This window comes from Mesocricetus auratus, unplaced genomic scaffold, assembly GCF_017639785.1.
Source record: "Mesocricetus auratus isolate SY011 unplaced genomic scaffold, BCM_Maur_2.0 Super-Scaffold_100007, whole genome shotgun sequence".
NCBI classification, from domain to species: domain Eukaryota; kingdom Metazoa; phylum Chordata; class Mammalia; order Rodentia; family Cricetidae; genus Mesocricetus; species Mesocricetus auratus.
Window position 1 is genome coordinate 28,750,890 of NW_024429191.1, and position 71,279 is coordinate 28,822,168.

Below are 71,279 nucleotides of genomic sequence, written 5' to 3' on the forward strand. Positions count from 1 at the left end.
AGATTCTGGATAATGTTAGGATTCTGAAAGCTGTTAGGCAGGTTTTTAGATCGATTATGTAGTGGATATAGAGGCCAAGCCTGGATACTGTAGTGAAATTTGATGTCTGAGTATTGTAGCCACTGGAGTTCTGGAGGAGACATCCAAAGGGTGAGTCAGTCAGAATGGAGGGGGGCAGAAACCATCACTCTTGATGGCAGTGGGTCAAAGTTGAGAGACCAGGTGTCTGTGTGTGTATTGAGAGGCCAATCTGAGGGTGAAAGGTGGAGAGACCAGGTGTCCATGTGATATATCAAGATAATCTCTCATAGGGTTCTCAGCCCATCTCACATTCTGTCTTACTATCAGAAAATCCACAATAGACATGAATGGTCAACAGGGAAGTGGTACAAAGCAGTTATCAACATCTTCCCCTCCTGGCCAATTTCAAATGTGTGCAGTACCAACTATGCCCCTGGGAGAGGCAGAAAATCATTGAAGCAGGTTTTTTTGGTTTTGGTTTTGGTTTTTTCAAAGAGTGAAATTACAAGGAGAGACTGTTTATAATCAGATTTTCAGTTATCAATCAAATAGTGTGAATTTCCAATTCACTCACATTGGCTAGGGAAGGATATGAAATAGATGTCTTTATTTATGTGGACCAAGAGGATCTACAGATGTGATGAGTCTTCTTAACCAAGCTCCTCCTGGACGGAGCTTGGCTAATGATCACAGTCCTCACCTGTTGTGTGGCTCCTTCCTCTTAGAGAGGTGTGCTTGTCTACACAGTGTTGGGCACCTGATGTCCCTGTATCAAGACCCCTCAAATTAATGTGTCAAAGCAGACCTGACTGTGAGAATGCAGAAGTGTGTGAAGACTTTCACAGGGGTAAAAGACCCAGGATTCATTTGACTACAAAATCACAAATCAAGTCCTTATTATCATGGGTGTTTTTCACATATGAGTTTATTGGAAGTGAGGTTTCCTCATGCATTTGCACAATGTTGGTGACTCTACTTATCCTACTGCTATAGCACACTTGAGCTCTTGCCACAATAATCTTCAGGCTCAGGACGAGGAAAAGGATGAACTCTCTGGCTCTCCACAGACAAGGTTTTTTACTCGGGAGTAGGTTAGGAGTCAGTGTCCAAAGCAAGGCCAGACATAAACACCGATTGGAGTTTGTGTCTCATTTCCCATCATTCCCAGTAGTCAGGGGTCTTTTCCAAAAGATCTTCCCTATTAAGAAGTGTTATGGCATCATTTGCTGCAGTTTCAAGAAAGAGATTCTGCAGATAGTAAGTCTTTCTGTAGTAAATACAACTGGTCCACCAGTAACTGAGGAAATGTGCTGGATATATTTCCATAGTTTGTCTTCCAAGGGCACATTGCTGTCTTCCTCAAACAAATGGGGAAACCGAAGGTAGTCCTTGAGTTCATCCATGGACATGTTAAAATCTTGAGCAATGTTTTCCAATGAGGCATCATCCAGCCCAAAGTAAGACCTATAGTGATTGAATGTTTCATTCAGATCCTCTAAATCATCCCTTATCATGCCAACCAATGGAATGGTGGTCAATGCTCCAGCCTTCAGGGCCTCTAGGAAGACTTTCTGCTTCAGGGAATCTCTCTTAAGGTTAATGGTGGTCTCAGTGACACTGTTTAAGGACAGTGTGAAGACATGTCGCTGTGGGCTGGCAGATCTATTAGCAGTTTTGTTTGCAGGTTTGAAAAATAGAAAAACTTATGAACAGATCACATATGATCTGTGGAACACCATGAAATATATTGGGTTAGAAGGAGAAGAACTCCATTCCAACAGCATAGAAAACATTCTCAAACAGTCACAGCAAAAATGCCCACAAATTTAGAGGCAGAAAAGCACATCCATGTAGATACAAGAGGCTTGGAGAACACCAAATACATGGGGCTGAAAAGGGAACTCGTAGAGTCATATTATAACTAAAACCCTGCAAATATGCAGTGCCAAGTGTTCAGCAAACTGCAAGAGAGAAGCATCAAGAACTATAAAAGTGGCCATCAGAGTAGCAACTGACTGAGAGTGGCAGAATCTCTGAAAGCCTCAGTGCTCAACCTGATCTGCCTAAGTAAGACTGTGGTTGTTTCTGATCTAGGCTTTTATCTCCATGGGCAAATGAGGAGCTTACAGGATAGACTCCAAGAACATCTGGATCACCATCCTTCTGTCTGTCTCCAAGCCTGACTGCTTCAGAAGACTCGCACAGCCCTCAGCTGTGGAAGGAAGGGCTGTTGTTTCTCTGCTTTGGGATGCTCTGTGTCACAGAAGATGGCCATAGAAGGAGGCTACCGTGAATGCTCCCTGAGTAAAACTCCCCAATCTCTCCTGTCCCAGTCAGTGCTCCACTCTCAGTGGTATCACCCATGTAGGGTTATTGGTCAAGCTGAACTTAGAAACTCTTCACTTACCTCAGCAGTGGCGAGCTTGATCTGAGAATGTTCTCGTCTTAGGAAAGCTCTTTGCACTATAGTGAAGAGAGTGACTGTGGAATGATCTAAACCTGGAGCTCACACTCAGGATGTTCAGGAAGAAAACAGGTGAGGTGTGCAGTGCTGAGGTTCTCAGAAGAACTGCATAAAGAAAGGAGGAGCACTAGGGATGGACAGCCTGATCCCAGTTACTTTATCCTTCCTGTTCTACACTTTTCTGGCTGGATCTGAGCTCTAATTATGCTAACTCTCCATGGAAGGGCTGCTGTCAGAATTGGTTTCAGTTTCTATTCCTAGAAATGTCTGCTTTGCATGAAACAGCAGGGAGATCCTTTAGACAAGGTCACAGATGGGTCAAGCTATTTGAGGCTGCTCTTACTAAGTCTCTGGAGTGACCATCATAGCACAATTCATTGTAGAAACTCCGGGTCTGACCTGATGTTCTCCCTTACCCAATGGAGACTGCTAACTCAGGTGATAGCAACTAGCCCTATGCAAGATATCCTTCTGTTGTGGTTTCTGGGTCATTTAGAGATTTAACAGTCTGTCTTAATTTTTAGTTTTAATAAACTAGATAGTTCTAATTAAAAAGACACCAGCCAGAAACAAACCAGAGAGAGTGCTCTACGTAAGGCCCTGGCTATTGTTAGACAAAGGACTATAAAGGGAAAAAAACCCACAAAATTCTAATTTTGGGAAGCCAGATTAGCAAAGGAATCAAGACCCTGTTGGTGAAACCCACAGAGGCAGCTGACCTAAACAAGGGGGAACTCATGGACCCCAGACTGATGACTGAGACACCAGCATGGGACTGATCCAGACACCATGACCAAAAGCATCCTGGGGAAGAAAGGGTTTATTTCAGTTTATATTGAGTGCCACATTATTGAGAGAAGCCAGTTCCTCAAGGCAGAAACCCGGTGGCAGGAACTGAAGCAGAAGCCATCAAGGAGTGCTACCTACTGGCTAGTTCTCTCCTGGGTTTCTTGGCCTATCTTTTTATAGCACCTTGGACTACCAGTCTAGGAGTGGTCCACCATGAGCTGGACCATCTGTATAAATCATTAAATAAGAAAATGCATGCCAGGTGTTATGGTGCACGCCTTTAATCCCAGCACTTGGGAGGCAGAGGCAGGTGGATCTCTCTGAGTTTGAAGCCAGTCTGGTCTACACAGTGAGTTCTAGGACAGTCAGAGCTGTGTAGAAAAACACTCTCTCAGTAACAAATCAACAAACAAAAAGAAAAAGGAAGAAAAGAGTTCACTGTACTACTAGCCAGTCTTATGGAGGCATTGGTTCAAGTGTGGGTCCCTCCTTTCAAATAGTTCTAACTTGTGTCAAGTTGTCACAAAACTAGTCAGGGTACACCCACTCACACTAGAGCTGGCCTCAGAATTTTCCTGTCTTTTGGGTCTTGTTTTTTGAAAACTGGCTGTTGGGAATAATTAGTGATCATTTAATGTTTGGAATGAGAATTCCCATGCTTAAACCTTGACACACGTATGTAGGTGCCACACACACCTGCTTTGGGTCACACACAGCTGGAACCATCCAGGACCCTGCTTTAAAAGCAGTCCTTTTCTGGTAAATCGCCAATTGATAGTGGAAATAAAGGGAACATAGGTAAGTGCAGAATGCACAGCACAAGTCTGTTTTCCTGTGATGTCACTGCAATGTCCCCACGTGGATGGTCTCTCTGTTGCCCTTTCCCCTATGTGTTTGCCAATGTTTTCCTCATATACCTTTGATTATTAACAACTTTCCACAGCACGTCTCTATCCTATGAAAGTGCTGGATTTGTGCTCTCACACCCACATATGTTAAATACAGACTTTTAAGAGCAACTATGTGTACTTTGTCATCTGATGCAAATGAACACATACCAATACACAGGTAGACACATATACCAGCTCTCACACACACACACAAACACACACACACACACACACGCACGCACGCACGCACACACACACAGGCAGAGAATGTGCACACAAATTCACCTTCACAGCTTTGCATTGGATCCAAGATGAAAAGGTCACCTATTACTTGCTTTGTAACTGAAGAGAGTACCATAGTGTCCCTCTTAGACACTTGTAGCTGTCTTAGCTCTGAATTAAGCAAGTTTAACACCTACAGTTCACTCATGTGTTACTTCTCCCACTGTTCCATGAACTCTCCACCCAGGTGCTCTGAAAAACACTCTTCACTTATATTGTAGAGACAAAGATAGATGGTGTCCTTTCTCTCCTTTTCATACCATAGAGTATCTTCATGGTGAATTTGTGACAGATTGCCATATAATTGAGTCGTGGCTCCAGTTATCTGGAACCTTGGCACTATACCCACATTTTCAATTTCTAGAACTATCTTTTGACTCCAACAAGGAAACCAAGGAAGAGCTGTGGTTAGTTCTCAGACAGGAATACACTAATTACATTACAGTCTGTGTGTGGGAGGAGAGCCTTCAGATAATCAGAAATAGAACCCACAGGCCATGGTACCAACCTCCTGCTGTCTGCACTCACCCAGCCATTCCAATCTAGAATAATCTGGAACTACAGGGGGCTGAAAAATGTAACAGTTTGAGTTAGTGGTCTGTCCTTCATATCTGGTAACATGTGCTTGAGCAATGTAGGAACACTTAATGTAAACAGAACCCAAACCATCTCATGTGGAGAGACAGACTTCACCAGGAGCAGAGCATGTCAGCTGCTCACAGCTTCCTCTCCCAACATGTCAGAAATGTCTTTTCTCCCTGATGATAGATGTTGAAAACACAGAAATGGATTAAATACTGAGCTAAGAACAGACACTGGGGTGTTTTACACACCAAAGCAGGAGTATATAGTACAGAGAGATGGATTGGGGACAGTGGTCTTTGTGCTCATTTTATTACTGAGGCCACAGTGCAGGATGTGTGAAGTCTCTGCAATAGGACACAGAAGCAAGAAAATGGCCACCAGGAGCAGACTGTTCAGTAAAAGCCACCACAATTTACTAATAATGGAATAGAAAGAAAATAATCTAGTGCCACATGTGAAAAAGAATTAGAAAGAGAAGAAGGTATTAACACATGTTTTCTCACAAGAGGAGGGAAAATAGGGAGGGATAACTAACACTAAGGATTTTGGAAGAAGCCACAGGAAACCTATTACTACAGAAGGTTCATAAAATATAAAAATGAGTTTAAATAGATTGACCCTACAATTGAGGGGGAAATGCTTCTATCAGACACCATAGGCTACCACATAATAAGTTCAGTGTGAAGTATAGGTTACCTCTCTTTGAATTGTTGGCCACTGGGATTCCATAGACATCTATTACCATTCCTTTTGCTTTCTCTCCAGAACTTGACATTACGATCCAATTGCTGAAGGCACCACACAACAGAGAAATCGAGCTGAAATCTTCATCCCTACTGGGTAGCTTTCATATAATACTATACGTTTCTATGCATGGTGCTAGAGAAGAAAAGTAATCAGCAATATAACACAGTTGTGAATTCTGCAAGCCACAATACTGAATGCTCTGCCAAGATATACCCACCGGTGCAACAGTGGCACAGATGTTATGGGACTAAACCAATAATTTTCTGACTAGTTTTAAAGCCTGTGCCACAAGATCAGACTCATGTCTGGTACTGTTAGTTGGGCTAAAAACCCATAATTGGCTATAACATAGGCCCTAGTGGAAGACTATAATTCTATTAGTCTACTAACTGGACACAGTAGTAAATTTGTCTTAAGTTTTCATCATTATACTCATAGATTAATGCATCTCTCCTTTCACAGTAGTTGGTGATTCATACAGACTAACAGCTTGTAAACATTCAGAGAATAAGAGACTGTGGAATGCTCAGGTCTAAATGGTAATTATATAGCACACCCCTCTCCCACAGCTCAGAGATATTGCAGAAGAGGGAAGGGGGAGATTGTAAGAGCTGAAGGTACTGAACATCTTCAGAGAAACACTATTTCTTGGACGTTATGGCAGTGTTGCACACATGAACTCACAGCAGCTGTGACAGTATCAACAGGAACTGCACAAAAATCAAGATTCTTCCAACCCTAGTATGTTTGGGAGAAGAGCTCATGAAGATCCACTCCTTTGTGAGGACCAATTAATAACAGGTGGCTTCTGGGGAAGGAAGAATCAGGTTTCTCAGGGATGTGTTCCCAGAGAGGCAATCCATGGTCCAGTAGATAGTCCTACACCCATGTGCATACAGGCAACACTAAGTGGACCCAGTGGACTTTTAAAACAGAGTACATTGTTAGTTATACTCTTTGAATCATGTAGAGGCACACCTTTAAATCTAGCATTCAGGAAACAGAGGCAGGTGATCTCTGAGTTTGACGCCAGCCTGTTCTACATAATGAATTCTAAGCCAAAAAGAATTATAAAGTGACATAACTCAAAAAGAAAAAAAAAAGAGTACATGTAGTTGGGATTGGGGAGGAACTGGAGAGGGCAACAATGGAGTGGACTTCATAAAAACAAATTGTATACATATATGAAATTTTCAAACAATAAGAAATTTAAAAATTAACCTCTGATGCTTTGATAGCTAAGCAAATTGAAGTGCCAAAGAAGCCAGCCCAAAACTAAGAAATGATGTAACAAAATTATGTTGATTTGGTTAGAACACATTGTATCTTTGTGCTGATATGTTATATTGTCCATATAACATAGACAAAATTACCTGTGAATCAAAATAATTTAAAACTGCTTAAGGATATGGAAGTTCTAACTACATAGATTTGATAATTACATGTTGTATATCTGTGGTAGTCAGTGTTAACTGTCAACTTGACAATATCTAGAAACATCCTGGAGATGGGCTTTCCAGGCATACATGTGGGGGATTATCTTGGCTGTTTCAACTGATGTAGGAAAACCTATCCTCACTTTGGGCCAGACTATTCTCTCAGCAGATTACCCAGGGATGGATAAAATGGAGAAAATGAGCTGGGCACCAGGAGGAATCCACTGCTCTCTTCCCTGATTGCGGTTGTGATATGGCCAGCTGCTTCAGCCAAGATGGACTATAAGTTGTTCCATCATTGAGGGTCAGGCTGTTCCATTTGTGTACCTAGGGACTTTCTCATGCTAGGTAGGTAGATGGAAGGAAATGCATCTTCCAGATGTGCTGCACAGTGTCTGTGCTTACAGGAAAACACAGAGCCACCCCAGCTGCCTGGTTGCAAGTCCTGACTTCAGCTACTTCCTCCCTCTTCTGTCTGATCTGGCTGTTCAGGACTTAAAGTTTGGCTCAAACTCCACCTGATGGCACCTCCATGCCAATCAGTCTTCACTGTTTCCCTTAGGCTGTTGACAAGGGCTTAGTTCCTCCAGGGCACTCAGAGTCCTACCTTCTCTTTCCTGTGTGGGAACACCAGACCTTGAGCAGAGACCCACTTCCCCTTCTGCCTGGGAGTAGGCAGCTGTAAGACAATGTTTAGTAAAAACATGTTTACTAAAAAAACGATACAATGCCCGGGGCAATAAGCAATCTCTGTAAAGTAGAGGAAATGGGAGGAAGTTAGGAGATAGGGCCTAGTGCAATCTGAAGGTGAGGTTAGTCTTTGGACAAGGTCGAGGTCAGGGCGGTTTCTGTGGGAAGGCCTTTTCCAGGAACTTATTGTATCATTTTTAGTAAACATGTTTTTACTAAACATTGTCTTACAGCTGCCTACTCCCAGGCAGAAGGGGAAGTGGGTCTCTGCTCAAGGTCTGGTGTTCCCACATTCCTGTGCCATTCTTCCTCAGAGGGCATTGACTCTTAGCTCCTTCAGAGCAGTCCCATATGGCGTTTGTGGCACTCATGCCAACAACTTTCTCAGAGCATTCTTTCTTATTCCAAACACACTGATTTTGAACCTTTTCTGGCTCTGGAAGCACTCATCCGGAGTTTTGAAATTCTTAAGGATAAAGCCTCTAAGGGTTGCTCCGAGTGCTGTTTGTTGTAGGTGGACTGCAGACACTCTGCAGTTTTTAACCAAAGACGAGCATCCGGGATATGCAGAATCAACCAGTCTTGTTTTGCACAGAAATGAACAGCATGGCAAAGACAGAGGTTTTGTCTTTAAGTATGTACATATGATTTATTACACTTGTTGAGTTAAGTATGTTAGAACATCTCTGCATCTCTGGGATAAAACTAAGTTTATCCTGGTAGATTATCTTTTTGAGATATACCTGTATTCATTTTTTATTATTTTTCTTTTTTTTAGACATAATTTCTTTATTGATTTTTTTTGGGGAATTTCACATCATGCACCCTAGTTCTGCCCACCTCCCAGTTCCCTGTCCCTCCCCTCCTCCTGCACCCCCCACACCTCCCAGTTCCCTCTCCCTCCCCTCCTCCCGCATCCCCCCACACCTCCCAGTTCCCTCTCCCTCCCCTCCTCCCACACCCCCCACCTCCCAGTTCCATGTCCCTCCCCTCCTCTGCATCCCCCCCACCTCCCAGTTCCCTCATATCCTCTGCTCACCCCTGCAGTGTCCCCCAACCAAGAAAGTTAAAAACAAAACAAATCAAGCGAGCAAACCAACAAGAACAAGAACAAAACAAAAGAAAAACTCCTTCTTTTCCACCTCGCCAACACCTCTTCATCATTTGTGCTGGTGGGTGGCACTGGAAGCTGTGTGTCACATAGCATCCTTTTGTCCATCAGCTGTACTAGCACATGTTCATTGCAATGAGTCACTGGTCTGGTTGAAGGCCTCTGGTTTCTGGTACGCCATCATTACTGGATCCTCACTGAATCTCCTGTGGCTGCCCCGAGTCATAGGTTACCATTCCACAGGACCATCCCTTCAGGAGCTCCAGCATGTCCTAGATGAGGTAGCTGCTAGCTGCAGGTAGAGCGGGGAGGGGGGCGGCGCGGCGCGGTGTCCAGCTGGTCTCTTCCCAGGGCTGAGCTGAATGGTGAGTGTCCTTGAAGAGTCAGATCTTCCCCCCATTAGTTACATGTGGGGGGGATGACACACACACTGAGTCCGGAGTCTATCGAGGCAGGATCTCGATTTATTCCAACAGGCAGGAATTTATATACAACTGAGGTAGGGGATGGGAATCTTAGGATGGGGTAAGATGATGTGAGGAGTTAAGGGCCAATAGGCAAGTAGTTAGGCAGGGGGCAATCTTACATCAGGTCTGGCTGAGTCAACCCCACACCCCCACCCTGCCGTGGTTACAGGTTAGAGACAGGTTGTCAAACTCTAGCCAGGCTCAGGAGGTTACACTGGGCCTCACATCCCAGCCCTAAACTGAAGTCAGGCTCAGGAGCTTGCACTGGGCCTCACATCCGAGCCTTTCTTAGGCCCAAGAGGGGCAACCCTAGGCCTGGCTGTGGGCTTGGGTGGTAGCCAAGCTGGCCAGTCTGGGCCACTGGGATGCCCTCCTCAGGTGAGGGGACAGAGCCAGCTTCTCTCCTATGCCCATGCCATCAGGGTCAGCTCTCCCTCACCTGTGGTGAAGTGGGGCCAACCCTTCTGAGTGCAGGGGCCAACTCTCTTGCTGTAGTGTCCATTGAGAGGCAAGGCCAGCTTTAGTAGGGCCACCGAAGGGCACGGCTGGCTCAGCATGGCCCTCTGATCTTTTCATGCATGCTTCCTAAGGTCCCCTGAGGTGACGCAGGCCACAGATATCAACACAGACCCCAATTGCAGCTGGGCCCTCAGCAGCATCCCAGGCCTGGATGACACCGGGGTCCTGGATAGCAGCACAGGCCACCCAGACCAGCATGGCTCCAGTGGCTGCATAGCCCTTGGACACCTATGTGGTCACCTGGGGCTACATGACCACAGGTGGCAGCCCAGGCACTGGGCATCCTGTGGCCTCTGGTGGTAACATGCACCGTGGATGCCCACACAGATCTTGGCTCTGGTAGGACCACGGACCCAGACACGGCCCTTGGCAGCCCAGATGTCACCATGGCCCCTTTCTCCCGTTTTCCTACCACATATTTGCTCATAAACCTGGGACCAGCTTGCCCAGCCGTGCAAGGCACCAGAAAGCCTGTGGATGTCTTCCAGCCTGGGCCTTGAGGGCCCTGGCTGGCCGGTGGGTGGACAGAAGTCGCATGAGCAGAAACACATGAGGGGGCCGTATCACCAGCTGGGGCCTTCTGTATTTATTTTTTATTTGAAGATTTTTGCAGCTATGTTCATCAGTGATATTAGCCAATATTTTGACATTTTTGACTGACTTGATCTTGTGTGGGTCTTATTAGAGCAACCATCACTACTGTGAGCTCATGTGTAACAGCCATGCCATGTCCAGGTGTCCAGAGGACAGTTTTACACTACTCTGTATGCTCCAGATTCTACAGCTTTTCCTTTACTTCTTCTGCGATGTTGCCCAAGCCTTGAAAATCAACAGAGGATCGACAAAGATATTTCATCTACAGCAGACCTCCCTGGTCACTTTTTGTCAGCACTTTGAAGAATACGAATCTCTGCAGTAACTATCACACACTAGAATAAGATGGTTCTCTGCCTCAGGCTGAGAGCAGCACACGTTTGAAAACACAAACCTTTAGAAGGCAGTTTGGCAAGATGACCGTTCCAGTAGGTCTTCCCTTTGGGCCAATGAGCCCTCTAACCGTGGGTTTTTGCTTTTGTTTGATGTTTGTTTCACTGCGTCTTCAGTACCAGGTGTAAACTTCTGTGGAACAGGCTTCAAATCCAATCAGAGCTGTCGGTTACTCCCATCAGCGCCCTTGCCACTATTACAGCAGTGGGAACATCTGGTTGGTTGCTATTACCATCTGCAAGCTCTAGGTAATTTTGAAGAACACACTAGCCTAGAGAGTGAACACACCTGAGACCCAGAGAATGAACTCAGGTGACAAGAGGCATTTGGCTCTAGGTGTGAAAAGAGCACAGCATCGGGGGAGGGTTGGTGAGGGCTAAGGAACTTCTTGTATTTTCTACTCCATCAGCGATCTCTAGGTCTACATGCCTCCAAATATCCTGGGAGCCCATGCAGGTTTTGCCACAGCCCAGCAGCTGGTCCCTTTCATTTCTTCAGGTTCTACCATCACCTGTACTCCTCATTCCTCCCTACTCACCAAGGAAGGGCAGAGGCAGTACCAAGACTCCCACAAACTTCCCCCTCATTAGTAATCGCTATGAGCCCCTCAGAAATACCCTGTTCTTCCATTGCGTGTGATCTGATCCCATATCTTGAGTTGTTTTTTTGGCTTGGGACTCTGAGACACCAGACTCATGAGCGCTCTGGAGCTGACATGAGAGTAGTTAGCCACAGCGCTCCTGAGAAGAAAGATAATGAGGCAGACAGAGGACACATCCCTTCTTCCTGCTGGGCAATGTGTTTCCCCCATTCACTGGTGTTTTCATCTTTGTCCACAGGAATCCATTGGCTTCAGAGAGCTCATTCCTCAGGTGTCTTGGCCAAATACCCCTTACAGGTCTCCAGGAAACTGCCTTCCTAGCCCTGAATCTTCCAGCCTTCTTTTCATCCTCTGGTCATCTTGAAAGCTTAGTGTTTATTTTCTTTTTCCTGGAAATGGTTATTCTGCACAGAGAGAGCTTAAGTTTCACTTTTGCTTCCTGCAAATGCCTCAGTTAACCACCAACCAGCTCCTGTCTATTTACAGAGACAGCTGAGGAGCTTTCCTTCTTTGTACACTGGGACTTGTCGCTACAGACTCCACCGAGGCTCTCCTCAGCTTCTGTTCTTGGTGTTTGCCTGAGAGAGGGCACATCTGTGCATCTGTTAGTGGCTGTGCTGAGGGCTGCAGCGAGCGACAGACTCAGCCTTTTCTGCTCTTTTGGGGGAAACTTTGACTCTGATTACAGCAGAAGCTCTTTGGAGCTGGTGAGTGAGAAAAGCCCTTGTCTCCGCAGCGACCCGGGTGTCAGCTTTGTGGGCACAGGGCAGAGCTGGCTTGGCTAAGCAGCAAGTCATGTCATCATCATTTCACAGAAGGGAGTCGCATGTCTGGAGCTGCCATTTGGTGCTGGTGGTACTGAGTTGTGAGAAGTTTGGATGTGGCAAAATGTTTATGGGTAGCTCTTCTGCGAAACTATGCAGTACTCACTGTAAAATGGCTGTATGTTCTGAGTCTACCTTTCACTGCCAGGGAGTTATTGTCACAACTCCGTGAGGTTTTCATAATTAGCAAAACTCTGAGTAATGTTTCAACATTGGCACAGGAAAAAAAACCTGTTTGGGGAGATCTGACGATGTCCATCCTTGTCTATAAGAGGACAACCTTTTCCATGTTCGCACTCATAGGATATACCTGAGAGTAAAGTGTCTGGTTTCTATAATGCTCAAACTCTCTACTCATTCTAACACTCACCTTCTATCATTAGTAATCAGACATAAGATCATTCTTCTGCCTGTTCCTCCTTGCTTTCCTCCTCCCCTCCCCTCCCTCTTTCTTCTTTGTTCTGGGATTGAACCTTGGACTTCTCACATGCTAGGGTAGGGCTCCACCACTAAGCTACATTCCCAGTCCTTTTATTTTTTTATATCTTTAATTAAAAAAAACGTACTTGTGCGTTCACCCAAGTACATGCACATGTGTGTGTCTCCTCCTCCCATCTGTCTGTAGTCTTCTACATGTCTTCATCCAGTTATGCCAATGCCTTTTGTTGAAGATGCCTTCTTTTTTTCCATTGTATAACTTTAGCTTCTTTGTCAAAAATCAGGTGGTCATAGGTGTGTGGATTAATATCAGGGTCTTCGATTAGATTCCATTGGTCCACCTGTCTGTTTTTGTGCCAATACCAAGCTGTTTTTATTATTATAGCTCTATAGCAGAGCTTGAAGTCAGTGATGGTGATGCCTCTGGAAATTTCTTTATTGTACAGGATTGTTGTGGCTATTCTGTTTTTTTTGTTGTTGTTGTTGTTGTTTTTCCATATGAAGTTGAGTATTGTTCTTACAAGGTCTGTGAAGAATTATGCTGGCATTTTGATGGGTATTGCATTGAATCTGTAGATTGCTTTTGGTAAGATTGCCATTTTTACTATGTTGATCCTACCTGTCTAAGGGCATGGGAGAGCTTTCCATTTTCTGGTATTTTCTTCAAATTTTTTCTTTAAAGACTCAAAGTTCTTGTCATACAGGTATTACAATGAAGAATTTTTATATTAAAATTTTCTATAAACAAGATCCTTTCTCAATATATTTTCCTAAATTGTTTCAGCTCTAAATACTCTATAAACCCACGAATAAAATATCAACTCTAATGACCTAGAAGTCCATATACATTTTGTAGTTAGTGAGAGGCATCCTCTTGGGTTTTATAAATAATGTACAGTGTCCACACTGTTTGCCATCAATCACATGCTGTTCACAAATTGTCTGCTGAAAGTAACCCTTAGTTTCCTTGGTAGAGACACCATGCAGTTTTGAAAACATGAAACTGACAAAAGCCATTTTTTTTTGTTTGTTTTGTTTTGTTTTGTTTTTTGAGACAGGGTTTCTCCATATTGTTTTGGTGCCTGTTCTAGAACTTGCCAGGTAGACCAAGCTGGCCTTGAACTCACAGAGATCCACCTGCCTCTGCCTCCCAAGTGCTGGGATTAAAGCCCGTGTGCCACCAACGCCCGGCTACAAAAGCCAATTTCTAAAATTATTTTTTTTTTACTTTCCAATCCCAGTTCCCTCTCCCTGCTCTCCTCCAGCTCTCCAGGCTCCCTGCTCTCCTCCAGCTCTCCACGCTCCCTGCTCTCCTCCCATCTGCTCCCCTAGGAAGTCTACTAAGTTTGTCCCATCATCTCATTGAGGCACAAAACCAATATTTTTTTAAGGCAAGACTTTACTATGTTGCCCATGGAGTCAAGGCTGCCCTTGAACTCCCAGCTCTCCTTTCAACCTCCCAAGTACCTAGTGCACGTATCATGGTCCTTAGCCATGCCAATGTCTTTTTAAAAACAGCAGAGAAGGTGACTATTTCAATAACTCACTAGTGCCAGATCTCCCCTCAAACCTAAAATGGCTCCCTCTATTACGGTATCTCTCATCCTGCTCTCCTCTATTCTTCCCCCAACTCAACCTTCCTGCTCCCCCATGTCCTCCTCTCCATTCCTCTTCTCCCTCTCTCTTCCCTCTCCCTCTCACCTTCCCCCCATGCTCCCAATCACTCAGGACATACTGTCCCATTCCCCTTCCCTGAATATCTCTCTTAGGGTCCTTCCTGTTTTCCAGACTCTCTGGCAGTGGGATTGTAGGCTGGCACTCCTCTGATCTATGTCTAAAATCCACATATGAGTGAGCACATACCATGTTTCTGTTTTTGTGACTGGGTTACCTCATTCAGAATGGTTTCTTCTAGTGCTTTCCATTTGCCTACAAATTTCAAGATTCCATTGTTTTTTTCCCCCTGAGCAGTACTCCACTGTATAAATGTACCACATTTTCTCTATCCACTCTTCAGTTGAGTGGCATCTAGGTTGCTTCCAGGTTCTGGCTATTACAAATAATGCCAGCATTTGTTTTTGAAAAATCACTTTGGTGAGATATGGCTTAAGGGTAAAAATAAGCACAGTGGTATTTCAGAAAGGTATAGCTAAAATTCCTGATGCACACTTCATTAGTTATTGTTTACTGAGATGGAAATTTTGACTTCTTTAAAAAATATGGTATATCTTTTAAAATACACTTATTTAGTGATTAAATAGCCATTAATAAGTTATCAGGTTAAAAAGGAAGGAAGAAAGAAACGAAGGACGTAAGGAAGGAAGGAAGGAAGGAAGGAAGAAGGAAGGAAGAAAGGAAGGAGGAAAATAGTGCCTTCAATATACAACAGGACTGGTTTACACATGAACTCTCAGAGACTCGGGCAGCATGTCCATGGCCTGCACAGGTCCATGCCCTTTGGGCTCCCAGCACTGAGATGGGGAGGTAGACATGAGCTCCCACCCACAACCAAGAAATTCTCTGCTATTAGCAACCACTTGCAAAGGAAAAATTAATTTCTCCAAGGGACTCTCACTGGTATACATACTACTTTTAAGGGCAGGCTCCATGTCCAGCAGTAGATGGCTAAAAAAATAAACTCAAAGGTTTATTTTGGGAGAATTTTGTTGTCATATATTGCTTTATTTGGACATTTAAAAAATCTTTCTGGTCTCTTGATTGGATATGATGGTTTGCAATTTTAAGTTTTTATGGTATATGTGTGTATTTATCATTCTCTTTATTAGTTTCTTTTTCTTTTATTCTTTCTTTTTTTGGTTGGTTAGTTTGCACATTTAAAAAATCCTTGCTTGAGTTTTTTTATTTTCCTGTCTGTTTTCTTAAAGTAGAATCAAAGAAGGAATAGAGTTGGAAGAGTGGGGAGGCAAGGAAAGTCTGGGAGGAGATGAGGGACAGGAAACTGTGATCAGGACATATTATATGAAAATAGCTTTGTTTTCAATAAAAACTATTAGGTAAACATTCTGTGTACTTTTCCATAATAAACACAAAAAGGAATTTTGTATATTGGATATTTCACCTTGTACATTATTCTGTAGGTCTTTTATGGATATAAGTTTAGAAAGAAAAACTTTCTTAAAATTCTCATCAGATTTAGATGGTTCGGACTACAAGTAACAGCTCAACTCTGACATTACCTTTAAAATAGAAGTTTCTAGAAGTTTTATTTCTTGATTTAATGAGCTGGTTTACACCAGTTAACTACTCAAGATTTTTTTTAAAGTACTTTCTGTTAAAGCATGGAGTGGAAGAAATGTTTTCCATGCTCTTAGCTTGAAGACTAAGATTGTGGAGCCCTAAGGGAAATGGACAAACTTCTCAAGTGGCTCCTGGCCTCCTGCCAGCTCTCAGTCTAATGCAGCAAGGTCCACAGCTGTCATGCATCAACATTTCAAAACTGAATTTCACGGTGGAAATGTCAGCAAGTCATAGGGGCTGCCATAACTAGCAGGTTCCACTAATTTCAGGCACAGCAGAGGCGCTTATCTGGCAGACAGGCTCTGAATATGAATGAGGAACACATAGCACACCTTAGCAAAGCCCAGGGGCCAGGAAGAGCACAGCGCTAAAACCCGCTGGAGACACATCTCTTAGTTCTCTGCCATCCATACTTTCCGCCGACTCACACAGCTACAGCCTTATCATTCCTCCTAGAAGGAAACATCTTTCTCACTGTAGCAAGAAGTGATTTCACTGCACACTTTAGACTGCAATGAGACCTTCAGCTTCTCTTGCAGAGGCTGGCCTGTCTCGGTGGGATGTCTTTGGGAGGCCGCCTTCTCCTCCCCCGGTTTCCGGGTCCATTCCTTGTTCATAAAATTGTATGCAGAGTTCCTGTGTGTAAGCCAATGTTCAAACTTTGGGCTCCCTTACCTTATTTAGATTTGTGTCAGTGGTGGCCACGGAGAGGCCACTTCTCACCTGGAAGCAGTCTCAGAGAGGCAGGAGGAGGACCTGGCCTGGGATCCAGGCCTTCCTTTGTGCTGGGCAAAGGGGTGACTTGTTTGCATAGGGTAGGCCCTGATGGTGCCTTGATTTGCATGTTTTGAATCTGGCAGTAGTCTTCCTCATTTGTTCAAGAGGCTTATGAACTCACTTTGGAGCCCAGGCGGACCTTGAACTTGCTACCCTTCTGTCTCAGCCTCCTGACTACTCAGGGTTATAGGCCACAAAAAATTTAACACGCTCATTTTATTTTGTTTGAGAGTTGAAAGTATTTCTTTCTTCTCTTTAACATTGTTTCTGGAGGATGTGCATGACAATTGTTCTTCATAGCTGAATCCTTTGTTCCTGTCTTAAGGACACTAAATGTGTTAGTGTTTTTTGAGGTGTCATGTATGGTAATTACTGCGATTTGATCACTGGCCATTGCATACTTGTGAGGCAATATCACTTGTGCTTACTCCACGAATACGGGCCATTTTTATGGGATGATTGAAACAACAGAAATATATTCTCTTCTAGTTTTGGAAGCCAGAAATCCAAAATTAGTTCAAAATTAAATGTGCAACTGAGCCCATCTAGATAATGCAAACTATTGACCCCATCTGAAAACTGTCAATCACAACAGTCAACTCACTTTTGCTGTGTAAATTATATATGCACAGAATCTGGGGGTTATAGTGTCATATCTTTGAGGTCATTATTCTGAAACCACAAGGATGGCCACTCTCTCCTGAATCTGAGACACAGAAGTCAACAAGACAGAAAATAGGTGTGCCTTTTTTAGGGGTGGCAACTAAACGCACCAGAAATATTGAAGAGTTACAGAGACATGAATGGGTCTGTGAGGACAGGAGTGGCACCCAGGGGCCGGTGTGTCTTGACGGGGTGGGTTTCTGTACTGCCACTCCACTCCCCTTACTTCTCTGGTCTTTCACAGATCTGCCACAGTGACAGCCATGGACCAGTTCATCTCAGCCTTCCTGAAGGATCCATCAGGAAAGAATCTTCAAAAATTGGCTGTGGAATTCCTGCCTCACTACTCTACATTAATCAGTAAGGCAGGAGGCATACTCTCTCCAGAAACTCTCAGCTGTATTCAAAAAGCCCTCCAGGAAGGAAAACTGAGTGATATGGTGAACCAGATTAAGGAAACCCTGGCTGTGGCAGAAAAAGCTTCCCTGGAGATTGCTATCATTGGGGAGTCTGGGGCTGGCAAGTCCAGCTTCATAAATGCCCTGCGAGGGCTGAGCCATGAAGCAGAGGGCTCAGCTAGTGTCGGGGTTGTGGAGACCACTGTGCATAGAACCCCCTATCAACATCCCAAATACCCCCAGGTGATCTTCTGGGACCTGCCTGGGACCGGAACTCCCAATTTCCGCCCAGACATTTATCTAGAAAAAGTGGGATTTGCTAGCTATGACTTCTTTATCATCATTTCTTCCTCTCGGTTCAGCCTCAATGATGCTGTCCTGGCCCAGAAAATCAAAGATGTGGGAAAGAAATTCTATTTTGTTAGAACCAAGGTGGACAGTGACTTATATAACGAAGAGAAAACTAAACCCATGACCTTCCAAAAGAAAAGGGTCCTTCAGGAGATCCGAGACTACTGTCTGGCTAATCTCAGCCACATTGGAGTGTCTGAACTACGCGTCTTCTTGATCTCCAACTTCGATCTGGCTGACTTTGATTTCCCAAAGCTGGAGGAAACTTTGCTGATGGAGCTCCCTGAGCACAAGCGCCATAGGTTTGCGATGCTCTTGCCCAATATTTCTGATGCTTCCATCGAGATAAAGAAGTGCTTTCTTAAGGAGAAGATCTGGCTGGAGGCCTTGAAGTCAGCAGCTATGTCTTTCATCCCCTTCATGCCCTTCCTGATCGGCTTCGATTTGCCTCAACAAGAACAGTGCTTGAAGGAATACCGAAACTATTTTGGCTTGGATGACAAATCGATTGAGGAGATTGCTGAAAAGTTGGGCAAATCCATGGAAGACATTAGGGGCTGCCTCAAGTGCTTGGATTTCTGGTCCCTTGTAAAGGATGACAGCATACCAGCAAAAGTCATAAAGGGTACTGAATCTTTTTGTGCGGTGAAGGGAGGTCCTGTGTCTTCTATCATCCAGGGTCTGAAAGTCTACATTTTACGCTTAAAATTCCTTGACACGGTGGCTGATGATGCGAAGCATCTCATGAGGATGATATAAGTAGTAAACACTGCCTAGCTAAACAGTAAATGAGGATGATATAAGTAGTAAACACTGCCTAGCTAAACAGTAAATGAGGATGATATAAGTAGTAAACACTGCCTAGCTAAACAGTAAATGAGGATGATATAAGTAGTAAACACTGCCTAGCTAAACAGTAAATGAATTTCAGGGCTTGTGTGTCCAAGTTGGCTTCCTCCAAACTCCCAGGCCAGCTCTTCCCTAAGGTCCACAAATGTCTGTCCCATGGAGGAGATCCATTGCTTTCCTTTAGAGACCTCTCCCATGAGTGAATTGGTTTTGGGCCATAACCGGTTTTCTGTGTTCATTGATTAATTATGCTTGATTTCCAGCAGTAACACACCACCTGCTTTCAACTAGTCTCTGTGCTAAGAGATAGCCTGTTTCTGAGCCATTTATACCAAAACCCAAACCAAACAAAATCACAAAACAAAAAGCCAATAAGAAGATGAGAACTATGCATTACCATTACCCAATTCTTTCTCAGTTATCATCTCAACACCCTCCTCACCACAATGAAGGATGGTTTATAAATATGAGAACACTGGTAAAGGCATAATAAAATGCTTGCAGTGGGAAAATGCAACGCGACCAGGAGGTAGTGACAAGACAAAGCAGTGAAGTAGGGGATGAAGGGACATGTGGCTCTGGCAGGCCTTGCCCTTCTCTCCCATTCCCTCTGCCTTGCTAAAAACTGCTAGATTACTTTCCTGATGTCAGCCACCAAAGGTCTAGTCCCTCATTTGGCCACTTCCTTTGGCTCACCTAATTAACATACCCAATTAAAATTAAACACCTCATTCTAACACAGGGGTTTCCATTTTACCTTTATAAACTGCCATTTACCTGTGTTTCCCCATCCCTGTCCTCCCTGTCCAGAGACGGCTTTTTGTCCCTCCGGGACAGTTGCCCTTCTCCTTTCCCTTGTCCCCTCCCCTTCTCCCTCATCCCGTATCTCCTTTACCACCACATCCTAGCCCATTCTAACACAGATCTCTCCTTCTCTCCTTTTTCTACCCTTCAAAATTGCACTGACAAGGTTGTTCACGGCTGTTTTTCTGCCTGAGTCAGAAAGTATCCACTTTAACTTTTCTTAATAAAGGACCTCTGTGAAAACAGGTATTTGTGTCTAAAGTGGGCTCTGGGAGGAATCTCCTGCTGTGTGTAGGGTGGGTTGGGGTGTCTCCTTCAGGAGAAGATCCAGGAAAGAACAAGACATGTGAGAGACACTGGGGAACCCAACACACTAATGTGAGAACAGGTGTGGCTGTTTGCAGTAACAGTAAAAAGCTGATGGGGAATGAGGGGTGGAATCGGGTGGAGGGTGGAGAGGGCACTGAAGTCACTTCAGAGAAGGTGTAAGCGTTTCAGGATGGGTCAGGACAGGATGGAACAGGAGTGGGTCAGGTATTCTGGCACTCGGGAGTCACAGAATACTCAGTGTTACACAGCTCAGGTGGAAAGGTATCCTGGAGCTCGGGAGCCAAGGATACTGAGTGTTACACAGCTCAGGTAGAAAGGTATCCTGGAGCTCGGGAGCCAAGGACCACCACAGGTTGCAGTAAGCTTAGCAGCTTACAGCCTTGCCTCAGAGAAAGGCTTCTCCGGTCGGTCTATCGGCTCCGCTCTGGCAGGACAGGGTCTTCCAGCTGGGGATGTTCGCCTAGTGTAGCAGTTTTGCTCGGCAGGAGGGTTCAGGGTTTGACTGGGCTGTTGAAGCCTGCTCCGAGTCAACTAGGATACCTGAGTAGGGAGGGGTGTGAGGATTGGGAAACGGCGGATAAAACAAGCAGAGTCAAGAGCACAGAATAGATTTGGGAGGACTGCCCAGTCCATGCCTTCCAGTACACTGGACAGCCTGAATTTAATTTAATTTGCAGACTGGAGGCAAAGCAGAACAAAGGGCAGCACAGTCAGTAAAACAATCCCCTGCTCTGTCCTCGAATCAGAGCAGGCAGGCTTGCTCTCTATCAGTGAGTCCTGCTAGCAGCAAGTGTTGGGGCCCGGATATGATATTTCTGTTATAGGTCTCAGCTCAATTCTAGGAGCTCAAATCTCCTATTGTCTTTTAGATGTCAGCTGGTTACCTTCGGATGGCCCGGCCACAGTGGAGAATGGTTTCCAGTTTGTGTAACAATAGACCTAGACCCCACACCCATCATGAGGGCTAGTGGGATGTGTCTGAAGACTGGTGAGACGTGCCATTACAGAGTGTCTGAGGGCTTGTGTATGTGCATTCTAGAACCATCTCTAGGGTTAAAGGAAGTGTTTCCTAGTCAGTCCTATATACATAATAATAGATGTCTTCCGCCAGTACCCCCACTTCACCCCCTTTTGGAAAGCTATTTAAGAGGATGTTTGAATAAACCGTGGTCTCCAGTATGGACTGAGAGCCCTCTGGAAATGACAAAATGTCTCTTTCTTGTTCTTAATGCCACTGGGTAGCTAAGACTTCCCTGATCTACACTCCCCCACTCAGGGTCGGACCCTGGGCTGTTTGGCTGGTTCAAAACACAGCCCCAAAGACATCAGTCACGAATAGTTGGCCCCTGCATCGTAGGACTGATACAGGCCGAACCCCGGCAAGCAAGTAGCTTCATTCCCTAGCTCTATGTGTCCTTTTGGCTGGCCTTCCCCAGCCTGCATCTTAAGATAATACATTCTTCTCCATGGGCTTAATCAGAACTTTCTCACAGCTCTCAAGGAGACTGAAAAAAAATCAAGCTTGGACTCAAATGGCTTATAAATCAGAATAGACTCCAGATGGAAACCAAGTCACTTGTGGGCTCCCACACTGGGTGTCAGAAGGGGTTTTGAAACTTAAGTTAGATGGGGCTGGTAAGATGCCTCAATGGGTAAAGAGCTTTTGCCATATAGGCCTGGAGACCTGAAATGAAATTCCTGACTTCCTTGCTACAGCAAGCTCTGAGTAAATAATCTGTGTTTGCTTTCACTTTTGATTTTCTTTATTTCTACAGGCCAAAAAGGAAGCTAGGAGCCAAATGAAGATGAATTACATAATATCAAAATGCACAGGCCACAGCTGAAGTCGGCCTGATGAAATTATACAACTTTAAATATCTGTATTAACAATACCAGATAGGGTGGACTTGGTAAAGAGCCATGATGTTTTTTTGTTGTTGCTGTTTCATTTTGTTTTTTTAAGATTTATTATTATCTTTTTTTTTTTTTTTTTTTTTTTTGGTTTTTCAAGACAGGGTTTCTCTGTTTTGCTTTGGAGCCTGTCCTGGAACCTGCTCTGTAGACCAGGCTGGCCTTGAACTCACAGAGATCCTGCCTGTATTTGCAATTATGCCTACATGACAGAAGAGGGCACCTGATTTCCTTATAGATGGTTGTGAGCCACTGTGTGGTTGCTAGGACTTGAACTCAGGACCTCTGGAATAACAGTCTGTACTCTTAACCTCTGAGTCATCTATCTCTCCGGCCCAGCCATGATGTTTTAGAAGGCCTCAAACAAACAATCTACCCCACCCCCATTAAGAAACCAAAACAGGAAAGTAAAGTCGGTTTAAGAGGAAGTGAGCAAATAAAGATCTGAACAGACAGAACTGTATACCAGGCTATGTGTAAGACAATTTCACCCCAACTACAAGCAATATTTGCTAGCAAGTTAAGTAGGTTTGGGTTAGCTGTGCTATTCCATAAATTAGACAGATGAAATTCATTTTTATATTATGTCCGACTTACTAAAGACGTACTCCGAGAAGTTGAGAAGCACTCATATTAATTAGCAATGATAGTGACACAGATACCTAAGGAAAAGGGCTTAGAGAAGGAGAGATTAATTGAGCTCATGATTTGAGAGAGGCCAGGGAAGCCTGGGCAGAGGACTTAGTCCCTGGTTGCAGAAGTGTGTGACACACTGTTAACACAGTACAAAGAGTGGGGACTGAACCAGGGTCTGCCCTACAGCCTTCAAAGGGCCACCCCTGGTGACTTTCCTACCAGGTAGGACCCACCTCTCAAAGTTCCCACAGCCTTCAGAAATAACAACAGCTGGGGAACAAGCTCAAAGCATGAGGCAGTGGGCGTGGGGGGGCATTTCCCTTTTAAGCCTTAGCAGCAATAAACAGGTCTGGGAGTTGAGCGAAGAGTGTGATCAGCACAAGGAAGGCCCTGCATCCAGACAGAAACCCCAGACTCCACTGACATTAACAAAATCAGCTAACCTGAAGCAAACACTTTTTTTTTTTTCAGCATTAGACATTGAACCTAGGGTCTCTCACACACACTGAGCAAATGCTCTACCTGGGTTCTGCCATCATCTCAATTTAATAGATGAAGGCACGGATGCATAGAGAGAGGGTCTGTGAAACCACTCAAGACCAATTGGATGACCTGGGCTTCACTCTCTTTTTACCTAAGGCTGGATCTACGTTTCAAGACTCAGCTCAAATCTCTAAGAATGTTTCTGGCCGTCTTAGTGAAAACAAAAGCTCATGTTTCAGCAATAACAGAGAAGAAAACCTAAGTATAGCATGTCTAATATCACTTCTTAAAATGACCTGGGCACGGTGGTGTATGCCTGTAAATCTAAGATTTGAATGGTTCGAAGATCAGGCAGTCAAGGTCATCCTGGTGACACAGTGACAATTGGGCATGACATGAGACAATACACACACACACAAAGGAAAGACAACCAAAACCAACCAACCAATCCAAAATTCCAAAATACAAAAATACACAACTTAAAATTAAGAAAATCAAAAGGAAAACAAATTCAAAAGATCCCTTACTGTCTGTCCTGATTGCACTCTTGGCTCTCTGCTGCCCCCATGTGGCTATTTTCTTTCATAGCAGGTAAGGCTACCGTGAGCTGCTGAATTCTTACACAATTCTTCACTGTCTCCCTTGAAATACCAGTGGCCTTGCCCTAGGTAAAGTGCCATGCACAAGTCTTCCTCATGCATGGTGCAACACCACTCTGCTTCCCACCTCAGTTAAGGACAGGCCTGTCTGGTTGCAGGTTACTCCACTGGGGTTACTCTCAAGGGCTAGCCTTCTGTCATTCATTCATTCATTCTATCATCAGAAGAATCTGCTGAATTTTCTAAAACACACTCACCTGCCACTTCCTCCTGGACATTAGCACTTGTATTGCCATGTTCCCTAACTGGTCTTAGCTTCTAAATAAAAGGGATTTAGTTATGTTGTTACCTTAATTCCAGAGCACCTCTGGAATTCCTTGCTTCTAGAGTTTTCCATCTTTGCATAGCTTATCGCCTATCCCAGGCTACTGACAGTGAATCTATCTTTGCAAAAATAAAAAAACCCAATGAAAGGTGTTCATCAGAAGCCCCGCCCCAAACACCAGCACCCAGACCTCCTTCCTTCTGTTCCCCCCATAATTCCCTCATGTTCAGTCTTACTGTCCACCTCATGTTCTCCCAGCAGGGCAAGGGGACACCAGCTTCAAGGCCTTGACTGCCCAGTTACATGCCCACTGAGGGCTTTTCCCGGACACGTCCTGCCTTGCTAACTCATCTCCCCTTCACCCGCTGAACCCTCCCCTCACCGCCTACTTAGAGCTGAATTCATCTTCCACTCTGGGTCTCTCTTCAGCCTTCTGTGACTCACAGCAAGCAGTGCATAGTATGTCTTATCTGTATGGCCTTTGCTGGTTTCTGGTCTCCTCACTTATGCTTCCTGATGCCTCTTTTGCATGCTGTAGTGATCCCAGGCTCTGAAAACAGTGACCGTATTAATGTTCTCAGCAAATAGTCTTTGGATGAGTCATAGTTGCTTTATACCAAACAATCTTGTGAAAATTTTGCCTCCTCACAAATGTCTCACCTCAGTCTGCTGGGTGTGTAGATGATGGTTTTGTTTTTCTTCCTTTGAGTGAGACCCTGTAAGGAGTCACATCACCCCCCCATGGCTCTTTGGAGAAGAATCATCCTCTGCTCCATATCAGCACTTTCATCTCTCTTAGCTTGTGTCGAGCCTTCTACCACACACAATTCTTCAACTCAAGGGCCCACAAACAGAGAGAAGGGAGGAAAGTGTTAATAGGACCGTAAAGAAACACAGGGGGAGAACCGGGTCAAAGTGGAGGGCTACAAGAAAGAATGGAAAATTACTCACTTCCCAATACTTCCCCCAAACAGTCACTGGCACATTGGCGAGAGACAGACAATAGGAGGAGAGGAATGTGCTGATGCCTAAATGGAAACCGAAACACGGCCCCACAGCTGGTGTAGGATCTGCAGAGCTGGCATGGCAGGGCAGGGAAACAACTGTGGGTGGTCTTTGGTTGGGTGTCCTGCAGAAAAGCAAACTCAGCACAGATGCCCTGTAGAGGGAGTGCTAGCATTAAAATAATTTCTGTCCTTTTCCTGTGCTTGCTCTTACTAGTGGGAGGGGACAGCAAAAAGCTGCCCCATCTGACCCATCTCCATCCTTAGTCTCCACCAACCTCTCATGCAGGGATGCCCATGTCACTCTGGAAACTCCTTACCTCAGACCGTGGGGCTTAAAGAGACGGAAGCCTCCTCTCACAATGCTGGGAATGTCAAGGAAATGAGGAATCCCCGAGGTGATGCATACGTAAAATGTCACGGTCTTATCATTACACATTAAACACAGGTATTAAAATACCGTACTGTACCTTGTAACGTATCAGTTACGAAAAGCGCAGTGTGAGAGAAAGGAGACACTGTCAAGGAGACGACAGTGTAGTTCCGGGTCAGCCCAGCTTCTTCTGCACATCTACCCCTGAGTTCTGCCGCTTACCCTAACATACTTCTCTCACACCCTCACACCGGAGCTACAGAACTCTCACTGGCCATGCCAGCACTGAACCCAGAGAGTGAGTGAGGAAGGTGGAGCCCATGGCTCTCAGGAAAGCCATAAATGCCAGCCCTGGAACTCGAGCTTCCAAGATGAAGATGCAAGAATCCCAAAGGAAGAAGAGCCAGGACCAATAAGAACACAGTAAGAGAACTGGTCATTGGAAGTCCTCAGGACCAACCAGAATACAAGAATAAGGAGTTCGAAGGGGAGTTTCTTCAGACTATGTCTGCCTTCCCCACATCTCCTGTTTCAGGACATTTCCAGGAAGGCACTTCAGAGGGTCTCCAACTGTGGCTTTCCCCTTTGAGCCCACAACTGCATGACAGTCTACACCTTTGCCTGCCCTCATGAAGCTAGCCTACATCTGTGAGTCATGAGTCATATGCAGAGAACTATTGATATATTATACAGGGATCAAATATAGTTACTAGCTACACACGGGGGGCTAAGGCAGGGGGATCATAAACTTCAAGAAAGCCTGGTCTACATAGCAAGGTCCCAGACAGCTACAACTCCCAACAAAAATCAAACCCAGCAAACACAGCACCATTCTGAACACCATTCTGACCCAGGGCATTTTATAACCCAGAGGGAGGGAATATACTGCTTCCATAGCCACAAATGTCTGACGGAACGTGGGACCTGAGACTCACCCCTAACCCTGTGAGGTATTTCTTTTGGCTCAGGAGGTGGCTTCGTAGTTTATAGTGCACAGTACCAGAGTCTCCATTCATTGTACCAGCCATCACCCTCTTAGTCATAGTCCATTGTTTTTCACACTGAAAGTGTCCCAGACTTGACAATAAACTGTATGGTCAAAGTTTAAAGTTTTTGACATTATGTGTCACACATTTAAGTCTATCCTGTCACTGACTAATCCTGACTGAGAAGAGTAAGGTCTGACCCCTTGACCTCTGCTTCCCAAGAACAAAGGTTCCTTCAGGCTTATGGGAGTGCAGGACCATGGGACAAATGTGACATATTCTACACCTGCTCTCGTGGAATTTCCAGCTTAGTTCTAGTAGATCACAACAAATACTCACAGTTCTCTGCCTGTGTGAAAATATCGCAACAAAACCCATCTTTATGATGAATATATGCTTTTAACAACCAAATAAATGGGTATAACAATTTCAAAGCTAATATTAATGTGCCTGATTGCAAACTTAGAAAGTCACCAAGAAATAACAGAGAAAAAGAATATGCATCAGAGCATAGGAAAGACTTGGAACCCATAGGCGTTGGCATACTTGCTCCATTCTTGCACACTCTTAACAAGTGTTAGGCATGGGGGAGAAGGCTCAACAGTTAAGGGCACTGGCTGCTCTTCTGGAGGACTTGGGTTTGGTTGTCAGCACCCACATGGAAGCTCACAACAGTCCAGGGGATCTGACCTACATGCAGGCAAAACACCCAAACACATAAAAAGACAATAATTATTTTTTCTATAATAAATAACATGCACTCAGAATCTCCCCTAGGATCAGGTAGATCTGCTGCCTAGCAGCCGTAGTGCAAAGACCCTGCATGTGTTTGTTGTGACCTGCTAAGGCTAAGTTGGATGTTTCGTGAGAGCAGGGGTACGTCTCTTCCCTGTCCCCTCTTCCTGTTGGCCTCCATCCTCTTTCCGAATCAACTTCCCCAACCCTTTTCAGAAATGATGTTCATCTTTCTGACTCTGTTTTATTTCAATGGCTTTTTATTTTATAAGAAGAATTGTCCTGTTAATTGAATTGTGTGCCTGGAAGAAATGGAAGTCTCTTGTGATCTTAAACTTCACAAATGTCTGGGGGCCAGTAACTGATGAGTAGGCATCTGTCAATTGAAAACCTGGTCAGGAGTTAAGTGTATTAGCTCATGATGGATCTTTGCATCGCATATCCAGATCCTGGGTTTAAGACTCATGGCAGATCTTTGTGTGACATGTCTAGGTCCTAGGTTTAATACTCATTACTACAAACACAATAACATCAAACTTGTCTTTGCTCAGACAATACAGTGGACACATAGCATATATCCTAAAGGAGCAGATAAAATAAGAAAGAACACTCAAAAACATTATGATGACTTAGATAAAAGTTGGAAAAACATTCTTTAACACTTTTTAAGTATTTGCTTTATTATTATTTTTAAATGAGATAAATATTCCAGGCTGTGCTGATCGATCTTCTAATCCTCCTGTCTCCACCTCTCAAGTGCTGGGATTTCAGGCATGCACCACTCTACCCGGGGCTGCATATATAACAGGCAGGTAGTTTACCAGCTGAGCTACCCAGGGCTGCATATATAACAGGCATGTAGTTTACCAGCTGAGCTACATCCTCTGAATTGTTCTTTGGGTTTTTTTGTTGTTGTTGTTTGTTTTTTGTTTTTTGGGGGGGGCTGGGGTCTCACGCATTGTAGGCCAGCCTTGAACTTGCTTTGTAACTGAGGATGATACTGAAGTTTGGAATGTCCTGCCTCCACTTCACGAGCCATGGGGTAATAGACATTTGTCATGACACCCAGTATATTTTTTAAAAATTTAAAGTTTTTATTTACCAATAGAGTATTGTTAACTCCTATAATCAAGCAACTCTCTTGCCCCAACCTCCTAAGTATGTGGGACTACAAATCTGTACCACCACAGCCAGCTGTCTAACACTTGTTAGAGTGAATTCATGCCTTCTTGGAAGAGGGATGAGTTAATTCTACAGGTTCAGTGTTTATGGCTGGTTGGCTCTGGTTGGTACATAGCATGTTTGGTTTGACATGCAAACTACAAGGGAGATGTAAGTGTGCATGGGTTCAGTTAGCAATACTTCCTGGAAGAAAAGAATCTGATTAAACTTTGGACAAGGCAGATGGTTGGGGCAAGAAGAAGGAGGGATGCTGGAAAGACATCTAGTACTATAAACATTAAAATTAGTTTGCTGAATTGGGTACCACCCAGGAGGTGTCAATAAGAGGCCAATGGTCCTTCCACAGTGGAAATCCTGGCAGTTATCAGGCTAAGGAAAGTAGATGTTATTTTACAAATCACTGGGGACTTTCCTTGGTGATTAGGACTCTCAGGGAAGGAAACCCCCTACAAAGTTCATTGAAATAGCCACATTCACTACAAAATGTTAGCTCACTTGGCTGTCTAATATCATGTCCCCATGGCAGCTCTCTATCTCTGTCTCTGTCTTTATCTGTCTCTCTGTCACTCTGTGTGTCTCTGTCTCTCTATCTTTGCCCCCCTTATCATTGCTAGGATTAAGTTCAGCATCCACACATGCTAAGCAGATGTGCTCCCAATGAGCTACATCTCACCCACCCCGCTCCTTTAGAATTGTACTTATCAGTGCCACTGTTCTCCAGAACCAAAGCCTGAGACAGAGCAAGCATCTTCCTGTGACTTAGCAAAACTTCCAGAACTCAATTCAGACCTCCAGCTTTGCTCTCTGCTTTCAATGAGATAATAGGATTTCCAGGGAAAGGTGATTCTATTGTGAATGTGGACAGACAACTGAAGCCCAGCTCAGCAAGATGGATGTGAGTCCTGTTTATAATTGGAATGTAAGTGACATCGAGCTAAAATTCAAAGTTTGCTATGTGTTATTGGAGGGGAAAAAGATTAGTCTAAACAGTCAAAAGGATGGGCCAGGAGACCGCCAGTGTCCAAATGGTTGAAGTCACCTTGAGTGTCATAGTGAGATTCAGCTTCAAGTAAATGACAAGAATAAGTAAAAACAAAAGTGATAGATGGTGGCATTTTTTTTTGCTATTGGACTGTATACATCCATCACTCCCATGTATACCTACTATGTCCCGCATACAGAATATGAAAATAAATCCATCTTTACCCTGTTCCTCCTGAGTAGCAAAACGTTCTGTTTTTATTCCTTGAAGCAGTCTTCGGTTTCACAGTATATGAGGTATCTCTAAAAAGACCTCCAGAGGCTTGCTTTCTGCCACCTAGAAGGGTTTTCATTTATGCCACTCATGAGAGGCTATCTTATATAAATAACAGGCGAGTGACAGCTTCATAAACAAATAAGATGCACTTCACAGTATTAAATTAGAGAAAAATGATCACACATGGCCTAGTGCCTGGAATGTAAGAAACTGGACTGAGGGTGAACATTAGTGAGAAGGGTTATGTCTTCAGGTAAGGGGAACATTCTAACTTTAAATGATAAAGGACACAATCTCAATGCCCTGGCACTCAGCGCTTGAGTTAACAAAGCTTCCCTGTCCTCTACAATATATTTAGAAACAATTCTGCAAAAGAGGGAGGGGAGAACCCTATTTGCCACAAGAGATATAGTTAGTACTGGTTTAGGGTTTAAAAAGTCCCTTCTAAGATAGCAGTTGTCATGCACCTGGCTGTTAATGATTAAACTGAGTCTCACAGAGAAGGGGTTGTTTACCGGTCACCACACAGCTACGACATGACAGAGTTCATTTCCAGAGTTCAGCGCTGGCTGCCAATCCTGCAGCGGTCCAGCCCTTTCTGCATTGCTCCCATCACATCCCGATTCCTCAAGCTATAAATGAGAGGGTTGAGCATCGGAGTAAGGACCGTATAGAAGATAGACACCACCTTGTCCTGGCTTGGGGTTCGATATCGCCTTGGCCTCAGGTAGATGAACATGGCTGCCCCGTAGAAGAAGGACACTGCTGTCAGGTGGGAGGAACAGGTGGCCAGAGCCTTTTTACGGGACTGAGCAGAGTGCATACGGAGCACAGCCACCAAGATGCGAGCGTAGGAAGCCACAATGATGGAGAAAGGAAACAGCAGCATGAAGACACAGCAGACAAACACTACCTTCTCAAATAGGGATGTGTCCACACAGGCCAGCTTCAACAAGGAAAGCATCTCACAGAAGAAGTGGTCTACTTCCCTCAAGTTGCAGTAGGGGAAGGTCATTACCACCAACATCTGCACCAGGCCATCTACTATCCCAAAGGCCCAAGAGCTCCCAACAATCTGAAGACAGACCTTCTGATTCATGAGGACAGGATAGTGAAGTGGGTGGCTAATAGCCACGTAGCGATCATAGGCCATGAGCCCCAGCAAGAGTCCCTCAGACCCCACGAGGCAGACAAAGAGGCCAATTTGTATGCTACAACCCACAAAGGAGATGGACTTCCTGCCAGACAGGAAGTTGACTGCCATCTTTGGCACATTGGTGCAGACCAACATGAGGTCCATGAGGGAGAGCTGACTGAGGAAGAAGTACATAGGCGTATGAAGTCGGGGGTCAGTGTAGATGAGGAAGATGAGGAGGACATTCCCGCAGAGTGCCACTGTGAAGACTAGCATGACCACAGAGAAAAGAAGATGATCAGTTGGGCTGTGGGAGAAGATGCCCAAGAGGATAAAGTCATCCGTGGATGACCGGTTCAGCCTCAGTACCATGCCCAGTTGTTGTAGCAGGTCATCTGAAAACACGAAGAAAGACACGCTAATTGATTCCTCTCTCCCCCTCCCAACCTCTGATTTTTTCCCTCTGACTTACACACACACACACACACACACACACACACACACACACACACGTTCCCTTCCTCCCACCTCCTCCTTCATCTCTGTACTAAATATTCTACCAGGGGTCTCATGAGCAGTAGGTAAGCATTCTCCCAGTGGGTTACATTCTCAAAATGGAGAGGTTCTTATAAAGGACCAGTGATATTATCTAATTTTATATGAACAAACACAAATAGAAATAAAATAATGCCTTTTAAAAAAGCAATATTGATGATGTTCATGAAAATACTAGACCCCAGGGGAAACAAAAGAACAAATCTGCTGGGTGTGGCTGGCAATTCATGAGGCTGAGGGGGGGGGGAATAATAATGATCACACTCTGTCTTTAAAAACAAACAAAAAACTAACAAAATAATAAATAATTATAAACAATTGAGTGGCAGATACTGACTGCAGCTCTTAATATTAACTTCATACTCCAGCCATTTTCTCATTGGCTTCCCTTAAATGGCATTTCCAGGTATTTTTATGAAAATATTTACTTTGACTCACAGTTTGTACCATATAAAAAATGAGAACCTTTCTCTGATCAGTTTGTAGCTATACTTCCAATTGCTCTTGCACATTAATTCTGAATATCACTATTAGGCATTATTTTCCCTTTTTCTTATTGCTCTATTATTACTATTTATTCTATTTTTCAGGTAGTGCCTCAACATATAGCTCAGGCTGTCTTCGAACTCTTAATTCTCCATGCCCCAGTGTCTCTGTTGGTAGGAGCACAGGGTTGTTGCACTACAACAAGGAAGTGTCAGGCATTTTTGTGGTTCTGCCAGTAGCACAGGTGTAACATAGTTCCCTTTTAATCTTGTATTAGCTGTCTAGCACTGTATGACACATAGCTCCAAGATTTAGCAACCTAAATAAAACACACTAGGAAACATTAATTATGTCACAGTTTCCGAGGGTCAGTGGCCCCGGTACAGTTTAGCTGGGTGACTTTTTAGTGTAGAGCCCATCATGTGGTTATTGTCAGGCTGTTGGACAGATAGCCTCCTGACAAGGCATGACCAGAATAGGCTTTACTCCAAGATCCCTCATGCAACTGTTGGCAGCGCTGTTTCTCCCCTCACAGGGCACCTCATAGCACGGAAGCTAATGTCTCCAAGCAGAAAACATCGGGAAGCTGAACTCAAGTACCCTCAGGGGAAGCTGAAGTCTCTTGCCAGCTAAAGTGAGAAATGACACTCCATCAGTACTGCCGCTTTCTAACCATCAGATCTGAGTCACTAAATCCAACTACCATTTTGGCTAGGGACCACATGAGGCCATGGACGCTAGGGACCATAACCTACCACTGGGTTTCAAGGGCCAGTTTCAGGGCCTGGCTGCTGGTATAATAAGGTCAGTTTCAATAAGTGTGGGCCAGGAATCTTGTCACTCAGGACAGATGGAGATTTTCACTGACCCGAGAGCTACATCTCAAACATTTTGATATCATGAATGTGCCTTTGTTCTTCAGAGAAGGGGAAATGATTTCTGTCCCAGTGATAGTCTGTTTGTAGTTGCTAACAAGTCACAGTCAACTGTTGCTCCCTGTATTATCACATCCATCATTCCACTTGACCGTGCAGTGTTTCAGTGTTCAAATAGATGCCCTTTATATGCATCTAAATAGATGCCTACACTGCCTTGCGTGAGGAAATGGAGCAGGGCTTTTGACTCTATGGTATAGGCACTTTGCATTACATCAGGTTATTACTAGGAAAACACATCCTGAGAGAACAAGTTGACTTCTCTGGGAGTAATTATCAATTAGAAAACTGAATTATCCTTCTCTTATTTTTTTGGCACATTCAAAAGCCTTCTGGTCCAAATAATAGATTCTTTACATTTGTAGATGCTCTTATGAATCTTGAAGAGCAGAATTGGTTTCCTGTGAGACAAAATGCTCATATGCAGTGAATATAATATAGTTTATATGTGAGTCTTCTCATCATTTCACTGGGATAGATTTCAAGTATAGGTGAGCATTAAAAGTGCATGCATGTCTGACTCTTCTGAACTCAGTACAAATTCTCAGAGTGGTGACAGTGAGCTTGAGGCATAGGAGTCAGAAAGCACACCTGTCTGTCCTTCTGGTTACCTCTCCAGATGACCCACAATTCGTCGGGTCTCAAACATGCCTCTCGAGCCTCATCCCAGACTTTGAAATGCAAGGTAAATACAATAGCATTTCTTTCTGGTATTATGAACAGAACCCACTGAGCTGTCGCTCTGTCTCCACATCCTGGAAAATGCTACCTCTCCCCCTCTCCCCTCCCCTCGTCTCCTTTCCTCTTTTCTCCTCTCCTCTCACTTAAAAAAGAAAGAAGAAATTCAACAATGAGCCCTTGATAGAGATAGACAAGGAAAGGAAGAGGATATGCTAATATATAAATAGAAAGGGGGAAATGAACCAACTACCGGCAATAGGAATTACAAAAGAGAAAGTGTGTGTGTGTGTGTGTGTGTGTGTGTGTGTGTGTGTGTGTGCGCGCGCGCGCGCGCGCGCGCGTTGGAGGTCAGCAGGAAAGAGACCCTACTCACCTTTCCTTCAGGAAAACAAATTCAACACAGATACTCAGTGGAGGAACTTCTACCAAAATAATTCCATTGTTATTTTCCTGTGCTCACACTTACTAGGTGAAAGGACAGGAAGTAGCTGCTTTTCACAGATCTGATCTCCTTCCCCAGCCACATCAGCCTCTGAGCCAGGTTCTGGATGTTTACTCCACCCTGGTGACCCTATTTCAGACAGTCTGTCTCAGATGAACAGCCTCTTCTCATGAGGAGAAAGTTGACGGAATAACAAATACTTGAGGTGGTGGATATGCCAGTTTCCATAATCTGATCATTGTATATTGTATATATTAAAGTATTATACTCAATACCTTAAATATGTGTAAGTATTATGCATCAAAGCACAGGAAGAAAGTAGAAAGGAGGAGAAATAGACTGAGTTAAAGATACGGCAGTGATGATCAGAACCAGAACCAGCACCTAAGAACTGGAGGCCACTCACTGATGGCTGCCTGCCCCCTCAGTCATCAGACTCTCACCTGCCTTGCAGATCCGCTTCCTACTGTTCACACAGGAGCTTAATACAAAGACTGAGTAAGGAACTCTCATGAGAGCCCACAAATGTCCGCTCTGGAACCAGAGTCCCCAAGCTTACAATTAAAGTCACCAAAAGAGGAAGCTTGGAGACAATAGCAGGGCCCAGGCCAGTGGGGACAGAGAGAAGAAAGCGGCCCAGAGTTTCCACTCTCTGGGCCAGCCAGAGCTCAGGAATAGAGAAATTTAGGGCTAGTCTCTTGGTTCTATCGCCTTATCCTTGTGAATCCCAGGGGCCATGATACGATGTCTAGCTGTGGCTGTCACCTCGGTTCTTTCTGCAACTACTGTTCAAACCTGCCCTTTCTCTACCCTCACAAAGTCAACCTATGTCTACTGATTGCCAATGATATGTAGAGAATTTAATGAGATATCATTCTTGAATCAAATGTGAGCACTGGCTAGGTATGGTGGTCCATACTGCAATCCCAGCATTCAAAAGGCTGAGGCAGGAGGATAGAAAGTCAAAGACCAGCTTGAGATACTGTCTTAGTCACTATTTCCTTAGAGAGATGCTATGATAAAGGCAACTCTTATAAAGGAAGGTATTTAATTAGGGGACTTCTTACAATTCCAGAGGCTTAGTCCATTATAATCATGGCAGAGAGCATGGTGGCAGGCAGGTGTTGTGCTGGAGTAGCAGCTGAACCTGGTGTGGGTTTTTGACACAAGGGCCACCTTCAGAGACACACTTCCTCCAGCACCGGCCACATCTTCTAAGCTCATCTAATCTCTCTCAAGTAGTAGTGCTCCTGGTGATTAAGCATTCAAATGTATGAGGCCATTTACATTCAAATCACCACTGGTACATAGCAAGACTCCAGGGGAAACAAGAGAAAGGAAGACAAAAAGGTGGGTGCTTAGCATAAGCCTGGTGCCAAGGAGTTAGTAAGTTAGAGGAAAGAGAAGAACCACACCCACAAAACCATACATAACATCTGTCCTTTATGTTAGAGTGGATGTTTTCAGAATATGTGTATGTATATACATAGGTATATATAAATATATGCATACATATATTTCAGTATATATACACATACTAAAATTTTTGAATATATATTCACAAACAGTGAAAAATAATAAGAGCAATAAATAGTGTTATTGATAGAGTCAGGCTGAATGAAGAAGATAGAAATAAAAAACTACATATTTTAATATTCTTTATTTTATATATGCTATATGTATTTTTAAATGTTTTATACAATTAGAAAGAAAGGAAATCTCCAGTTATTATGAGTACAATATCAGTATAACTCACAAAGAGAACAACTAATGGTTATGTAGGCTTCAAGCACAGCTCTCTAGTGTGCTCTGTGGCAAAAGCCACGGTGGCTCCCCCAGGCCTAAGCAGGAACCTGGGCTTCTGGCTCCTGGGTGGCCACAGGGCAGGACCCAGCAGGGATATGGGTTGCAGGAGCTACAGTAGGACCTATAGGACCAGAGGCTGTGACATTACCATGGCAGCAGCATCACAGTTTAGATCTTGAATGGCAGTTCACTGGGGTGGTGGCACTGGCTTCTCCTAGAGTGAGATTGCTTTCTCTGCACTGGTGCACTGATGCTCTAGAGACACCTGCCTGTTCCATGGGCATGGGATCTCCTACACCTGCCTGCCCCATGGGCATGGGATCTCCTAAACCTGCTTGTTCCATGGGCATGGGAATCTACTATACCTGCCTGCCCCATGGACATGGGATCTCCTACACCTGCCTGTTCCATGGGCATGGGATCTCCTAAACCTGCCTGTCCCATGGGCATGGGATCTCCTACACCTGTCTGTTCCATGGGCATGGGAATCTACTATACCTGCCTGCCCCATGGGCATGGGATCTCCTACACCTGCCTGCCCCATGGACATGGGATCTCCTAAACCTGCCTGTTCCATGGGCATGGGAATCTACTATACCTGCCTGCCCCATGGACATGGGATCTCCTACACCTGCCTGCCCCATGGGCATGGAATCTCCTACACCTGCCTGTCCCATGGGCATGGGATCTCCTACACCTGCCTGCCCCATGGGCATGGGATCTCCTACACCTGCCTGCCCCATGGGCATGGGATCTCCTGCATCTGCCTGACCTATGCGCAGGGAATCTCCATCTGTGTTGTGGTCGTTACTGTCATCATCATCTCCACCTTCCATTTCAGAGACGTTTTCAATATTTTCTGGAGACAAGACGGGTGGGTTTGTGAGAGGTGGATAAGCAAGCACATTTGGGGTCAACACCTTGAAAGAAGATGAGAGTAGGATGTCTATCAGAATGAAGAACACAACACTTCATGCAGAATGATGGTGAGAAGGAAGGAGACAACAGGCAGAGCATCGTAAGAGGAGGATGAGCACATCCCCTGGACGGCAATCCACTTCCTGGTAACCCAGGAGAACCCAGGACTGTTCATCTTCTTACAGAACTAGGGACAAAACATCAAATAGTGTGAACATTTGCTCTGTGGAGTGCTTCTAGAGGGTTGGTAGCCACAGAGAACTGGCAGGCAGTGACTTCCATCTCTTCAAAGAAGCAATGAAACCCATGTGGAAGCATGGTGCAGATAAAAATGGGACAAGTGGATTATTTAGCTACAGAAAGGCTTATCCCTCCATGGCTGGGAGAATCTCCCCCTGGAATATGTAGAAGAAGCACTTCTATGGGGATGTGGTCTGTCCACTTTCAAAAAGACATTACTTCAACACAGAGTCATGATGCCAGGGATCAGACAACCACAGCTTGAATCTGTAATGTGCTTCAGGGAGCACTTACCCTCCCTCAGCGACATCACTGAATGTAGAAAATGCAGACAGCACCAAAATACCAAGCCGGCTAGGCTCAAGAGCTCTATCTCAGAGACTGCAGAAGCAGACATCAAATGTGACCGTGTGACATCTGTGTCTCGGGATTGAACTCTCTGGTAGTTGATGCCATTGAGGACTCTTGCTTGGTTGGTGCATTACCTGGAAGGTCCATCTGTCCTTGGACAAGGGGAACTGAGGGAGCGGCTAGTGTTTTAATAACAGGCTGACTTAACATAGCAGCTGAGATTACTTAATGGTACCAACTTATTTTTATTGAAAATAAATTTTCATACAATATATCCCTATTAAAGTTTCCCTTCTCCCAACTCCCCCCAGATCTTCCCAACCTCTCCACCTACCCAAACCTACCCTCTCCTCTCTTTTTCTCATTATGAACCAAGCAGGCAACTAAAGCAAACAAGTTGTAACAGGACAAAACAAACAGGAAAAAAAAGCGCTAAAGAAAAATCACAAGAAATATACAGAGGCAGAGACATACACACTCATATACACAGGAATCCCACAAAAATATAAAATTGGGTATATATACATATATATATATGTATACACACATACATATGCATATATGTACACACAGATACACAAACACACATATTTATGAAGAGGGAGAGGAAGAGGGAGTGGTAGAAAGGGAGGGAAAGAAACCCTCCCCAAATACCACTGAGTTCATCTTGTCTTGGCCATCTACTGCTGGACATGGGACCAGCCCTAGTGTTGTTCATATACCCAGTATGGTAGTTTGAATGTAATTGGCTCCCATAAGCTCATAGAGTGGCACTATTAGGTGGTATGACTTTGTTGGAGTACATATGGCCTTTTAGGAGGAAGTGTGTCACTGTGGGGGTGGGCTTTGGGGCCTCATATATGCTCAAGTCATGCCCAACATCTCAGACCACTTCCTGTTGCCTGCATAAGATGTAGACCTCTCAGCTACCTCTCCAGCATAATGTCTGCCTGCATGCCACCATGTCCCACCATGATGATAATGGACTGAACTTCTGAGACACCCCAATTAAATGTTTTCCTTTATAAGAGTTGCTGAGGTCATGGTATCTCTTCAAGCAATAGAAACCCTAAGACACCCAGAAAAGACTCAGTTGGAGAAAACTAATTTTTCCTTTGTGAATGGTTATTGCATTGAAGATATCTTCTGGGTTAGGGATGGGGTCTTGTGACCAAATTCTTGTGCATGTTGCTACAGTCTTTGTGAGTTCATATGTGCATCCCCCTGTTGTGTTTAGAAGTCCTGGTTTCCTTGGTGTCTTCCATCCCCACTGGCTCTTACAATCTTTCTACCTCTTCTTCCGCAAGTTTCTGAAGGGCATGAAGCCTATGGAAATGTCTGGAAGTGTTTGGGTGGCACTCACCCCCATGCCACCATTTTGCGAAGTAACTGCTGTTCCTTTCCCTCTTGTCTAAGGTTAGAAATTCCTCAAGGGTAGCACTGTGTTCAGTGCTCACCTCTGGTTCGAGTCACCCCTTCTCTGCATTTCATTCATGATTGAAAATGTAGGCTAACTTTATGAGGGCAATTAAAGGACAATTAAAGTGTGGTTTATGGTTACTGGGAACACTTGAGGGGAGGCACACAGGTAGAGAGAGACTCCTTGGAAGCCTTGGGATGGAGAGGGTTTGGGGGGGTTGGTGAATGGGGCTTGAGGGCTAGGGCATCGAAATGGGAATGTTTCTCAACATTCCTGTTAAGGTCCCATGGCCTTTCTTGATAGGCTTCCTCATCCAGTCCCTACTGGCCCCATCTGAGCCACTTTGAGTGTCTTTAATTGCAAGTCTGGGAGTTCCAATTGCAGGGCTGAAGTCTGTGGCCCCTCTAGGGAGCCACACGCTTCATGGTCCTTGCTCAATGTCTGTGTTAAGTACCTGTGTGGGCAGTGGAGGATAATTCAGTGATTCATTTGAGAGGCTGGTGCCTTGTGTAAATGGGGCGGCAAGAGTGGGTGAGCTCCGACATCCACAGGCTGACTCTGGCACCTCTGCCCATCATCTGACTGACTAAGTCTAACTTCTTTTCCTTCTGCTCTTGCTCAGAAGAGGCTGTTGTCCATCTGAGCCCTACTCGCTGAACCAGAGTGGTCCAGAAGCTGAGGGTTGATGGGGAGGGAACTGAGGAAGGAGATCAGAGCTAGGGGCATAACTCTTCCTTATCCCCGCTCTACCAGTAAATGCAGCAGAAGAACGATGAAATAAATTTGAAGTGAGAAATTCCTCCAAAGGGCATTTCTGCCAATGAGTTTTCCCCCACAGGGGAACCCACCAGAAGGTGAGAAAAGGTCATTCTCCTTAACATACCTCCTCTCACCCTGACAGCTCTCATTACTGGCTATTGACTTATTCCTTCACGACAATGTATTTATAAATATTTCCTCTGCTTTAGGTTGTCTGGTACTATTACCGTGATTGCTTTTCTTTAAAAAGATTTATTTATTTTATTTTTTGTGTATGGGTGCCTTGCCTGAATATATCCATCTAGGATGGAGAGTGAAATGTTGTTCGTTACAGTATAAGAGGGCTGGAGTGGGCCGTTTATGTGGCTAAAGGCATCCATTTCCTGTCAGTAGGATGGAGGAGTCTCCTCACACAAGAGGAACTCCTGTGAGCACTAGAGGAGACCTGAGTTATTTCGCCTGGTTGATTTTAAAACCGATATAGCTAAGAAGGTAATTTAAGGCTCTGGGAACAGTAATTCACTCCTATAGAAAATCCCCTTCTGGGAAATCACTGTTTGGAAGCTTACCTGGGCACATTTCTGGCACACCAGACATGTTCTGTTCTGTGGAGAAATGAATGATATAAAACTTCTTGACCACTGGTCTGATGTAGCCCATCCTAATTTAGGGAATTACCCAGGTCTTTCTATACAAAGAGCCCAAAGTCCTAGGTAATTACTCTACTTCACCTTTGCTGTGGGTTAGGTAGACATGAATACACCAGCACACAGATGCCTCAGAGGTGCAACTGCCATCCGTTTGTGAAGAACCTCCCCATGTTTTATAAACAGCTGAGGCTATTTCCTTTGTTATCATTCGTTTTCTCACCAAGGAAGAAATCGTGTAACAAATCACTGTGCTCAAGTCAAAATCCAGCTCCCTGAAATGGAAGGAGGGGATTTCTGCTTTCAGAACTTGGAACTTTTTGTCATGTATTTCATCTGAATTATCTTATTCAGTCATCCATATTCATTGAGGTCACACTATGAAGCAAATGACTTCCCTAGGGCTTGCCTAGATGCTGCTGTGCATAATAGATGATGTTTATGTTCCAGTGAGACGATATAGGCATTAAAACAGGGGGGAAAGTATTTATGCAGCCAAATGAGGTGAATAGTGAGAATTAGATCAGAGAAGGGCCTCAAAAGTGTAAAATGCTTAGATTTTAATGTGACTTTTTATGTCTAGAGGAGTTGGTGCTTGGGTAAAGATAGAGACAGGTTAAAGATAGAGATCTGGGCAAAAAGCCTGCATCAGAGACAAGTTCTAAAGAGAGAAAGGCCGAGGAGGCAGATGTGTCCAGTTTGAGCAAATTCAAGGAGCACTGTGAAGATTGGGGAATGGCATAAGCTCCAAGGCACCAGTGGGGACAGGTGTATGAGTATATGCTCGTGTGGGTGTACACTCACACGTGCATGGAAGGCCTTGTTTGTCTGATTGTATTGGAGTTGATTTGTATTAGACTGGATTGGGAAGTCATTGATATACTTTCAGTAGGAGTTTATTTTTAAATCACTTCAGACATTAGTAGAATCATAAGAACTACTGTGAAAACAGACTCAAAGACTTTAGTAACAGATGCTGGGAAACGATGAAAAAGGCTGTAAGTAATTATCAGGATGAATCGTGGTAATTACTGTGTGGATAGTTAGGGATAATTAGATTCTGAGAAACCTTGACTCTAGAATCAAGAGGCTTTCAGATGGCTTGAATCTTGATTGAATGATTGACAGAAATATTGGAATAAGAAAGATTCCAAGACCTTTGGCCTGACTAAAATGGAGGTTCAAGAATGAAGTCAGGCATATATTATATGAATTACATGAATTACACACCTGTAATCCAATGTTAGGAAAGCTGAAGTAGGAAGATTGCCTTGAGGTCAAAGCTAACGTAGGCTACACAGTGAGTTCCTTGATTACCATGGGGTTTAGGGCAAGACCCTATTTCAAAAACAAGCAAATATCAGAACATCCCAAGATTTTATTATTTATTATTTAAAGAGAGAGAGAATGTCTACATGCATACATGCTGCATGTCTGTGTGTTCCTTCAGAGGCCAGAATAAGAGGGCATTGGATCCCCTGCAACCAGAGTTGCAGGCTTATGTGTGTTGACTAAGGTGGGTTGTTGGAACTGAACTCATGTCCTCTGCAAGAGCCACAAAGGTTCTTAGCTACTGAGCTATTTCTCCAGGCTCCCATCCTGGTCTTTTTCATTTTCCCTTATAATGCATTGGCTTTCTTTTCATAGTAAATAGTCTCAGTAGTGTTAAAGTCTGACCCCAGTTATTTAAAGTCAGTGCTGTGTAGAAAAGCCCAAGTATTGCTGCTCGGAGGAGGATGGTCCAATAGTTTGGTGACTCATAAAAAAAATAGATTCTATTGTTCTTGGTATAGATGTATACAAATATAGACATGTAATACAGTTCTGTGAACTAGTGAAGTGTTGTGGCCTATGAAAGACCATTGTTCTGTGTGGCAAAGCAAACATTGTTAAATTTTGGTGAATTACAAAAGCTGTAACTGACTGAAGAAGAATAAGAAATCAGAACCAAAACCATGCTGCTCCATCTCAAGACTTCTCTGTTTCTATTTTCAGGTGGCTGTGAATCACTGCACCATGGGAGTGTGGCCAAATGCATCCAGTGTAGATGGGTTTATCCTTTTAGGCATCTTCTCCCAGAGTCAGACAGACCTGGTCCTCTTCTCTGTAGTTATGGTGGTCTTCACTGTGGCACTCTGCGGGAATGTTCTCCTCATCCTCCTCATCTACAGCGACTCCCGACTTCATACTCCTATGTATTTTTTCCTCAGTCAGCTCTCCCTCATGGACCTCATGTTGGTCTGTAACATTGTGCCAAAAATGGCAGCCAACTTCCTGTCTGGCAAGAAGTCCATCTCCTTTGTGGGTTGTGGCACACAGATCGGATTTTTTGTGTCTCTCGTGGGGTCTGAGGGGCTCTTGTTGGGACTCATGGCTTATGATCGTTATGTGGCCATTAGCCGCCCACTTCACTATCCCGTTCTCATGAGTCAAAAAGTCTGTCTCCAGATTGCTGGGAGTTCCTGGGCTTTTGGGATCCTGGATGGAATAATTCAGATGGTAGGAGCCATGAGCCTACCCTACTGTGGCTCAAGGTATGTAGATCACTTCTTCTGTGAGGTACCAGCTTTACTGAAGCTGGCCTGTGCAGACACGTCCCTTTTTGACACACTGCTCTTCGCTTGCTGTGTCTTCATGCTACTCCTCCCCTTCTCCATCATTGTGGCTTCCTACGCTCGCATCTTGGTGGCTGTGCTCCATATGCACTCTGCTCAATCCCGAAAAAAGGCTCTGGCCACCTGTTCCTCCCACCTGACAGCTGTCTCTCTCTTCTACGGGGCAGCCATGTTCATCTACCTGAGGCCAAGGCGATACCGGGCTCCTAGCCATGACAAAATCGTCTCAATCTTCTACACAGTTCTTACCCCCATGCTCAACCCCCTCATTTACAGCTTGAGAAACAGAGAGGTGATGGGGGCACTAAGGAAAGGGCTGGACCGCTGCAAGATTGGCAGCAAGTATTGAAAAGTCATGTCTAGTACCTGGCTGTGTTACTTGCTGTTTGCATATCATTGGCAAGTCATCTTTGTTTGTGAATCTCTGTTTCCTTATAGATAAAGGAGAATCATGGCACTGGCCCTCTTGTGGGGTTTTGTAGGGACCACTTTATATGAATTTAAAACCTCACAAGGGAGCACTGCTTCACTGTTATTATTATTACCTGTTGTTTATAGCACCCTTCGATAAAATTTACTCTATTTCTTAATTACTCTTGGCAGTGGTTGTGTTTTATTGAGTGCTTGCTAAGGTCTGGGATTGTCTTGTTCCATTCTGTATTATTTAGTAGGTAATTCAGGATAAGAAATGTGGGTACCTTAAATGGGAATTTTCCAGTTGGCAGGAACTGAGTTTTTATAATGCTTAAATAGTCTTGGCTCCCTCTCTGTGCTCTAGTAGAGGCTTTAGAAACTGCCCTTTAAATCTCTGTTTAGGGCCCAGTGAGATGGATCAACGGTTTCTTCTGCCAGGTCTGACAACCTGAGTTTGATTCCGGAGCCACACAGTGGAAGGAGAGAACCGACTCCCCCAAGGTGTTCTCTAACCTTCACATGCATTCCAGGACACAGATGTGCTTCACACACATACACAGAAAGAAATGTAATTTTACAGGAACATGAGTGGGAGTGTCTTTTAAAATGTTGGGATATATGGTTATTTGAATCCTTTGCCTGTTTTTAAGTAGAGTTTTATTTTTCTCCTAAGTTGTTGGAGTTCTATGCATGCCACAGAGACTGTGACCTTACCAGAAATGCAAGGCACAGATACTGTCTCCCATTCCCCAGGGTTTCTTTTTTACTTTTGGATAGTAATATTGATGCATGAAGTTTTTAGGATTTTTATGAAGTTCAATTTATTTATTTTCTTTCACTGCTCGTGGCTTTGGCATCATAACTGAGACTCTATTGTAGAATTCAAGGTCATGAATATTGACATCCACATTTTAAGAACTTATTGCTTCCAGCCTTATAGTTAGTTCATTGATCAATGTTCAGGCCATTGTGGCATATTATGCCATGTAGAAGTTGAACTTCATCCTTTTTTCATGTGAATGAATATCCACGTGTTCTAATGTTTGTTGAAAACACAGACTTCTTCCTCCACTGAACGACATTAGCATCCTTGCCAAAAGTCAGTGCGTCATGAATATGTGGGTTTATTTCTGAACTCCAAGGTCTCTTCCTGTTTCCTTTCCAGTCATCTTCTTGTCAGTACTGCATAGTTTTGATTGCTGCCATACCACTGTTTTATATTCTATTTTGAAATCAGCATGGTGAGTCCTCCAACTTTAATCTTATTTGATATTATTTTGCTATTGGGCTTCTGAAATTTTCCATAAATTTAGGAATTGACTTCTCCCTTTAAAAATTTTTTGATAGAAATTGCAATGGATTTGACACAACTATACTTTGAGTAGTCTTGTCATCTTAACAACATCAGATATCTCAATCTGTAAACATTGGAAGTCTCTCTGTTTAGCTAAATGGTATACTTTTTTAAATTTAATTTTTTATTGAACTATACATTTTTCTCCACTCCTCCCTTTTCCCCTTTCCCCTTCCCCTTGGCTCCACACTCCCAATTTACTCAGGAGATCTTGTCTATTTCTGCTTCCTGGAGGAGGGGAATCAATGTATGTATCTCTTAGGGTCCTTTGTTACCTGGATTCTCTGGGGTTGTGACTTGTAGGCTGGTTGTTCTTTGCTTTATATCTAATATCCACTTATGACTGAGTACACATTATATTTGTCTTTCTGGGTCTGGTTTACCTCACTGAAGATGACCTTTTCTACTTCCATCCATTTGACTGCAAATTTCAAGATGTCATTGTTTTTTACTGTTGAGTGGTACTCCATTGTGCAAATGTACCACATTTTCCTTATCCATTCTTTGGTTGAGGAGCATCTAGGTTGTTTCCAGGTTCTGGCTGTTTTGAATAAAACTGCTATGAACAAAGTTGAGCAAGTGTCCCTGGGACATGAATGTGCATCCTATGGGTATGTGCCCAAAAGTGGTATTGGTGGATTTTGAGGTAGATTGATACCAAATTTTCTGGGAAACCATCATACTGATTTCCAAAGCTGCTGCACAAGTTTGCACATCCTCTCCAGCATAAGAGTTTTCCAGAGTTTTCGCTCTTGACTATTCTGACAGGTTAAATGGTGTACTTTTTTCTTGGTATCTAATTGGATTATGGTCTGCTCAATAGGATGGAATAGATGTCTTGACTGTAAACCTAGTCAACTAACTGTGGGAAAGGTCATAGATTCAAGAGGAGAACCTACTACTGCCATTTTTCTAAACTAACATAAATTTTGAGACAATGTCTTACTGTGTTGCCCTGGCTGGCCTGATACTCACTATATAGGCAAAGCTGACCTCAAAGTCACAGAGATCTGTCTGCCTTTGTCTCCTGAATATTGGAATTAAAGACATGTGCCACCATGCCCAGCCCTCAATACAATTTCTAACCACATTCAAATGCTTATCTGTATGCCCATGGATGAATATAGCTCTCATTCCTCATCAAAGAAACTTCCTTTTTGCCACAGATGGAGACCCGCAACTGGTCAAAATGCAGAGAATAAGTGACTCTGGGTCCCTAGATCTATGTTATCTATAAGGCAACCCCTACACCTAATATACAGGAAAAAGTCATGAAAGAGAAAGAGAGGATAAATTATTAGAGATAGACAATCAGGATTCCTGCTGCAAGACAGTGGTGTCTTCTAGATACTAAAGACCTGCAAAGAGACAATGACAGTTGACATGCTAATGTGGCTGAGGAAATTTCATGGTGCCTCACCCTTAGATAAAGAGTTACAGTCAATCAATGGCTGTTGAGAATGGGAGAATAATTGTTTTTCAGGGTGAGCTTCCTGATAGGTTACTCAATTCCAAGTGTCAGTCTTAAACACATGTATATAGGCACAACACTAAATGGACTCAATAGAATATACATATATAAGTGTATATATATGCAATTGTACATACACGTAACAATAATATTTAAAGACAAAAAAGATTATGAATTTTAGAGGGAGTGGGGGAACAAGGGAGCAGTTTGAAAGGTGATAGAGAGGGATAGAAATTAAATAAATACGGTATTCATATATAAACATTTTAAAGAATAAAACATTTAAGTGGAAAAAAAATCATACACCATGACCAAGCTGATTTCATCCCACAGATGCAATGTTGATTCAACAGGAGCAAATCAGTAAATGCCATACAACATGTAAATAGAATTAAGGTGAGAAATCAACAATTGTCTCAACAGACACAGAAAGAGACCTTTGACAAAATTCAACATACTTTCATAAGAAATCCCTGAAGTCACCAGGATGAGAAGGGACATACTTCTGTGTAATAAAGGTTACATTAACACACATACACACACACACACACACACACACACACACACACACACACACCAGCTAAGTGATGACAAACTGGAAGCATTTCCTCTAAAGCCAGTCATGAAACAAGGGTGACCCCACCACTCCTGTTCTAGTACTGTAAGTATTAGAAACAAGGGTGGCCCCCATCACTGCTGTTCTAGTACCATAAGTACTAGAGCAGTGGGGTAGGAAGCCCGGAACGTCTCCGGTAAGAGAAATACATAGATTAACAATTATGGGGTAATTACTTAAGTCAGAGCTAGCCAGGAAGAAACAAGCAAGGCCAACAGCTTCATAATTAATACAGCGTCTTGTATGTTATTTGGGGACTACAAAGCGGCAGAGCCCAGGCGACTGGCGGGGGGATAAACCATAGCGGCTGGCAAGGAAAAGCTGCCCTTTACAGAGCAGTACCAGTAACAGGATACAAATAGGAAAGCAAGAAAGCACACTATCTCTGCTTGCAAATGACATGATTAAAAAGCCCCACTGACTATTTATCCCGGGTATACAAATGGACTTTGGACTCCCATCCAACAATGTGAGATACACTCTCACCCTGAACTCTTGGGGGAGGGTCCAGGCCCTGTCCTGGATGAAATGACAGACTATGGACACCCCATGGAGGGCCTCACCCTCCCTGGGGAAATGAGGGGATATTGGGGGGGGTTGGTGGGAGGGCACAGGAGGAGGGGAGGGAAACAGAGAGGGACCTGGAATTGACATGAGAAGCAACCTTGTTTCTAATTTAAATTTAAATTTAAAAATAAAAAATATCTTTAAAAAAGAGCCCCACTGACTCCATCAGACAACCCTTTTATCCAGAAAAGCACCTCCAATGGAGTAATAGGATACAAAATCAGCATACAAAAATCTGTAGTTTTTCTACATACCAGTGGCATACTTGCCAAGGAAGGAATGGGGGTGGAGGAGGTGGTAGGGGAATCCCTCTCATATTAGCTTTTAAAAAATAGGGGCGGGGGAGATGGCTCATCGGGAAACTACTTGCTGCACAAGAAATGAGGACCTGAATTTGGACCCCATCACACATAAAAATCTGGGCACCCCCACTCTCATCTGTTACCTCTGGGTATGGGGGGGGTTGGAGACTGACAAGTCCTGGAGGTGGCAGGTCAGCCAGGGAAATGGTTTTTGTTTATTAGCTTGCTTGTTTGTTTTTGAATCAGTGAGTTTTAAGTTCAGTGAGAGACGTTGTCTCAAAAACTAGGGTGACAAATGACTGAAGACCCAGCTTCACACACACCTGTGCACACCCACATGTGCAGGCATGTAAATATATACACAAAAAAATAGGAATACATTTAGCCTAAAGGAAGCAAAAGACTACTATAATTAAAACCTTAAAACACTGAAAAAGAAATCAAAGAAGATGCTAGAAGATGTAAATATCCCCTATGCTCATGAACTGGTTGAATTGTTATGAAGAAGCGGTCTTATTACTAAAAGCATCCCAGGTGTTCAATGTAATCCTCATCAAAATTCCAAGTACTTTGCACAGAACTAGAGAAAACAATCCTAAAATTCATATAGAAGCATAAAAGGCTCCGAAATATCCCCCCAAATGCTCCACACAGAGAGCAATGCGGGGAGGATCACAGCACCCCATCTTAAATTACGCTACAGGGACAAACCGACAAAAATAGCGCCGCGCTCGCACGAGAGCAGACATGTGCCAGTGGAACACAAGACGCAGAAATAAACCCACATCGCTAGAGCCTCTGAATTTTTAGGTGTCAAAAATACATTGGGAAAAAAATGACTGCTCTCTCTCTCTCATGTGTGTATTTTATATGTGCACCTGTGCATGCGTGACGAGACCAGAGAAAGATGCTGAGTGTTCTACTCTGCACCCTTTTCCTTTGAGGCAGGGTGTCTCGCTGAAGTGGAAGACAGGCTGGCAATTGGGAAGCCCTGGAAATCTTGCCTCCACAGCTCTGGGATTATAGGTGTGTGCCTGGCCACATATGACTCAGCCACAGCTCCTTTACTAGAGAGGAGTAATAGTAGATCCATTTATCTCACCAAATCAGTTCAAAAGTGATCAAACTCTGACATGGTTAGAGAAAAGTGTAGAAGGAACATGTCGAGATACAGCATGTGGAAGCAATTTCTGAAACGATTTCCAAAAGCACGGGATACAATCCAACCGACAAACAGAAGAACACAAAACAAAACAGCTTCTGCACAGTACAGCAAATGATTGCCAGAGTGAAGAAACAACTGAGGGGTTAGACAGATTGCCCAGCAGTTAAGAGTGAATTCTACCCTTAAGGACCAGAGTTCAGTTCTCAGCACCCAATTCACGAAGTGCCTAAGTGCCTATAACTCCAGCCTCAGGGAATCTGATGCTTTTTTTATAGCCTTCACTGGCACCTGCAGTTGTGAGCACACCCTACCCAAATATGCATTAATTTAAACAAGAAAGAAATAGCCAATAGAATAGAAAAAATCCCTGCTAATTATATTCCCTATACAGTGACGGTGAGGATGTGGGGGAAAAGAGATTTCCTATACAGTGCTGGTGGAAATGTAAAACGATGTTGTCACTATGGAAGTCAGTACGGAGGTTCCTAAAAAACTGAAAATAAAACCACCATAGATCCAGCTACACCTCTCCTGGGTGTGAACCTAAGGACAGAGTCAGCTTGCCACAGACATACTTGTACATCCATGTTTGTGTTGTTACACTATTCACAATAGCTGGGAAACTGAACAAGCCCAGATGCCTATCACTAACCGGATAGACAAAGACAATGTGCTACACACACACATACAGCGTAATTTTATTCAGGTGTAAATGAAACTGAAACCAACTGGAGAACCATATGTTAAGTGAAATAAACAAAGTACAGAAGGACTAATATGGCGTGTTTTATTTATTCATTCAGAATTCCACATAGTATATATTTTTAGTATATTGTTCTCTGTCCCCCAACTCCTCCCAGATTCTCACCCATGCAAAAACCCATCCCACTTCATGTTGTCTTTCTTCTTTTAAAATTTTTTAATTTTTTTGCCAGGCGGTGGTGGTGCACGCCTTTAATCCCAGTACTCTGGAGGCAGAGGCAGGCGGATCTCTGTGAGTTGGAGGCCAGCTTGGTCTACAAAACGAGTTCCAGGACAGCCTCCAAAACAATACAGAGAAACCCTGTCTCCAAAAACCAAAAACCAAACCAAACAAAAACTTTTTATTTTCTTACACTTTTTTATTATATATTTAAATTAGGAACAAGCTTGCTTCCCATGTCAGTACCAGTTCCCTCTCTCTCCCCTCCACACCTACTCCCCTCCACTAGCTCCCCCAACCCCCTCAATCCCCACTCCATTCCTCAGGGAGGTAAGGCCCTCCATGGGGGATCTCTAGAGTCTGTCATTTTATTCTGGGGAGAGCCCAGGCCCTCCCCCATGTGTCCAGATTGAGAAAGCATCCCTCATTGTGGGATGGGCACCCAAAGTCCATTTGTATGCCAGGGATAAATACTGATCTACTACCCAAAGCCCCATAGATTGCCTAGGTCTCCTCACTAACACCCACATTCAGGGGGTCTGGATAAGTCCTATGCTGGCCTCTCAGGCATCAGTCTGGGGTCCAAGATCTCCCCCTTGTTCAGGTCAGCTGTTTCTCTGGGTTTCACCAGCCCAGTCTTGACCCCTTTGCTCATCATTCCTCCCTCTCTGTCACTGGGTTCCAGGAGTTCAGTTCAGTGTTTAGCTGTGGGTGTCTGCCTCTGCTTCCGTCTATCACTGGATGGAGGTTCTAGGATGGTATGTAAGACAATGGTCAAAATCATTATTAGGGAAGGGCATTTATGGTAGTCTCTCCACTACTGCTTAGTTTGTTAGTTGGTGTCATCCTTGTAGATCTCTGGAGATCTCACTAGTGCCAGATCTCCCCTCAAACCTAGAATGGCTCATTCTATTATGTTATCTCTCATCCTGTTCTCCTCTATTCTTCCCCCAACTCAACTTTCCTGCTCCCCCATGTCCTCCTCTCCCTTCCTCTTCTCTCCCTCTCTTTCTCCTGGCTTCCTTTCCCCTCCCCCAACCTGTGCTCCCAATCTGCTCAGGAGATCTAGCCTCATTTCACCTTCTTTGGGGTACCATGTATATCTCTCTTAAGGTCCTCCCTGTTTCCCTGCCTCTCTAGCAGTGGGATTGTTGACTGGCACTCTCCCGATTCATGTCTAAAATCCATATATGAGTGAGTACATACCATGTTTGTCTTTTGTGACTGGGTTACCTCACTCAGGATGGTTTCTTCTAGTGCCATCCATTTGCCTGCAAATTTCAAGATTCCATTGTTTTCTTTCTGCTGAATAGTATTCCATTGTGCAAATGTACCACATTTTCTCTATCCACTCTTCAGTTGAGGGGCATTTAGATTGCTTCCAGGATCTGGTTATTACAAATAATGCTGCTATGAATACAGTGGAACAAACATCCTGGTTGTATGAATGTACATCTTTTGGGTATATGCCTAAGAGTGGAATTGCTGGGTCTCATGGTAGACTGATTCCCATTTTCCTGAGGAATCTCCATACTGATTTCCATAGTGGCACTTCCATCAGCAGTGGGGGAGTGTTCCCCTTTCTCCACATCCTCTCCAACATAAACTGTTGTTGGTGTTTTTGATTTTAGCCATTTTGACAGGAGTAAGATGGTATCTCAGAGTTGTTTTGATTTGCATTTCCCTAATTGCTAGGGATGTTGAGCACTTTTTCTTCTTTTAAAAGAAAATAAAAAACTCACAAAAATAAGAGTGACATTCAATGTGCACTGGTCTCCTAAGCATGGGGACTGCCCTGGAGTGTGGTTGATATACCCAGTGTTACTTCACTGAGGAGAACTGATATTCCCACTCGTAACTCTCATCTGTGAATAGCTTTTTGGATAGGAGCAGGACTTTGTGTTTACCTCTGCTCCTTTTTGCTGGGATTTATTCTGGCTTGAACTTATGAGGGTCTGGTGAATGCTGTAATGTTTTCTTTCACACATTGGGACTCTACTTTTAATTCTTTCATCCCCGCGGGGGTCCCACCCCCCCCACCCCGCTTTCTTAATTCTCTAGATTAAAGTAGACAAAGGGGGAGAAAGATGGCCAGCACAGGAAGGCAAGAGTCATGGGGGAAGACTAAAGGATAAATCAGAAGATACCTGCATTCAAACACCACACTCTTTTGACAGGCAGGCTTTAGGGAGAATGAAGGGAAGTGACGTTAATAACTGTAAGTTTTAGGATTTACAATGGGAACATGACTTTATATTTTCCACAGTGTGGAAAATGAGCCTTGTCTTGGTTAAGTCACTTGCCCAAGTTAAGCCTAAGTTAAGGTTTTCATCTAGCGGCTTCTGATGTTGTCTGCCTTGTGCCTGTGCTATGACACGTTTTTTGTTTGCATTGTTTTCTGAGACAGGTTAGCCTCAAAATTACAATCTTACTGCTTCAGCTTCCCAATGCTAGGATTGTCAGTGTAGTATGTTACCTTTAGTCTTGAAAATTTCTTCCTGTGAGAGGAGCCTATTTTGCTGTGAGCCTACAGGATGGTGGGCAAAAGGTGGACAGTGTCAGGGACAAGTAACCTGGGTATGTTTGCTATATCCTCCTGGGGACTGCACTGAAACACAGCAGAATTGAGCTCTGAAGTAAGGGTCAGTGTACTGCCCTGGGTGGGCTGGGCAATAGGAAGAAGCCAGAAGGCACTTCTGTGTTGGGCTCTAGAATATTCTAGGTGTGCTCTTGATTCTACCTGCATACATTACTTAATGGCCGTCATCAAAGTAGACTACATCACAACACAAAAGCCAGCACTGCATACTTGTTTTTGGAATGGCAGGAAAACCCAGTATTCCCAGGTTGGTCCACAGAAACCCTCATGCCCTAGTTTCCACTACATCTTCCCTGGGGAGGGAGTTTGCTGTGACCCCAGAGATGACTGGAGAACTTTGCAGGAAGCTCTCTTTCCTCAGAGGTTTAATTTCGAGAGACTGGGACAGAGGTGTGGCAGAGGACAGGTCTCTGAGGGCTTGTTGAAGCAGAAGCAACTTTCCTTAGTCGCAGCAAAGAGATGACAGTGGGTGGGATCCTACAGGGGATAAAACCTCTCAGGCAGGAACTGGTCCTGGCCCTGCCAAGGGGTCACACCTACAGGTGAGAACTCTGTGCTTTCTCTCCCCTTCTCCTCCTGTCCATGGTTCTCTTGAAAGACTAGCAGTGGATCTTCTGGGAGAACTTCCCCTATCCCTAAAGCTGGCCCCAGACGCTTAGGGATGGGCGGGTGCTCTCTTCTCGGATTGCTGTAGCCCTTTCTCAGCACCCATCTCCTCATTTCAGTGTATCTCTTCAGTATCCTTCCACAGCCCTTGAAATGAGTTGTGTTTCCTCAGCTCCTATGAGCTCCTATGTGTACAACATAAAAGATTCGAGAGTCATTCTAGACAGGAGTTTGGTTTTTTTTTTTCTACAAATTTCCCTTCTCTGTTTCCTAAGCCCTTTGCTTACGCTTCTTTTCCAAATCCATTTCTCTCGAGGAGCTGGAAGTACTTCAGTTTGTCTTACTGAGACCACCTTGAAGATCTAACACATTGACTGGAGTGACTGTTGCTGGGTGGTAGTGGTAGATGGATTAAGACTCTGAGTGGGCCCCTTCCTGGTCCCCCAGACATTCCTGCCATCATTGTTTTTATGTTTGCAGGCGAGATTCTTCCTCTTTGCATCTTGGTCCTCCCCTCCGTGTCCTTAAAAGTCAACAATGTCTGTGCAAGCCACCACTCCTCCTGACACTCTCTTGCTGGCGACTGCCCTTCAGGTGTAGAGGTCTTGTGTGTCTCCATCTGGCTTCTAATACAATGGGTTCTTTGTCCTAATCCCTTATTCTATGGGTAGAATCAGAGAAGGCCTGACTGCTTTGTTCAGTTCATCATTTAAAGCTGAGGAGACAGAGTGGCACTGAAAAGAGGTAGCATCCTCAGCATGTCATCATAGGTTTTAGGAAGAGTGAATACGGCTTGGTATTTTCAAGTCAAAAAACAACTAAACATTAGCTGGACTCCCTGAAACTGGCACAAGCCCCTCAGAGTGCTGGGAGGATTGTCTCTTTTAACATGGAGACATCAGATTTTGTCTGAAGGCAGTGGCAAAATCCATTCTAGTGAACCAACAAAAACCACCTACATGTCCCCCTTCTTGGATACAAGGTATTGCTTGCTCTTCCTCTACCACCCGTGTATCCCCCCATCTTCATATTCTTTTTGGAGAATTAGAACTCTGGGCTCCTCTGGAGAAGCGTCTGTTAGTGTGTGTACTCCCTTCTCCTTCGCTTGCAGTTTTCTTTCTCTGTGAGAAGTCTCTCTGTGGGGCTGATTTCCACTCTTTTTCTGATGCAAAGCTCTTCAACGAAATTCCCAGGTGTGCTTCTGCATGAGTCTCTCATGTACAGCAAAGGCTTTGTCAAGATCTGATCCTACAAAAAAGAAATTCTAATTAACACAGCTTCATGCTGTGTTTTGTTCACTGACAAGGCAAGTTCCCAGAAATTTTTCCAAAATTATTTAAGTTATTTGTTCAATATGTGTTTATAAGTGACTGCAGTGAGCTCTATACTTTTTTTGTTGTTGTTGGCTTTGTATTACAGGTTTCCATGACAAATCTTATTGGGCATCAATTTAATCTTATATTTACTTAATTAGGCCATTTTCTCATAAATCTAAAAACGCTGAAGATTTTTTTAAAACGTGTTCCTCAAAGACTTTCTTCCCTAACTCGGTGTCAGCAATCAGATTCCTAAGATTCCTTCTTCTGAGTCAATGTTACTGTTTTCTTGCCTGCTAGCCTGGATATTTGATTCATAAGCACCTGTGTTTATTGCCTTCTATGCACTGCTGCATTTTAAAACATTTAAGAGAGAATTCTATGGAGACTCACTAAAAGCCTATTTCTTGCCTACATCATTCCATTGTTTATTTAACTTTTCTTCTATTGAATAATTAGGCTATTTGGGATTTTTTAAAAACTTGAATCAAATCTATATCTTGTTACAAGTCATTTTGCACACATTCAAATATTTCTGTAAGATTGCCTGCTAGGAGAGCTGCTCAGGAAACTACCCTTGTTTTCTAAATATCTGTCTTCTGAGTGCTTCTTTTTCCCATGCCATCCTGTTACCTCTTCTTTTCCCACAACATAACCTTGTCCTTGTCTATAGCACTTTCTCTATCTTACTCATGGTTGGTTAAATGATTTTACTACTTGCCTGAGAAGTCTCCTTTCTCATCTCGATTGTCTTTCCCGTTTTCCTTAGCTAGTGGATAGGAATTTTTTATGTCTGCTAGCCTTGGATGTTGGCTCAGATTAAAGTGTCAAGCATTAGTATTAAGAACAATTAGCTCTGAGAATGTGTGAGGTAACTCATTGTAGCCTGGCTACAACTGGTTTGTGTTTTTCTGTCTGCCATCGGTAGCCTTGAGTGGTTCCTGAGCTAGTCAAATTCCTGACTGCAGGGAGGGTGCTGGGGTTTCCTCCCTGGTGGAATGAATCTGGGTCCAGGAGAAAAGCCCAGACGATGCACTGTCTTCACATCGCCCTTTGGACTTGCAGTGGTCTCAGCTTCCCTGGTCTGTAACTTCATTTCCCCTTCCCAGAGAAGCAGTCTAGTGTGTTTGCCAGGGGTGAGAAAGGACCCCTTTATGTGGCATAGGGGGAGACATGTATGATAGTATTGCAGGTGATCCCTTTGTTGGCCTCACACTCCTCCTGTTTAAATCGATGCATCGTGCAATCAGTTCTGAGCACTCAGGGGTTTGCTCTATGGTTACTATGCTCTATTATTAAGGCCCTTGCAGAGTTTAACTTTCTTAGCTGCAAGCTGACCACCTTTCACCCAGTTGTTGCAGTATCTAAAAATACTGTTTGTTGCTGCCCTCCTATTTTCTTTCAGTGTATCCGTGGCCACTCTCCTAAGAATGAAGTTTTAGAGATGTCTGTGGTGGGCATGTGCAAGCACCCACCTTCCTACAGAACTGGAGATCTTCAGAGCATGTATATTTTAAAGGTGACCTTTAGTAACCCTCAGTGGTTGAGAGGAGGCTCTAGGGAGTACCTGGGGCAGACCCCTCCCCTTACCCTGCCAGAACGGTTCCTGTAAAGTGTCCGTCTATATGACTCTACTCAGTTTCCTTTCCTCTCCTGGGGATAGTTTGTGTTCTCACAACTGTGAAGTAGTGATTTTAGTTTTGTCCATCTCACTGGAGAAGGCGCCTGTGCCTTCTATTCACCGGTGCCCCTTTCCCATCTTTTGCTTTATTCCCTCTACATCTCTAGTGATTCTAGTCCTTCAGGATGTGTTGTATACTCAGCCTTCAGTACCCAGAATTTCGTCTGTTCAAGAATTTCTCATTGCTCTGGGCGGAACGTCTAAGAGAACTCAAGCTCAAACACTTGCATTTGCAAAATTCCTATGTCCTAGAGAAAGTCTACATGTGATTGTGTGGCTAATGGCCAGAGCTATACACAATGTTGAACCTAATCTATCTTCAGGCACATGACAGATGCTCCAAGTGATGGCACCTGCCATTGCTGCTTATGTTCCCACAGCACATCTTTGCTACTCATCAGCTTCTCTGCCTCCTGTTGTTTCTATTCCAATAACAGGAAACTGAACTTTAGAGAGATTGTGTAGGGTGCCCACTTGATCATTTTCCCTGCCTACATACTTTTCTTAAAAGAGCAAATCCTCAAGCAGTTATGACCTGGGGCCTTTACTGATTTTATGTTGTCTTGTTGTGTGGTGTGATAGTGTTAGAACCCAGCACTTTGTGTATACTAAGTAGGTGATCTATCCCTCAATGACGTCTTTAGTCCTGACCTAGAGAGTCAGGTATGAGACAGGAGAACAGACCAGTTCTTGACAGGAACAGAAACTGTTTCCCACAGCTTGAAACTAATTTCTCAGTTATGTGTAGAAAGTGATAGAATTAAACAACCAACACTACCTCCTTTTTTAAATCTTTAAAGATCCTACACATTTATTCTAGACCAGGTCATATTTAAAGATGACAATACACTGGACAAAGTCACAATTCCTCAATATTATGTTATACATAGATACATACAAGCATACACACATATGTATTCTAATTTTGAATTTTAAAAACCTACTTGCAGATCCCAGCTCTCCCTAACAATGGCGTGGGCTGGCAACCAGACTCTCATCTCCCACTTTGTCCTCCTGGGCCTTTTCTCTCGCTCTCCACTGCATCTCTTCCTCTTCTCCATCATTATGGTCATGTTCCTGGTGGCCCTTTCAGGCAACGGGCTCATGATCCTCCTCATCCTTACAGACTCTCGCCTGCACAGCCCCATGTACTTCTTCCTCAGCTGGCTCTCGCTCATGGACCTCATGCTCATCTCCACCATTGTGCCACGGATGGCTGCTGACTTCCTCATGGGCCGTGGCTCCATCTCCTTCACAGGCTGTGGACTCCAGATCCTCTTCTTCCTCACACTCCTGGGAGATGAGTGCTTCCTGCTGGCCTTCATGGCCTATGACCGCTATGTGGCCATTAGCAACCCCCTGAGGTACTCTGTAGTCATGAACCGCCGTGTCTGCTGGCTCATGGTCGCAGGGTCTTGGCTCTTTGGCCTGGTGGATGGGCTGATCCAGGCTGTTTTTACACTCCGCTTCCCCTACTGTGGCTCCCAGGAGATTGACCACTTCTTCTGCGAGGTCCCTGCTGTGCTCAAGCTGGCCTGTGCTGACACCTCCCTCTACGAGACTATGATCTATGTCTGCTGTGTCCTCATGCTGCTCCTTCCTTTTTCTGTCATCTCTGCCTCCTACCTCCGGATCCTGGTGACAGTGCTCCGTATGCGCTCTGCAGAAGGCCGGCAGAAGGCCTTTGCTACCTGTTCCTCCCACATGATGGTGGTCTCCCTCTTCTATGGGGCTGCCATGATCACGTACATGCGGCCACAGGCCTACCACTCCTCCAAGCAGGACAAAGTGGTCTCTGCCTTCTACACCATGATCACCCCCATGCTCAACCCTCTTATTTACAGTCTAAGGAACAAAGAAGTGACTGGGGCCTTGAGGAAACTCCTGGGAAAGTGTCCCTGTGGTGGTGAAGCTCTTGGTTGAAAAAGGTGTCTAAAGATGTGAGCTTTGGAACTTGAGAGCCTGGATCAGTCAACTATTGTTTGACTCGGGGGAGACACAAATGGAACCTATTGAAAACACATGTACACATTTATGTTGTCTTCATTTTTTAATGTTTTTTTACTGGGTATAAAATTATATGTTGACAAACTTCAGTCTTCAGATGTCTTTTTTATTAGTTGCTCTAGTTATTTCTGATAAGAAGTCACTTATGTATCTTAATGGAAACCATACATTGTAAAGTTACCTTTAGTTACTTTTCTTTAGATATCTTGTCTTCCACAGTTTGAAAATGGTATGCCACTAGTGTGGGCTTGCTTTTCATCAGTGGACTAGAATTGCCCTAAAATTGTTGGGTTTATGGGAAAGAGTATAGCTATAACTTTAAAGTAATGTATATAAATACCTATCAAATTTGGGGGCCTTTGCTGATGATGTTTCACTATGTAGTCCAGGGATGCCTCACACTATTGAGCCTCCTGCATCAGCCTCCTCTGTGCTGAAAAAAAAAAAAGAGGCTCGCCTCTTCCCTCTTTTCTTAGACTCTTTGGACTGATATTCTACAGGCACATATTCATCGCAATTATCCCATGATACATGAGCTGTTGCCTCTAGTGTAACAATTTAAGACTGTTAGGATACCTAAACTTGGGTATCTAATGTAGTCATGATCCTTTCTTTTGCTTTCATTCTGCAAATTTTTATTAGCTTATTTTGCAGCTCAGGGGTCAGCACTCTAACACATAGGCCAAATCTGGCCTACTAGCTGTTTTGCTCAAGCCCCACTAAGTCTCCTTCATGGTAAGACAAGATTTGGGTTGTTGTGACAGAAATGGCATGATCTAAAAGATCCTGAAATATGAACTGTCTCATCCTTTACAGTAAGAGTTTGTCTGCTTCCATTGTAGGTTGCTGACATTTTCCCTCTGTTTCCAAGACGGCTCTTATTTCACAGAACAACTCATCGTTTCAGCCACTGTATTTCTCAAGTTTAGAGTCATTTTGTTCTTAGGTCTTCCGTCTCTCTTGCAAACACATTTGAAGAACTCCATATGTTCAGTTATTCTCAGTCTTCACATTCATTAAATAATTCTGAGACTTAAAGTCATGATCTATATCTAAACTCTTGCGATCTCCGTTAGTCTGTCTGGATGGATGGCTTTTCTTTGAACAGGGTCGTGTTTTCTTCATTTTTTTGCATGTCCTACATTTCCTGCCTTTGTTGTTCACTTTGAATAAAAACATATTTAAGACTAAACTAGACAGTTTTTGTTCTATTCTGTTTTGAGAGAGAATGTCCTTCAAACTCTGTGTTAATACAGCAATTTTCACGTCTTCTTTGGTTTATAATGAGATGGCTGCCCTTCACCAGAAACCTTGATTTCTCCTATTGCCCACTTAGGGTATTTTTTGATCACAGTAGGATTTGAGCTGCAAGGGCTTGGATTCCACCTCTGATCATATGTATTCAGTTCTGTACACACCTCCAGCCAGGGGCCCTGGCTAAAGTGCAATTGAGAGAACGTTCCCCAATTTTTTAAGCATCATTTCTTGTGTCAATTGGCAAAATATCTCTGGGAAGAATATTTAAATTTATCTACAGACAAAGACAGAAAGACTGCCAAGTTGGAAGCCAGCCTGGGCTATGCAGTAAGATTCTTTATCAAAAGAAAACATTTTAACAAAAGGTATTAACGCTGGGATTCTTCCAGGTTCCAACCTGTTATACAGCCCAGAAAAAGACTGATTGATACTGGATTTGACTTCAGAAATTGAGAGGTAAGAGAATACTTTATGACGGAAGTCAACTTCCTTCATAATGTGTTATGGGAGAGTATCATCATGTATACCCAAAGACTCTGTGTCAATTCATCTGTGAAGGGATTTGCCTCATGTTTACCTGGTGCTTCATGTCATCTCACATATCCATCATGATTACCACAAGATACTGGAGTTAGTGCTTCCAACTTAACTGACGAGATGGATTGAGCTGCAACTTTGTGGTAGGCTCTTGGCTAGCATGTACAAGGCACAGAGTTCAATCCCCAGAACAGGGCTTCTCCATCACCTCTTCATTTGTCTTGGTGGCATTGGGAGCTGGGGTGTATCCTGCAGTATACCCTTTAGTCCACAGAGTTTTACTTGCAAACATTCATTATTTAATGTGTTGTCAGTTTCAAGGCCAATACTGGACCCTCACTGAATCTCCTCTCTGATAATCCTGCAGTTGCCCTGAGTCATGGAGATCCCGTGGCTATGATTCCATAGGACCAGTCCCTTCACACTCTCTAGCCAGTCATAGATGGGGCAGATGTTGGAGAGTACCCACTAGAGCCCTGGATGTGTGTCTGGGTGGTAGCTAGGTTTTCTGATCTGGCTGCTGGCACCACCCCTATCAGGTGAGGGGAAGAGCCAGCTCTCTCATGCTGGTGGTGAGAGGTGGGACCAGCTTTCACAAATGGGGGCGGGCAGCTCTACTATTAGTGGGCAGGGCTAGCTTTCTTATTCTGGGATTATTGAGGTCCATTATTCCAGGTCCCCCAAAGGGGCAGGGACAGGTCTCCAGTGAGGGGGGAAGGCGGCTCAGCAAGGCTCTCATACTTCAACATGTAGTTCCCATGGGCCCTTGGGAATAACACAAGCAACAGATAGCAACACAGACCCTAACTGTGGCAGGTTCATGGACCCAGATGTGGCCATCAGCAACAGCTCGAACCTGGATGTCATTGCAGCCCTGAGTAGCAGCCTAGACCTCTCATACCAGCACAGGCCCAGCAGCAGTGTGGTCCCTGAACTCTAACATGGATCCCAGGCAGTCGCACGGACTGCCATAGACATTGACACAGACTGGCTGAAGTAGGGCCACAGACCCAGATGTGGCATAGGAGGCAGCGCAGGTCACTCAAGTTGGCATGGCCCCAGTAGTGACTCGTCCCTTGGACTCCAACATGGCCACAGGTAGTAGCCCAGAAGTGAGGTATACTTGTGGCCTTTGGTGCCCCATATTCTTTTTATTGCTTTTGTTAAGAGAAAAGAAGTGAAGATGGTCCCATGAGGAAAGTGCTCACTCAAGAATGAGGAATCGAATTTGGATTCCTAGCACCCACATAAAAAAGAAAAGCCAGACATGACCGCAAATGCAAAGTGATTGGGGAGAATCCTAACCTCCACACACAGGACTACCCACATGCACACATGTGAAGATATCACAGAGAGGAGAGAGAGAGAGAGAGAGAGACAGAGAGAGAGAGAGACAGAGACAGAGAGAGACAGAGAGAGACAGAGACAGAGAGAGACAGAGACAGAGAGAGACAGACAGAGACAGAGACAGAGAGAGAGAGACAGAGAGACAGAGAGAGACAGAGAGAGACTAGGCTGAGAGGAGTATCAGGAGATATGCCAGAGTGGTTTCTACCATCATGGCCTGGCAGGTAGCAGTGTGTGCATTCTTACCTCCAGCTTTTTCCACCTGACTCTGCACAGAGGGAAATTTCAGGTTCCTAAGCCCTAAGGGAGTTGAGAACGTCCAATGGCTGACCAACCTCCACCCTAAGCCATAGGAAGAATCATTATGCATCTTTAGTTCTCTAGAAACATGATGGCTGTTCAACAGAAAGAACAGATGAATCTGATTGGTTGGACTGGGAGGCTTGCATCGTATGTCAGTTGACAATGAATCTGATTGGCTGGACTGGGAGGCTTGCATCGTATGTCAGTTGACAATGGTGGAACATTCAAGGAAGCCCCTGTATTCTGGTTGGTGAAAATTGTAACTGTGACTTGACGACAAATGTTTGTGATTTTTGTGCTTATAAACTGTGCTTCTGCGCCTGCTCGGGGCTGTCAGAAGAAGCAAGGCTCCTGAGTCCTTGACCAGCAGCCCCAATCCATCAGTGACCTGCTTATGTGGTGGTTTAATAAAATTTTTGGAACCCATAAGTGTTGTCTCTCTTCATCTTCATGGTGCACAACAGACTCTGTGTAACACTGTAACATTTACCTCTTTTTCTATCCAGACTCATTCCCAGGGGCAGAATCAGAGTTACAGAAAGCTAAACAGAAGATAGAGAAAACTCAGTTTGTACTTGCTTGTTACACTATTCAGATGGGACCAAACCCTCACATGTTTTCTCAGCAACTGGCAAGTTTACTCAGTTAATATGTGTGTGCATCCTGCATGAGACTCCTGAGTCCTGAGATTACAAGAAGGCAAGAATGGACTCAAAAAGTTGTCCTCTGACCACACCACCACACACACAGGACACACACACACACACACACACACACACACACACAGAGAGAGAGAGAGAGAGAGAGAGAGAGAGAGAGAGAGAGAGAGAGAGAATAAAAATAAATTTTAAATTAATAGAAGAAGGAAGTGGAATGTTGCAGTGATGAAGATATGTTTGCTTCTGGGTTAGGCAGATCTTAACAAACACAGATAAAAACACTGGGGGTTTAAATGAAAACTTCTTGGGAGGGGGTTGAAGAGATGGCTTGATTGTTAAGAGCATAAGCTGCTCTTCCAGAGGACCTGGGTTCAATTCCCACCACCCATATGGGAACCTGCCTGTAACTGCTGTTCCTGGGGAAACAGCACCCTCACACAGACATACAAGCAGGCAAAACACAAATGCACATAAAAATTAAAACAATAAATCAATTTAAAAAGACAGTGTTTTTTAAAGCTATTTTGGATAGACAGAGACATTAAAGATAAAAAGTATGAAGGAACTTAGCTTCCCTCTGGGCGTGTTGGTACCTACCTCGATTCCAGCCTCTGCAGGTTGAGGCAGGAGGACAGTGAGCTTTAGGACAGCCTGGGCTACATGGCAAAATCCGACTCAAACAAACTAAAACGAGTAAACCCACCAAAGAATTACGTTTTCAACTACTATGTTAGGAGTAAGTAGTATTTTAAATTGCTCAAGAAATCACCCTATAGGCATATTATTTAGAAATTGATATTCATGTTCCAAGGAAACTACAAGATTTACCGAGTGATATTGCCTGTGTGGACGGGAGCAGAGGAGGAGCAATGCGGGGAAGTGATGTTTTAAAGTAGTCTGGATTTCATAAGAATGGGTTCTTCTTTTATCTTTTATGTTTTCTTTTGAAGTGCTGGGACTGAACACACAGCTCTACTCTTCCAGTCAAGCTCTGACACTGGGTCACACACGTGGCTCTAATTCACACTGAGAACTGTGTGTGGAGTAGTGTGTGCATTTCCCAATGTCAAGGAGCTAACACACCCTGTCAATATTTGTTTTGGTACTCATGTTATACATTATTCAAAAATTCCCTACTAACTACTTGAAAATTCATATTTATCTTTCCCCTTCCTCCATCCCTCCCCCTCCCCCCATGCCTCCCTCCTGCTCCCTCTTCTTCCCTCACCACCCCATCAATTAAACCCAGGACCTTTTATGTATCAGTTATGAACCACACAAGCACAGGAACTCTAGCATGGATCTACATCCCCACCCTTATAATGATATTTTTTTGTGTAAAACTTAGCAGCTTTCGACCTGAAATAATACATCTGTACTGCATCTGGTAAGGAAGTTAACTGCATTTATTCTGCATCAGACACTGGGGTAGAGAGAGAAAGAAACAAGAGAACAGAAGAACAGATTCAAAGAGACAGGTTTGCTTGACCTTTGTCAGGAAATATTTTATGAATATTGTTATTTTCAGTAGGCATTTGTACTCATTAGGTATTATTTTTTATCTAGGTTAGAAAAATCTTGTTTCACATGCCAATCCCAGCTCCCTCTCCCTCCCCTCCTCCCCTGCCCTCCCCACCAGGTCCCCACTCCCTGACCCAATCTCCACTCTGATCCCCAAGGAGGGTGAAGCACTCCATGGTGGATCTCCAGTAACTGTCATTTCATCCAGGGCAGGACCTAGGCCCTCCCGCAAGAGTCCCAGCTGGAAAGAGCCTCCCATATTGTGGCACGGGCACTCAAAGTCTATTTGTATGTCAGGGATAAATACTACCCAAGGTCCCATAGATTACCTAGGCCTCCTCACTGACACCCACATTCAGGGGGTCTGGGTCAGTCCCATGCTTTCCACACATCCATCAATCTGGAGTCCAAGAGTTCCCCCTTGTTCAGGTCAGTTGTTTCTGTGGGTTAAACCAGCCCATTCTTAACTCCTTTGCCCATCAGTTCTCTCTTTCTGACACTGGATTCCAGAAGTTCAGTTCAGTGTTTGTCTGTGCGTATCTACCTCTGCTTTAATCAGTCCCTGGATGAAGGTTCTGTTTCCTAGACTCTCTGGCAGTGGGATTGTATGCTGGCACTCCCCTGATTCATGTCTAAAATCCATAAATGAGTGAGTGCATACCATGTTTGTCTTTTTGTGACTGGGTTACCTCACTCAGTATGGTTTCTTCTAGTGCCATCTATTTGCCTGCGAATTTCAAGATTCCACTGTTTTTTTTTTCCTGCTGAATAGTGCTCCATTGTATAAATGTATCACATTTTCTCTATCCACTCCTCAGTTGAGGGGCATGTAGGTTGCTTCCAGGTTCTGGCTATTACAAATAATGCTGCTATGAACATAGTTGAGTAGATGTCCTTGTTGTATGAATGTGTATCTTTTGGGTATATGCCTAAGAGTGGAATTGCTGGGTCTTGTGGTAGACTGATTCCCATTTTCCTGAGGAATCTCCATACTGATTTCCAAAGTGACTATACAAGTCGGCACTCCCACCAGCAGTGTAGGAGTGTTCCCCTTTCTCCACATCCTCTCCAGCATAAGCTGTCATTGGTGTTTTTGATTTTAGCCATTCTGACAGGAGTGAGATGGTATCTCAGAGTTGTTTTGATTTGTATTTCCCGATGGCTAGGGATGTTGAGCACTTTCTCAAGTGCCTCTCAGCCATTTCAGTCTCCTCTATTGAGAATAATCTATTTAGTTCTGTACCCATTTTTTGATTGGATCCTTTGGTGTTTTGGAGACTTGCTTCTTGAGTTCTTTGTAAATTTTGGAGATCAGCCCTCTGTCAGATGTGAGGTTAGTGAATATCTTTTCCCAGTCTATGGGTTGCCTTTTTGTCTTGCTGACTGTGTCCTTTGCCTTACAGAAGCTTCAGGAATTCCCATTTATTAATTGTCAATCTTAGTGTCTGTGCTACTGGAGTTACGTTCAGGAATCAGTCTCCTGTACCAATTTGTTCAATGGTGACTCCCACTTTCTTTTCTAACAGGCTCAATGTGGCTGGATTTATGTTGAGGTCTTTGAACCATTTGGACTTAAGTTTTGTGCATGGGGAGAGACATGGATCTATCCACATTCTTCTACATGCCAGCATCCAGTTATGCCAGCACCATATATTGAAGATGCTTTCTTTTTTCCACTATATATTTTTAGCTTCTTTGTCCAATCATTAGGTATTCTTATATAATTCTTGTTTACAATTAATGGGGCTGTTGCTAGATGGTAGTGTATGTATGTGGATTTGGTCTCTAGCAGAGAGATCTCTTGGGGAGAAAGGTGAAAGAAAATTTGACTACAGAAGGAGATAAAAATAATGGAAGCAAGGTGATTTGAATATGCTACTTTTCTGTCTTTGAAGATGGAGGAAGGGGTTGAAAGCACAGTAATACTGGCAGCTACTCTGTGTTTAAAATATCTAGACTGGCAACCAGCAAGCCCTAGCAAGTTTCTTGTTTCTACTGTACTTGGAGCTCAGGCTACATGTGTGGGACACCACGCTTGTTATGTAGCTCTGAACTCCAGTACTCATGATTGCACAGCAAGAGCCCTTAACTGCAGAGCCATGTCTCTATCCCCAAGGTTGCTATCTTTAGAGATAATGTAGGGAGCTAAATAGTATTTATAATTAATAAATAGCCAAGTCTTGGCTGTAGTAGTACTTTTTGTCAGGGCCACCAACCTACAAATAATGACACAGAGACTTATTATTAATCATGAGTTTGACCTTAGCTTAGGCTTAAATTAACCCATCTATAGTAATCTACATTCTGCCATGCATTACATCTCTTCCATCTTGCTCCTCCTGCTTCCGCTCCGCGTCTGGCTGGTGACTCTGCCTTTCTTCCTCCCAGAGTTCTCTCTCTGCCCAGAAGTCCCACCTATATCTCCTGCCTAGCTATTGACGGTTTAGCTTTTTATTATAACAACCACGGCAAAGCATATTCACGTGTACAAATAATCCACAACACTTGATAAATTACCCAACAGGTCTCCTAATTCATCCCCTGCTTCTGAGTTAGGATCAGGTGTGAAAACCTAGATGTATATCCTAACTAACTGTGAATAGAACATCTCACTTCAGCCAGCCTGCCTCTAGATACCGCATGGCAACAGCCCACAATCAGAACACCAAATCTTACTTTGTTCCCATTCCTTCCCTCCCTTTCAAGAAAGGGTCTCACTATGTAGCCCCAGCTGGTCTGGGACTTGCTGTGTAGAACAGGGTATTGTTCTACTCAGAGACTCCTTGTTTCTGCTTTCCAAGTGCTGGGATTAAAGGTGTGTGTCACCATGCCCAGCTTTCTCACACCTCTGTCTGCCAATCAAAACTCAGCTGACAGTGGCTGACTCCCTTGCTCTAGCAACTCTGGGTAAATAGTCTTTGGTTTTCTTTGATTGGTCTTCATTTATTTCCACAGCACTTGATAATTATTTGTTTAGTGAGTACTTAGTCAGTGAATGGTCTACAAAAGTATGGACTGGGAATTGAAGACAAGGGTCACAGAATACCTGACCTGGTCATCCATTAATGAAACTCTCAGAGTACAGGAAGACATTGTTTCTAACACTCAGTGGTTAACCCTGAGACAAGGGAAAGATGGCTCTTGGGGAAGAATAGGTATGTCAATATCCCAGGGGAGGCTCCCTCTGGAATTTAATGGGAGTCTAGAGTATTTTTCAAAGTTAGGGCTATGGGGAGTGAACTTTGTCCTGGAGCCAATTCATTATTCAGGTTTCCTTTTTGGTGTGGAATACATGTCTATTCCCTGGTCTCATTAATAGCTGGGCCTGGTGTCCCAAGACATCTGCCTTGTATAAACCTGGGACATGAGCTCATTATCCGTTTTGAAAGAAACAGAAGACAAACTTGAGTGGTTAGTTCTATAAATCTTTGTCTGGAGCTTTGGGAGCAAAGAGCACGTGAAGGTCCTCCCCAACCAACACCTGCTCACACACTACACCAAAGCCTGGATTTGCAGAGTGAAGTAGAAGGGGATCTATGGGGAGCTGACGGGATGGGGGCAGGGAGTAGACACTGAGGAGATGAGACAAGGGACTGACTGTGGTCAGGAATTGGAAAGAGCTGTTCTGACTTTAGCCTTCTATTTACTTCAGGTTCTCTAGAGGAAGTTGGGCTGAACATAGAGATAACCCGGATGCTTTGACTGACAACGGTACTGGAAAGCAGGAAGATGGCAATCTTAGTTTTCTAGGGTGAAACTGTCATCTTTGTTCTCCTGCTCTTAGGCTCTGGACTGGGTCTGAAGGTCAGCAAGTAGACCCACTAGGTTCCTGACCCCCTCAGTGTTGGCCTGAGTAGGTCTTGACCCCCAACCTTCGCTCTGACTTCCTTTATGGGCACACATCTACCACTTGCGGTATCTTAGATCTCTCCTCATTGCGTCCCACAATCTTCTAACTCTACCCAGCTTTCCTGATGCTATCCAAATGTGAACAGTTATGGACCCGGATTACCCTAAACCAGTGTGTGTAAACCAGTTTCCTTTTTCTGTAGCTCACCCGAGGAACTGAGAAAAGTAAGTGGCAGAGCCCCGTCCAGATCCAGTAAATAAGAATCCCAGGGGATGGACCAACAAATTTGCTTTTTAATTTGGTTTTAGAGGCAAGGTCTCATACCTGTATTCCTAACTGTATTGGGACTCTCTAAATTCCTCCTGTATCAGCCTCCTTAATACCAAGATTACAGATGTGATCTACCATGCTGGCCAGGTTTTGCACTTTTAAAACATGGTCCAAAGTGTCCCAGAGACACAGCCTCACTGGGAACCCCAAACATCTTCCTCCCTCACAGGTGCAGAACTGTTAGAAAACAGAAGAGCGTTATTGTTTCTTTGAACTAAACCTGGCTCGCTAGCAGATGATAGCTCCAGTTAACAAATGAAATGGTGCGAACATTCCTGCTTCTGCTCATAAAAATACTCATTTCAAGACTGTGCAGCATTCTTTGCCTTGCTTTGATACCTTCAAGTTTATATTAAGGATTCTGTCTCGCATTCTCCCTTACTCCCCAGCCCCTCCCTCTCTCTGTCCTAACATATGTACCAGAGAGTGTCTCGCACTTTAGTCCAGATAGGCCTCAAACTAGTGATCCTCCTGCCTCAAAGTACTGGAATTATAGGCATGACTTACCATATCTGGTTAGTTTTAGTTGACAAATAATGTTCGTGTATATTCGTTGGGATATAATACGATGTTGTACGTGTACACATTTACAGGAACTTAAATCAAGCTAATGAGTATATATGCATTGCCTCATATCTTTATTTCTTTGTGGTGAGAATGTGTAAGCATTGCCACTCTCAGCTGCTGTGAAACGTGGAAGATTACTTGAACTATGCTCACTGTGTTGCGCAGTAGATAAGAAAAAACATATTTTCTCCTCCGCACGGCAGCTTTCTGCCCTCTGACTCTCACCTCACCTCATCTCATCTCATCTCAGGGAATGTTCTGAATTCTGACAGATGCTCATAGACTCTATCTATAGAACCAATAGTGCATATGTCCTCCCCCGCCATTTAGGAAGTGAGTATTTGCTCAATTCTTCTTTTGTAAATGGGGTGAAAGTGACAGAATGGTCACTGGTTCTAAGCAGTCTAGTCCACCTAGATTAAGCACCAAATAAGGCAAATAATATTTGACCATGACACACAGGCATGTCCGCAGTGCCTGCCCTCATGTTTTCTAAAGTCCAAGTATCAGGATAAGATAGTGGTTGGGTTACATCCAGAGGCATATCTGAGGTTCTGAGGCTCCCATGATGCCTCGGACATTGGCCTTCATCTTTGTTCAGCACCTGCCTCTTTCTCCCTACCCAGAAAAAGAAAAACATCTCAACAAAGATAGAGGAGAAAGAAACACTTTTTATTATTGAATAAACCTTAAGCCAGATGTGATGCCCCCCACTGGGAATGGGCTATGAACAGAAAAAAGGGAAACTCAAGTTTTTGTATGCACAAGCCCTTGTAAACGGGTATGCTGCATCTTCATGCAGCTTTGGGGATAGGTCTGGCTGGGGCAGCAAGGTAATAAAGAAAAGACAGACACACAGAAAAACTCAGATGGGATGAACCAGGTTCTGTGATGGAGAAGCTTCAGCACCCTGGAATCTCCTCATGTTTATTTTACACAGTTGGATTGTGAATTGAGGTTATTGCGTAAGCTGAACAAAGAGGCAGAGCTATGAGATACTGATAAACAAGGTGGCTGTATTATTCAACAGCCTAACGAAGAGGCAGGTTTACCTGTCTTGGTAGGTGCGGTCCTATAGGAGAGCAGTCTCCAGGTTGTGGACATCCAAGTGGCAGAAGGCTAAGGTGAGTATTTTCTGTACATACTGTCAATATTCACACTTGGACTTCGAGGGAAGGCTTTGCCATTTTCCTGAGGCTAGCCCAGGGAAGGCTCTGCAATTTTCCATGAGTCTAAGACACTGGGGTCCTTGATGTGGCCATGGCCATGTCAACAACACACATTTACACAGGATGTCACTCACTCCCTACACAGGTACATGGGTGTTCTTTCAGGTAAATGGAAATGTGCTCAAAGAAGAGGACTTGACTACAAGCATTGTCACACACAGTTTATCTTAAACTTGCTTGCTGATTGAGGTGACAATCTGCTAGATAATTGACTAATTGACTTTGTGTAAAGGAAAATTAAACTTCTTACACTTTCCTGAAAGGATGCAATTTTGTTTATGAAGGAGTTGGGGAGGTGCCAGGCTCCACTCAGATTCCCACTCTACCCCAGAGATAAGAGCAGTCTCCCCTTCTTCTTCCTTCTCCTCCCTCCTCCTCCCCTGCCCCTCTTTCCCAAGGAACACACTCCACTCACGGTCTCAAACATACTGGGCAAGGGCTTAACCGCTGAGGTACAACCCCAAGCCCCAATTTTTCTTTCTTCTTTCTCCTTTTTTGAAACAGAGTCTCACTATGTAGCTCTGGCTGGCCTGGAGCTCACCATGTAGAGCACTCTGGTCTCGAACTCACAGAGATCCACCTGCCTCTGCCTCCTGAGTGCTGGGATTAAAGGCGTGCGCCAACACATCTGGCAACAACAAAGTTGTTAAATGCATCGAGAAAAGAAGGAACTTACTTAGTTTTCGAAGGTAGGTGCTCCAAGATAAGGAGTGAAGAGGAGTCTCCTCCTTTTAAATTAATGAATATGCTTGTGGATTACGTGTGGGGGGGTGCCTGTGACGTGGCATGTGTATGGAGGTCAGGGGACAACTCCACGGAGTCAATTCCCTCCTTTGACGTTTGCATGACTTCTGGGCTCACTCAGGCACCTTTACCTGCTGTGCACTTGAAAGCAGCTGAGAGAAAATGGGTTTTTACTTCAGGAGGAAAGGGTGAGGCAGAGCCAAATGGCCATCTTTGCCTTTTGGGAGGAAAACATTAGCTTTGTTTTATGCCACTGACATGTCCAGTAAACGGTCTTTTGTTTGTTTCTCAGGGTCATGGCAGAGGAGCTCTGGAACCATTCCTCCCTACCCAGCTTCACCCTTGCGGGCCTGTTCAGCCACTCACCTTATGGCTCTTTCTTCTTCTCCCTGGTTCTTCTGGCCTTTGGGGCTGCTGTTTTTGGCAACATCCTCCTCCTGATGCTCATCCAGGCTGATAGACGCTTGCACACCCCTATGTACTTCTTCCTCAGCCAGCTCTCCATCATGGACTTGACAATGACATGCACAGTGGTGCCCAAGATGGCAGCCAACTTTCTCTCAGGCAGGAAGTTCATTTCCCTGGCAGGCTGTGCATCTCAGATCTTTCTCGTGGTCATGGTAGGAGGATCTGAGTGCTTCCTCTTGGCTGTCATGGCCTATGACAGATACATGGCAGTCTGCTACCCACTGAGGTATCTTGTGCTCATGAACTGGAAGGCTTGCTCTTTTCTGGCCGTGGCATCCTGGATGGGTGGGATGGCAGACAGCGTGATTGATGTGGGGATGGTCTTCAGCTTCCCCTACTGTGGATCTCTAGAGGTGGACCACTTCTTCTGTGAGGTCCCGGCCCTGTTGCGCCTCTCCTGTGCAGACACCTCACTATTTGAGGACCTCATCTATGCATGCTGTGTGGTGATGTTGCTGCTGCCTCTCGGGGTCATTGTGGCCTCCTATGCCCGGGTCCTCACAGCTGTGATGAGAATGCCCTCCACTGAGGGGAAACAGAAGGCCCTCACCACTTGCTCTTCCCACCTGGCTGTGGTGGGTCTCTACTACGGGGGAGCCATATTTAGCTACATGCAGCGGGCCTCAGCTAGGACACCAGTGGGAGATAGAGCCACCTCCATCTTCTACACTATCCTCACTCCAG

At 44.1% G+C, this 71,279-nt stretch overlaps 5 protein-coding genes and 1 long non-coding RNA gene across 8 annotated transcripts in view; 4 read left to right on the forward strand and 2 right to left on the reverse strand.

Moving 5' to 3' along the window:
- Positions 1–930: 930 nt before the first annotated feature.
- LOC121141310 lies at positions 931–2,809 on the reverse strand. The gene is made up of 2 exons (XR_005878184.1): positions 2,429–2,809; positions 931–1,485 (listed from the first exon to the last, which is right to left on the reverse strand). It is a non-coding gene; the product is annotated as an uncharacterized LOC121141310 (long non-coding RNA).
- A 9,241-nt stretch (positions 2,810–12,050) lies between these two features.
- LOC101836886 (T-cell-specific guanine nucleotide triphosphate-binding protein 2) lies at positions 12,051–20,196 on the forward strand. 3 transcript variants are annotated; one of them, XM_040748504.1, is made up of 3 exons: positions 12,051–12,296; positions 17,794–19,042; positions 19,175–20,196. In XM_040748504.1, exons 2-3 carry the CDS (start codon positions 17,813–17,815, stop codon positions 19,187–19,189), a joined length of 1,245 nt encoding a protein of 414 aa, XP_040604438.1. In that variant the 5' UTR covers positions 12,051–12,296; positions 17,794–17,812; the 3' UTR covers positions 19,190–20,196. The 3 variants fall into 3 exon arrangements, with proteins under 3 accessions (XP_040604438.1, XP_040604437.1, XP_012970178.2); XM_040748503.1 differs by having other exon boundaries at positions 12,052–12,296; positions 19,087–20,196; XM_013114724.3 differs by having other exon boundaries at positions 12,054–12,296; positions 17,794–20,196.
- Positions 20,197–30,332: 10,136 nt separating this feature from the next.
- On the reverse strand, positions 30,333–31,280 carry LOC101837059 (olfactory receptor 2V2). Its single transcript, XM_005071889.2, has one exon. The coding sequence runs from the start codon at positions 31,278–31,280 to the stop codon at positions 30,333–30,335; it is 948 nt and encodes a 315-aa protein (XP_005071946.1).
- Positions 31,281–42,164: 10,884 nt separating this feature from the next.
- On the forward strand, positions 42,165–43,112 carry LOC101836803 (olfactory receptor 56). Its single transcript, XM_005071888.1, has one exon. It carries the CDS (start codon positions 42,165–42,167, stop codon positions 43,110–43,112), a length of 948 nt encoding a protein of 315 aa, XP_005071945.1.
- Positions 43,113–56,745: 13,633 nt separating this feature from the next.
- On the forward strand, positions 56,746–57,699 carry LOC101836530 (olfactory receptor 56). The gene has a single exon (XM_005071887.1). The coding sequence runs from the start codon at positions 56,746–56,748 to the stop codon at positions 57,697–57,699; it is 954 nt and encodes a 317-aa protein (XP_005071944.1).
- A 12,724-nt stretch (positions 57,700–70,423) lies between these two features.
- The window catches only part of LOC101836284 (olfactory receptor 2M3-like), a 939-nt gene continuing 83 nt past the window's right edge, over positions 70,424–71,279 (forward strand). Inside the window, exon 1 of the mRNA XM_005071886.1 lies at positions 70,424–71,279. This exon is cut by the window's right edge and continues 83 nt beyond it. Coding sequence (XP_005071943.1) covers positions 70,424–71,279 — 856 coding nt within the window.

What these genes read in the sequence shown, in the direction of transcription:
- LOC101836886 (XM_040748504.1), top strand. Translation starts at nt 17,813, where the DNA reads ATGGACCAGTTCATCTCAGCCTTCCTGAAGGATCCATCAGGAAAGAAT.
- LOC101837059 (XM_005071889.2), bottom strand. Translation starts at nt 31,280, where the DNA reads ATGGTACTGAGGCTGAACCGGTCATCCACGGATGACTTTATCCTCTTG.
- LOC101836803 (XM_005071888.1), top strand. Translation starts at nt 42,165, where the DNA reads ATGGGAGTGTGGCCAAATGCATCCAGTGTAGATGGGTTTATCCTTTTA.
- LOC101836530 (XM_005071887.1), top strand. Translation starts at nt 56,746, where the DNA reads ATGGCGTGGGCTGGCAACCAGACTCTCATCTCCCACTTTGTCCTCCTG.